The 72,089-nt window shown below is 40.2% G+C and overlaps 1 pseudogene; it reads right to left on the minus strand.

Annotated features, from left to right (window-relative positions):
- Positions 1-8,402: 8,402 nt before the first annotated feature.
- LOC139412663 (macrophage colony-stimulating factor 1-like) lies at positions 8,403-28,021 on the minus strand (annotated as a pseudogene).
- Positions 28,022-72,089: the final 44,068 nt, after the last annotated feature.

Below are 72,089 nucleotides of genomic sequence, written 5' to 3' on the forward strand. Positions count from 1 at the left end.
TGTGTGTAATCCATTGATGTTGCTAATACACCCACGCAAAAGAATACAGTTGTTTTGAAGTTCTTTTCAATGTTTTAAGGGTTTATGAAAAGTTGATTTCCCTCCTGACGTTTACATAAGTCCTTTGTATTGGTGTAGACTTGACGGACCAGATGGGACTCATTCCCTCCCAAACTAAAAGGAGAAACCAATGTTTTCTCTGGTAGGCACAACCTACCTGGCACCCCTATAAATAATAACCTCAAGTCAAAACCGTTACAACATGACAATCATATTTCAACCAGCCAGGCGAGACACAAAACTCAGAAATAACTATATAAGTCTTGCCTTACCTTTGAAGATCTTCTTCTGTTGGCACTCGAAAATGTCCCATAAACAATACAAATGGTCCTTTTGTTCGATAATTTCCTTCGTTATATCCCCAAAATGTCCATTTATTTGGTGCTTCTGATTCAGAAAAACACCGGTTCCAACTCGCCCAATATGACTGCAAATGATCTAATAAGTTACCTGTAAACTTGGTCCAAACATTTCAAACTGTCCTAATCCAACTTTAGGTATCCTAAAACGTAAATAATCGATCAAATTTAAGACGGAATATACTGTGTTCAATAGCGGATAAAATCAAGGTGGAGCGAGCTCCAGGTCGCATGCCCCAAACAAATGAGTCCACTTGGCTCGAAAAAACTTGGAACTCAGAAAGGAAAGGGCTACTTCTTCATGACTCAAAAGAAAAACATCAACCAATTTCTAAAGACTTGTTAGCATCTAGTGGAAGCAATAGGAACTGCAACCAGGTGCCTCAGAAATCTAGATTCCCAGAAAACCAATTGAAAACACAGTGAACTCAAAAAAATGATTTTCCTGGATGGTTTGTCCTCGGGGTTTCACCTGCCAAATACGTTCTGCTATACTCATAGACATTATTTTAACAGTTTTAGAAACGTTAGAGTGTTTCCTATCTAAATCAAATTATATGCATATCCTAGCTCTGGGCCTGAGTAGCAGGCTGTTTACTTTGGGCACGCTTTTCATCCGGATGTGAAAATACTGCCCCCTACCCATCACCTACAGAGAGATGAACCTGGAGAAGAGTCACCTAAGCAAGCTGGTCCTTAGACTATGTACAGACTCAGTGAGCATAGCCTTGCTATTGAGAAAGGCTGCTGTAGGCAGACTTTGCTCTCAAGAGAAGACAGGCTATGTGCACACTGCGCAGAAAATGTGGTGGAAACTGAGCTGCACTTCCTAACCTCCTGCCAAATGTATGACCATATTAGAGACACATATTTCCCTCAGATTACACAGATACACAAAGAATCCGAAAACAAACACAATTTTGAGATTCTCTCATATAATTTGATGAAATACCACAGTTGGCCATCACAGCAGCAATATTTGTGACCTGTTGTCACAAGAAAAGGGCAGTCAAACAACATAGTAAATACAAACCATATTTATGTTTATGTCTTTTCCCTTTTGTAATTATTTGCACATAATATGACATTTGTAATGTCTTAATTATTTTGGAAATTTTGTGGGTACTGTAATTATTATTATTTATTTCACTTTTGTTTATCTAGTTCACTTGCTTTGACAATGTTAACATATGTTTCCCATGCCAATAAAGCCCTTGAATTGAATTTAATTGAGAGCGAGAGGAGGAAGTGGAAGAGGAAGAGAGAAGAGAAAGAAAGAGGAGGGCAGAGGGTAAACTCCACAGAACTAGTTTCAATGTATTGAATCATTTGGGAGTCTCTGGATTTTGGGTTAACTTTTACTTTAAAGCCCCCATGCTGTCATTTTAATTTTATGTCATCGCTGTGCAGTATGTCTAATAAATTACTATGTGTTTATTTTATGAAACTAACTTCAAACATATTTGTAATAATTTATTTACCTGAGCCTCCTTTTGCCAATTAAATGGTCAGTCTGATCGTGTGTGTCACACCCTGATCTGTTTCACCTGTCTTTGTGATTGTCTCCACCCCCTCCAGTTGTTGCACATCTTCCCCAATATCCCCTGTGTATTTATACCTGTGTTCTCTGTTTGTCTGTTGCCAGTTAATTTTGTTCGGTCATACCTACCAGCGGGTTTCCCCTTGCTCCTGTCCTGTCGATAGTGCCTGTTTTCCCGGTTTTGACCTTTCTGCCTGCCCTGACCCTGAGTCTGCCTATCGTCCCGTACCTTTGCCCCACTACCCTGGATTACTGACCTCTGCCCGCCCTGAGCCTGTCTGCCGTCCTGTACCTTTGCCCCGCTACTCTGGATTACCGACCTCTGCTTAACCTAACTCTGAACCTGCCTGCCATCTTGTACCTTTGACTGCCTGTGTTCGATTTAATCAACTTTTGTTACTTCAACATTGTCTGCACCTGGGTCTTACCTTGAAACTTGATAGAGTGGGCGTATTGATACATATTTACATCCACAGCCCTGGTTGGCGGATAGGATCGTCTAGACTCAAGAGTCTACCCTGCTTACCCCTTCAAAGTATGCAAATAAATTATGATTTTTCCAATCAGATCAGTTCAGGATGTCATGATCTGGGCCAAAAACTCCATCCCACCTGAACAGGCTGTAATTCCAGGCATTATCTTTTTCAGACAGCGCTCACAAAAAAGGTGCATTATCATAATTGTTATTATTTCAGAGTGTTATTTCAACCACATAGAGTGGATATATCAGTAAAACATTTTGACGACACTGCCCCTTTAAGTCAAGTTCTTCTGAGTTTGTGGTGGTTGGGTTGGTAAGGGATTAGTCAGGGGTGTTTTAGGAGTGTTGGAGCGTTTTAGGGGCTGATCGTGGAGAGAAGAACTGCTGTGCACAGTAGGTCCTACCCTGTCAGATATGGAGAGATTATTTGGCTCTTCTGTACATCAGCTACAAGGGCAGTGAGACGGCATCTTAATTCTCTGCTGTCACTCTGCACCAAACACCTCAAACTGACACAAACTGGCATCCTCATTGCCAAATAACACCAGTGAAACATACCCCAGGGCAATATCATGGTCAATTTAATGTGACGTGAAGTCAAATACTGTTATAGTTAAACCATCGATTATTATGTAAAAGAGGAGTCTGAATCACAATGATCTTTGTTTCATGAATCTGGTAGAATATTTGGTTTCAAGTATGTGTTGGATGAAATACTTTTTGAAGAAGTCGTTGTATTGGCTTGTTTATTTGAAAATACTCAAATACAATGAAAAGACGATTTTCAAATACAAATACCTAAATACACATCTATTTCAGCCAGCGTCTGCTCCAAAAAGGGTTCTTGATGTATTTGCTTTTTTTTTTTTACTGAAGTCATCTTATACCTTGGTGACACTGTCATACGTCCAAGACATCAAAGCAATAACGAACTGAACAGAATCATCACAATAACAGGCAAAACCAGGGATTCATTCCAGTCCAATTTTATTGAGGATTCCTTTAATATGTTGTTCTTTCTGCATTTAGACACTAAGGCTTCAAGCCGTTCACACATGTACAGATATAGGATCTTAATATGAGCTAGTTTGCTACAGCAACAGGACATGTCAATTATAATGTGGATTAATATGTATGGACATTTTTGTAGGGGTTGATACATTTTTAAGGAAAAATCAAGTCTGACATTTCAAAGTGGAAATGACAAACTTCAGAAACCTTTTTAAACATCAAAACACCACACGTTTAAAATTATTCTACAACAGGGTGATCAAATTAAGTTCCTAAATCTAAAGACAATGCAGCTTTTAAGGCAATGTCCACACTTTTGCTGAGATTGCATTGACGGTAAACGCTGCAGATGTCAGCTCAATCGGTTATTACCTTTATGTCAAACGCACTATAACATGACTCTAACACCTTTTTGGATTGAATCGTGGCCTAAGCAAAGACCAATATGAACAGACAACACCTCAACTTCTATTTACTGCAATTGTACATAAGAGTCTAAATATTTAACAGTTCCATGTCAATCTTCATTATTATTTGTATTATTATTATTGTATACAGTATTAAAGTAATACATACATGATCCTGGGGCTTAACATGATCTAATACATTGCATTGAATCAACACAATTGATCCGAAATACAGCATCATCCAAGGGTGACTCATATGAGTTAGCACTGTCAAGATGTTAATTTACACTTATTACAGGGCACAAGTCATATTGAAACATTTCATAATTTAGGTAACAAACTGAAAATGGAATTGCAGTTTCTATTTAATTGTGTAGTGCTTGCTGAAGGTTCTAGGCACAGTCATCAATTAGCAGCACTTCAATTGCATTCTCTTACTTCCCAATTAAGCAATTGAAAGGGACAAAGGACCAACAACATGTTCAACTCACGCCACTTGACTATAACACAATCCTTTGTATATGGATATGATTCACTGTATGGGAATGGAGCGCTCTAATAGGTTTACAAACTGCTGGAGATTGTCATACATTCTCATTGGTATCAGCACAACATGGCATGAGAAACAGGTTTAAGTCATTGTCATAATTTGAAAGGGACAAAACAGAGTAATGTTAAAATGCAAATTAATCCAGGATGATGCATCATTGCATTTATGGAGTTCACTAAAAACGTTGTGTTTTTTTTCTATTTAATTTATTTATCCCCAAAGATACATCCCTCTGTCAGCTTGAGGTAATGGCACCTGGTTTTACTTTGGCTCAAGAACCCAACTCCATTCAACAATGTCATGGGAGTGCTTCAGTCACACAGACTTTCTTCATTTTGATGTTGACTTAGGAGACACATCCAAACACAGATGCCGATGTAATTAAAAATGAGGTTCTTCCCCTCTTGAACTGTGCATTTCACTGTGAGGATCTATCAGTCACGATTGGAGATGTTTGATGGCAGGACATTGAAAAAAGCATCAGAGTTAGGTGAAGTCGCTAACTCCTGCCGTGATGAAGAGTCCTTGGAGGATTGATTGGTCCACACTATTTCTGTTGTACATGACACCGTCCAAATAGTCTATGAGCGACAAATTCACTCAAACCTTTTAAACAAAAAAAGAATGGAAGCAGGCCAATATTGTAGAACTTTGATACCATAAGATTCTCTGTAAAAAAAAAAATCCAGCAATATTTCAAGCAATAATAAACTTAATTTGTATAAAAATAGATTACTTTAGATATTCTTAGATATTTATATACAAAAGTGACACGAGTAAAATAGTTCAGCCAAATGTCCATGTCTTCCACTTATTCGACAAATTAGGTGGTTATTGGTCTCTTACTGGCAGTTGAAACCAATCCTAAAGAGAGAGAGAGAGAGAGAGAGAGAGAGAGAGAGAGACTAACTTCTTAGCCATTGTGTGAATGATATACTGAGAGAGAGAGAGAGAGAGAGAGAGAGAGAGAGAGAGAGAGAGAGAGAGAGAGAGAGAGAGAGAGAGAGACTAACTTCTTAGTCATTGTGTGAATGATATACTGAGAGAGAGAGAGAGACTAATTCTTAGTCATCCGTGAATGATATACTGAGAGAGAGAAAGAGAGGGAGACAGACTATCTTCTTAGTCATTTGTGAATGATATACTGAGAGAGAGAGAGAGAGAGAGAGAGAGAGAGCGAGAGAGACAAACTAACTTCTTAGTCATTGTGTGAATGATATACTGAGAGAGAGAGAGAGAGTGAGAGAGAGAGTGAGAGAGAGACTAACTTCCTAGTCATTGTGTGAATGATATACTGAGAGAGAGAGAGAGAGAGAGAGAGAGAGAGAGAGAGAGAGAGAGAGAAAGAGAGAGAGGGAGAGAGAGCGAGAGAGAGAGAGAGAGAGGGAGAGCGAGAGAGAGAGAGAGAGAGAGAGAGAGAGAGAGAGAGAGAGAGAGAGAGGGAGAGAACTGTTTCCCTCATATCTCAATAGGGGTGCATTAGTCCCAGCCAATTCCACATGTGGGGCATTGTAAAGAACATACCGTTTGAGAAATGTTCAAAGCGAAACCAAACCCTGGCCATCTGAAGTGCTTGGATAGGAATGAAGGATGTTTTCTAATGACTCAATAAATCATTTAACGTTCATTCTTGCTGAAGACGTGGAAAGGAATGTTAGTGGCTCTTACCAGGTCTCTCAATCCTTGACTTTATAATACTGCAGCTCAATGTCCTTAATGCCCTGTGGAACATGTTACAGTCCCTTCAGATATTATTCACACCCCTTTACTTTTTCCACATTTTGTTGTGTTACAACCTGAATTTAAATAGATTAAATTTAGATTTTGTTTCACTGGTCTACACAAAATACCCCATAATGTCAAAGTGGAATTATGTCTTTTACAAATGAATAAAAAATAAAAAGCTAAAATGTCTTGAGTCTATAAGTATGAAAGCCCTGTCACGCCCTGACCGTAGAGCGCTTTTTATGTCTCTATTTTTGGTTTGGTCAGGGTGTGATTTGGGTGGGCATTCTATGTTCATGTTTCTATGTTTTCTATTTCTTTGTGTTTGGTCAGGTATGGTTCTCAATCAGGAACAGCTGTCTATCGTTGTCTCTGATTGGGAATCATACTTAGGTAGCTTTCCCCCCCCCCCCCCCTCCTTCTGTGTGGGATCTTGTTCTTCGTTTGTGACCAGGTAGTCTGCACAACGAAGCTGTTCGGTTGTGGTTTTCTTTATTGTCGTGTTTTGTCTGAAGTTTCACTTCAGTAATAAATATTATGTGGAACTCAAGGAACGCTGTGCTTGGTCTCATCCTTCCAACGACACCCATTACAACCCCTTTATGGCAAGCCTAAATGAGTTCAGGAGTAAAAATGTGCTTACCAAGTCACGTAATAAATTGCATGGACTCTGTGATTAATAATCATGTTTAACATGATTTTTCAATGACTACCTCATCTCTGTACCCCACACAGACAATGAACTGTAAGGTCCCTCATCGAGCAGGGAATTTCAATCACAGATTCAACCACAGACCAGGGATGTTTTCCAATGCCTCATAAAGACGGGCACCTTCAGTACTGGTAGATGGGTTAACAACAAAAAAAGCAGACAGTGAATATACCTTTGAGCATGGTGAAATTATTAATTACACTTTGGATGATGTATCAATACACCCAGTCACTATAAAGATACAGGCATCCTTTCTAATTCAGTTGCGGAGAGGAAGGAAACCGCTCAGGGATTTCACCATGAGGCCAATGTTGACCTTAAAACAGTTAAAGAGTTGAATCGCTGTGATAGGAGAAAACCGAGGATGGATCAACAACATTGTACTTACTCCACAATACTAACCTAAATTACAAAGTGAAAAGAAGGAAACCTGTACAGAATATTGCCTTAATGCAAACAAGATGCATGTTTTTGAATATTTTAAGTACAACTGTAAAAACCGTGGCAAAGAAATAAACTTTATGTTCTGAATACAAAGTGATGTCCTGGAGTTTTTAATAAAACAATTAAGGAATAGTGCTAAGCACAGGCAAAATCCTAGAAAAAAACCTGGTTCAGTCTGCTTTCCAACAGACACTGGGAGACAAATTCACCTTTCAGTAGAACATTAACCTAAAGCACAAAGCCAAATATACACTGGAGTTTATGTTAACAAGATGACATGGACTGTTCCTGAGTGATCTAGATCATCTTGAAAATCCATGGCAAGACTTGAAACAACCAACTTGACAGAGCTTGAAGAATTTTTTCAAGAATAATGTGCAAATATTGTACAATCCAGGTGTGCAAAGCTCTGAGAGTCTTACCCAGAAAGACTCACAGCTGTAAGGGGATTCTAACTGTATTGACTACTTATGTAAATTTGATATTTTCTGTATTTCATTTTCCCAACATGTTCACTTTGTCTTTATGGGGTATTGTGACAAGATGGGTGAGAAAACAAATCTATTTAATAAATTTTTAATTCAGGCTGTAACACAACACAATGGGTTAGGTTTTAGTGAAAACTAGTCAATGGAATTGTGAGGGTGAGGTAGCATGTGATCATTGTGTAAATATAGGCTACTTAAGTTAAAACAGAACAGACAGTTGCTGCAGTTTTATATTAATAAATGAATCAACAATACATTTATTTAAATGAATGAATTCATCTGAACATGTGGAAAGACATCACTAGGACTGAACGTACCAATAAACGTTAGCCAATTTATAGATTTTGATTTCCAGAGAATGTTTGAGTAAAAATCAATATGACACTGAGTTGGAGTTGAGTATAAGTTGCAGATGATCATCTTGAGCCAAAACCATAAGTTCATTGCCTGACGATTCATGTCACTGATGACTGCACCATCGCCATGTCTGAATGTTTGTGTTGTGCTTGTTGCCTAGCAATAGTGCCGACTGATTAATGTAAAAAGCCTTCAAAGGACTACACTATCTTTTCAGTTTTCTGTTTTTACCACCATGACATTTAAGGATCATATTAAATATAATTTTTTACCTCTGGTTTTCAATTATGTTGGCACTGTGGAGAAGGGCTCGGAGTCTCTGAGAAACGAAAAAAATATTAAATTAGACTTCTATGTAGGAATTAGAGTGGGATTGGTTAGCAGGGTTAATCCCCACATGTGGAGGCAGATGTAAACTAGTTGTCTCTGACAGCTTAGTTGGGCACTACAATTGTTTGTTCAGTGTGTGTTCCCACTGACCTTCTTCTCACTGAATAGTGTTTTGATGAGGAGAAATACACCGCACATGGCTGCAATGATAAAGGCTGTCTGGTAGTAGGTGCTGGAATCGTAATGACCAGTTTTCCTATTCTGGAATTTCTTCTCTGCGCCTTCACTGGGCATTTCTGAAATAGGAGTGTCATCCACATCTGTCTTCTCTGACAGGATATCTGAGGGATGATGGCATGGTATTTAAGATTATTCTACATGGTGAAATGGTATTACACAGCAACATGCGTTACTTTATTGTTTCCTTAAAATTCATTAAAACATGCATCATTTGGTAGTACCACATACTTACGAATACTTTCTTTAAAGTATCAGGTAAATACCAGAGAAAACAGCCAAATCTCTATACAAGTGAATGTGTGTATTTTGAATCAGGAGGAGGACACATAAAGTAGTTCAAACAGGGTGTTATGCTACAGTATTTACCTGTGCTCAAGCCTTCCTCATAGTATGTCCTAGTATGTTTTGACTCAGTCTTCCTGATTTGGCCCAAGACCTTTGTAGTGGTGTGTAGTTTGTCTGGCTCCTCCTCTGTCATCTTCAAATGTGGAGATGCTTCAGTCGTAGTGCTCCCAATCGGATGGTTCCAGTCATGTGAATATCTCTCTGTGCTTGGGTATGTTTTTGTAGTCTCCTGTAGTTGAGGGGTCTCTGTTGAAACTCCATCCTGATATATTCCATAGTTCCTGGCGTCCAGTGACCTCTTGGCCAACACATAGGCAGTGCTCTCATCACTACTGAGGGTGATGAGAGCCTTGTACAAGAAAGGGACAGGTGTGACCAGCTTGACCCTAGGGACAGCAAAGAGATTGTGGGGTGAACCTGCTGCTCCTCTCCCTGCTGGTTTGTCTGCAGAAGCCTCCATCGCCCTTTCAGTCTGGGGGTAGTAAAAAGCCTTGTCCTTGGAGCCAACAGTCTCCAGGAGAACTAGGCTGGGAGGGGAAGACACTAAAGGGTGGTCTGTAGCAGAAGGGGGGTTAGAGCCTGTTTTATAGAGTGCAGAGTCTGACTCAGTTCCAGTGGGTGGAGGTGGACGAGAGTCCCAGTGTAACTCCCCCTCCCTGCCCTCTCCAAGTGAATGTCCATCAGGGACAGTCACCTGCAGCTCCCTAAGGGAGGGGGGTCCTACGGTACCAGGACTCCCTAGGAACACCCCAGGGTCACCGCTGTGGGTACCCAAGGTTGGGTGAGGAGGCCTGGGTTGCATGGCTGAGGTGGGTTGGGAGAGGGTGGGCTGTGGGGGATTGCTCCATACACTGTGGGAGACCAGGGAGACATCAGGGGCCACATGCACACTGATGTTCCGGTTCAGGTTCAGCTAGGGGCAGATGAGAGGAAGATGTAAGGGGTTTGGTTTACATTCATTCTTTTGCAGGTTTTACTACATAATGTCTTCCATCCTAGCCAAATGTCCTGATGTGCTTGCATGCTCCTCCCCTATATCAAGGTGTTTGGTACTCCCTTTTGACCTATGCTTTTCAACACACTAACTATTAACATACCACAGGTCAGTATAGTCAACCAATCTAACTGTCTATCCTGCTCTCTATCCACCATTCATAGCGACAATAGTGGTAGGTGGATTGTTTGTCCAGATCTGAAATAGGCTAACTAGCAATCATACCACACATAAAAGCCTTCAAAGCTGCATATATTTTCTATATGAATCCACATGAACAAAAAGGAATAGCTGATAGGCAGCGGAGAGGCCAGGTGCATCACTGCGTATGAAAGAACAGTGAAGACATGAGACACGCAGCTCAAAAAGCTCCCCTATATACGTATCTTGTTTAGGGACAATACAATTATCGTACCTAGAGTAGCCTACAACACCACAATGCAATGAATAATTGCAATATTGTTTTCAAATGAGTACCAAAGTCTACTCTAGGCATGCAGTGAAATCATCATTTGAATAACAGCGCAGAAGCTGTGTGATTTGAATGTTTAATTCCATTTGGATTGGTTGTGAGTCTACTCTCCACAATTTATACAGTCTAGAAAGGCACAGTAGCAGGCCAGTCTGGCTGTATTTCTACTTCTGATAATGAGATGTTGCAGATCATCATTCTCCTAAGACATCCTATAACAGGGAAAGGGGGATACCTAGTCAGTTGTACAACTGAATTCCTTCAACTGAAATGTGTCTTCCGTATTTAACCCAACCCCTCTGCATCAGAGAGGTGCGGGGGGGCTGCCTTAATCAAAATCCATGTCTTTGGCACCCAGGGGCAGAATGACAGATTTTTACCTTGTCAACTCGGGGATTCGATCCAGCAGCCTTTTGGTTACTGGCCCAACACTCCAACCACTAGGCTACCTGCTGTGGCCACATATGCTCCCCGCAGGCCCATTATTTCAGGAAATCTTAGTGTACACTCTGCCTCCTCTCCAATCTGAGCAGCTCACACACCTAGAACCTAACACTTCAATATAGCCTAAATGTGTGTCACTTAACTTTTAAAATGTAAATAATTGCACTATAACAGTTACAAAAGGTGTCCATAAACTGTTAGCGCCTACATAAAGCTGTCCCAACAGCAGAGCTTTCTTTTCAGCACCATGAATCCTTACCACTGCTCCACCTGGCTGTCAGCAGAGCCTTGTCTGGCAGCGAAACAGTTCATTCAGCCTCATTTACTGCCTTTTTAAAAAACATAGTTGATATGACTGACTTGTTTAAACAAGTGTTGTTTCTACTGACATGTACAAACTATGGCGTATGGGAACGATGAGCTGATGAGAGGCAATCCATGATTTTTTTTTTTTTCAATAAAACTATTTGTTCAGCACTTTTGAAATGTACAGTGACAGAGCTCAGAACATGGGCCATTCTTACAGTAATTTCCCTGTACACCAAGCCAGAACCGTAGGATAAATAAACAGGGCATATAAACAGACAATGAAAGCTTTTACAATATTCGATGAAGACATTTCTCTATACCAGGCTATGTGCACCACCAGCTCAGAACAGTAGGCTTAGTTATGAGAGGGAAAGCGACCAATTTATTAGGGTGAGGCACATGGGCTACTAACAGCTTACTACACAACATTGTTGTGTCTTTGGTATCATTAAACTGAAGACAGTTAGTTTATCCAATCAATTCTCTGTAATTATTATTCCGTGACTAACTACTCAGGTAAATGTAATTAACTAGAACGTCGTGGCACCAAGGAAAATAGGTTATAATTTTCCTAATATAACTTTCCGATATTTTAATATCTGATCAATTAGTCTTCTAATTAATGAATCATTCCAAACGTCGTAAAATGTTGGTTATCTGCACAAATCCAATCTTCACTATGAATCCTTCATACATCAATTGTCTCAATCATTTATTTATTAAGTAACTAAATAATCACAGAAATGCACATACAAACAAACAAAGTAGATATGGTTACAAGGAAATGATAGGGGATGTGCCCTAGTGGGCTAAACCGGTATTACGGATTGGTGGACAAAAGGGAAGTGGGTGTAGACTGAGAAAGGCGGGAATTACGCAAATGAATCACTACACACTTGATGATCGTATTCATTGAAATGCTAAACGTTTGCACATGAACGCTCACTCATTCGGGAATAATTGCAATCAATACATACATTTATGCTCAGTGTGTCGTCGTGATCTCTGTTGGGATCGTTCGTTTTTCTGTTGGAGAGTTTGTCCGCCCTCTCTCTCTCTCTCTCTCTTTTTTTAAACATACATCGCACTGTTGGTGTCACGTTCTGACCATAGTTCTGTTATTTTATTATTTGTTTTAGTATGGTCAGGGTGTGAGTTGGGGTGGGCAGTCTATGTTTGTTTTTCTATGTTGGTTTTTGTGTTCGGCCTAGTATGGTTCTCAATCAGAGGCAGCTGTCAATTGTTGTCCCTGATTGAGAATCATACTTAGGTAGCCTGGGTTTCACTTTTTGTTTGTGGGTGTTTGTTTCCGTGTGAGTGTTTGGGCCACACGGTACTGTTTCGGTTTTCGTTTTGTTCACATCATTTATTGTTTTGTATTTCAGTGTTCAGTTAGTTTTGAATAAATCATCATGAACACTTACCACGCTGTGCTTTGGTCCGATCCTTCTTCCACCTCTGAATGCCGTTACAGTTGGTTAAAGCCTGTAAGTAAGCATTTCACTGTAAGGTCTACATCTGTTGTATTCGGCGCACGTGACAAATTTGATTTGAACATTTCTATACTAATGACATGATAGATCAGAAGTAATACTATAGTATCAGGGATGATAGAGAATTGTTGGCCCACAGGCCTTGTGTTTGACACATGTGATCTAAAGAATAAGCTATAGACTATCCAAAACAAGATTGTAAGAATTGGGATTAAACTCCCCTCATACTCCTCTGGAGGTTGAGCATGTACTTTATCCATATACTGTCTTTTTACTGACAAATAAAATTAATCAATCAATGCAAACTTGGCGGCAGACATTTGTTGAATGGAAAGAGACATCTGTACCAGAACACCAAAAAGTTTAACGACATTTGGAGATTGCCAAGCCTTTAATACTGGATAGACCTTCAAGGTAGGTAAGGATGTATTTTCTGTTTGTCGAGCTTGACATTGTCTATTTACTGTGATGTTGAAAACGCAAACCGTGATATTGAAGTGATCAAAGTCGGTATTCTTTGTTTATTGGTTGTGTATTTGCACATTTGAACATGTTGGTCTAAAATTTGTTGCATATATTTTATACATTAGTAAATATGGCATCAATTGTGTGAACCTAATTTCCTCCCAACTCGTCATTGTCTGCAGCCGGCTTGTAATGTAGGCCTAAAGAAACAAACAGGGAGCATGAGCTCGTCCGTGGTGATCGGTGAACCCTCAACTTTCTGGCCTGTAGCTCTGCTTGGCATCGACTGTGCCACAAAAGTGGCAAAGTCGATATCCACGTTTATAAACGCATGGTCGCTTTAGTTATTGTTATTTGTGGTGGTAAACATTATTTAGAGTTAATTCTATGAGGGGGGGGCGGTGTGCAATTTTATTTACAGTACAAGGGGAAGGTCATGTGAAAATATTTTTTATGTTGGAGGGGGGTGCATTTTTTTGGGTGGACACCTTGAACTGTCTAACATGGTCATGATAAGTAGGTCTAAGAGAATAGTCTGAAAACAGCTTGGAGTAATCATGTGTGGCAAAAATGTTTGGTTCTTAAACAGCAAAGTAAACACGTACACAATCTCTAAAACATTGCTGGGACTTTTGCTGGCTTTTGAAAATCAAGCATTGTTTAGATGCGTGTTTCCCAGATTTTCTGTTGATACTTTAGGCCTTGACTGGTTTTTAAATGGGCTATAATGTTATATTTTCCTCAACTTTTAAGCCTGCCATTCCAAATGAAAGATGATCCTTTAAGCCTACGCTCATAAAATGTTCCACTATGGGGGACAAACAGCAAAAACAATCCCAAAAATATGTGGTAGTTATGGGAGACGGTAAACAATTCACAATGACTTCAACTGTCTCTTAGAATAGATATTAATGGATAGTGTAATTAATCTCACTCTACCCTTGGTTTGGGTGGGGAGGACAGTGGCGGATTCTGAGTAATCCTCAGCGTACTCTTCCTCACAGTTCCAGTCAACAGGCCCGTTGCTCTTGGTCATCAGGGTCATGTACATCTCAATGACCCCGCGGGCTTTCCTCAGAGCCTCTCTGGGTGAGGTGCTGTGCACCCTCACAAACTTCACTGGGTTGTCCTGTGACAGAGACAAGAGGAGAGAGGGAGAGTGGTGATGGGATGGGTCACATTCTCTACAAACAATTCAAAACATCCTGAAATACTTTCAAGTTGTTTTTAATGGCACTCAGTTAATGCCTCATACCTAATGAATGTTTCATCAACTAACTATGAAGACTCCGATCCTGTGAAGGAAGTTACAAGAGGAGCAGGCTATTCTAGATAATTATTAGAAACAAAATAAAAGTGTCTATTTCCAACGCCACTTCATTGGCTATTGGCCACCTTGGCTTAAGTCTTCAGTATTTAATAGTTTAAAAGGGTTTTGTGAAGCACTCTAAAACAAATTACTTGAAAGTAAAAGTATTTCAAAATAGTACAATTGTTTATTTTGTTGAAAGAAATCAACTGAGAAATTATACAATCAATCACTCTGATTGGGTCCAGTAATTTCTTTTCAAAAGGAGTTCATTTAATATTTGATACTGGATAAGACTACAGACACATTTAGCCAGCCCGAACTTCAGTGTAGATGTTGGACAAGCATTCCCTTAAGAGACAGGAGTCACCTGAAGAGGGACCATTGTCTGATACCATCACAGGGTACCCAGAGACATACCGGGGCACCAGTCTCATGTCTGACCTTAATCTAACACTAATCTAATATAGACAAGATGATTTGCCCAGACTTACTGGCATTCTGAAGTGTGCATGCTTATGCTGTCTTCTGGGCCATGCTAACTTAGAAGAGATCACATTTTTTTCCATGCTTTTAAACATATTCTGTTAACCCTGCCATATCAGGGGTCACAATCTCATTGAAGAAAGAATTCGATGCTAAATTGAATATTGGTGACTGTTCCTCTGTACTCTGTAAATTGAATTGATTTGAGGTCTGAGGAAGCTGGATTGATTGATTGTATTTTATCCCTACTTTCTTATCCCTACTTCATCTATCTAACAACCATGATCACTGAGCAGCTTAAAATGTCTAGAGAAAATAATATATATCTAAGGAGCCATATTGTAATAAAGCAATGTGTTTAGAGTTACCATGTCCTATTGGAATTTAAGAAACATTAACATCACTGCATACTACTATGCCTTTTCAAATGGTCCAATTTAATAAGGCTGAACTTCATGCACCAACCACCCAAGCACTGTTTCACTTTGTTTACTTCTAAGAAGTAATTATGCTGCCATCAATAAAAGTTGAAGTCTGACACAATCCAACAGACCTTTGGAAGAGATTTAGCTAAGCCTATTCCCAGACTAGAGTAGCAATGCTCATAAGTAAGTAGCACGCACCTCAATCTCCTCGTTGATTTCGGGTATGCAGTTGTGGGAGTAAAGGTTGTATATGACCTTCTTCAGGGATTTGACATAGCGCCCGTTGTCCGACTTCATGACATAATTGAAGTTTGTGTTCAGAAGCTCCAGGATTTGTGGAAATGTTGCTTTCACATAACAGACTTCACTCTGTGGTTCAAAGGAGAAAGAAACCTATCGTCACTGCATTTTTTTAACACCGATTTCCATTGAGGTTTGAACCTCCTTTCCAAAGCAGACCTGGAAAGTCACTCATGACTCAACATTCATTTCCACTTAGCCACAGTGACTTTGCTTCCTGTATCACTAGACTTAATTGGAGGTGCAGGAAAAGTTAGCTACATACCAACAGGTCCTTGTGGTTGTTTTTGGCACAACCTTTAAACAGACCTTCACCATTTCAGAGACCTTGATAGCCCTTTCCTGCAGTCAAATGACCTAGTGGCCGCATGGGTGGAATGTTATCAAAATAATAAGCCTTAGAAAGACCGGCATTTACATTTTTTTTTATGTCAAACAGTTTAGTTATATTTCAGTCTTCTTTCATGTATAATATTGGGATGCAAACTCAAAATACATTCAAACTCTATCTGACATGGTACAGGGGTCTTTTTTGAAGCCCATAACCAGAAACACTCTGTGTGACCCTGATTTAGCCCACTGCAGTAAACAGTTAACCTGTAAACCATTTCCTGATCAGTGTCAAGTTGGTGTCAAGGGGGGGAGGGGGGCTTGACTCCGTACTGCCACACAGCTCTCTCTATCTACTGTAACTTGGCACAGTTCAGAGGTATTTTCAAAACATTTCCCTTCCAGGGGATGAACAACCTGGTTCGTTCATGGCATTATATTTTTCTAAATATAATTCAATTTTTGCCGTAAAGGCTGGATGGAGCAAGAGATGTTATGAACTTAGACCTGTAATGTTAGAAGTGAGCATTAGTTTGAATCTGTATGCCAGCCTGGCACATCTTGAAAGAACAAGACTATCTTGACAGTGACTGGTTGTGATGTTTATCTATGGTATAATATCCTTTAGGTACACGCATCAAACTCATTTTGTTGTGAAAGTTGTAATTACAGTGTAGTAGGAAGGAAATACTCACCAAACTCTGGAGCTCAGTAAATACATAGGTTATTGAACAGCCATTCTCCAACTGATTGTCAATCTGCATGGTAAACAAAGATCCAAACAGTGAAGTGTGGAACTCAGTCATGCAGCCATACAGAATTCACGGCTGCCACATTTTGTGTGTGGGTCACAAAGGAAAAATCCTACATTTAGATAATACATTAACTAACTTGGGAGGAAACCTTTCATTAACATCAATATGTTCAGGCATGTGTTATGACAGTTTGAGTGATTGAAAGCAACTATCTCAAGTGGATTTTTTTTGTTTGAAGTCTATCATTGCATGATGTAGTGTGGTATGAGGTGTCCTCACCAGGCGATTGAGGTTGAGGAGGTGACCCTTTGTCACAGAGTGCCGACATGGACCAGGGACGCCAGCCCACGCCAAAGGGAAGCAGAAGAGGATGACAAAGCACAAATGCCTAGCCTGAAATGAACAGAGCAGTATTATTACACTACTACTACTACTACTACATAGTACTACAACAACTTATATTTCCACTACAACTACTGCTTAGGGATCTACAAGTCAAAGTTTAGTTCACACTGAACCATATGTTCCCATAAAGAAGAGCAAAGATCTACATCGGGTTCAATATTGTTCATTAATGAGTTGCAAAATGTTAGGCACAATAGTGCCTTTTATCCACATGTGATAACTAAATTACATATTAAGTATATACAATTCTATACAAAAATGACACATTTTTGGATATGTCTTCAAATTTGATAGTCAATAAAATCATGCTAGTTTCATTTAAAATCATATTGTATCTTGTTTATTTGGGAACACAATAGTTTTTGATTACACAACTTGTAAGGGTCATACTGAAAGTGATTGTAAAGTACTACAGTGTCTCTGCTGCCAATTCCCATACTCTTGCAGATCACTGGTTATAAACATCTGGAAAGGTGAACAGCTAACAGTATATCCTATCACATCAAAAAAGAGTGAGAGAATACAAATTATTTGGTTCTACCTGATTGAAGATACTTGTTTCAAGAAAATGTTGTCATTTTTACAACTTGTAATTTAAATTAATATTACTCTTTTTTACAAGGACGTAAAGATGTCATCTTTAACAAATACATGCGCACACACACACATGCGCACACACACGTACACGATACAATTATCATTAGGGCTGATCAAGTCTGAAATTTTCAAGTGGAAATTACAAACTTTAGAAGCCTTTTTAAAACAGTACATTACAAGTTCATAGCTGCAGCACCACTTGCAAAATCATAAGGAGTACATTTAAATAAATCTTTAAAGTAGTGCACTGGGCCTTTACTCCAACATAGCCGTCTATAACGCAGCCAAACATTCTCCAGCTTCCCTGCCCCCACCACACACACACACATCCTGTGGCTATACAAGTTTGCGTTTCCTACAACAACAGGAGGATCAAATTACGATACGGCATTTGTATTTTATGGTTACTCTCCCCAAAATCATGACCAGATGGAACCTGTGGGCTTATTTATTTTGCTTTCTTTCACAGCAAAAGCGGCATATGTAATTGATAGATTGATATGTTTCGCAACAGTATAAAATGTTATATGGATTAATGCCATAATAATAAAAAAAATTATAATATTGAAACAACATCAGAAGATGTTCATTAGAAGATGTTGCCTCCATAGATTATGTCATGGCCCTAACCATACACCAGAGAACACTTCATTTCAAGACATATACAGACATCAGCCACTGGTCACATTCATCCCATCTTTGAAACAGAACAGAAAAAAATAATGTGAATAAAATCTTAATGTACACATTGGCTAGCACCGTGGAGGCCAAAAACAACAGTTATTGATGGGTGGGTGTTCTAATGAAACCCTCCAACAGCACTCAAGTATTTTTATTTCAATTAACTCAACTCATGTAAACACCCTGCTTCCAATATCCCGACAATATGAGCACAGTAGTTATTTGTTTAATTTGAAGACCGTTTGTGACCCACTGTATAAAACAGGACTTTTGTTGAAAAAAAAGTACATAAAGAGATTTTTGTTAGAATGACAGCTTTCAAATGAATGAATTATGTATTTTCATTAAAAAATCAAATGCAATAATAATCTAACAATAAAATAATCTTATTACTACATCTTGAAGCTGTTTCCTGTAGAGAGCAATTCCAAGACTTGCCTTTCTGAGAGAACAGAATATCAAACAATTCTATTAGTAGCGTCCGTTAATGTGGAAGAAATGTTTAGCTTTTAAATGTAATCCCTCTCAAAATCATATACAGAGAAATGATCCAAGGAATGACCATACATGATGTCACCACTATAGTTAAGTACATGTTTTGAGGCTATACAGTTTGTTTACATGTATTTTGTTTACAACCAAGATTATATTTTGGGTTCTGATGGGGTACAACAGTTAAACTAAATTCATGTGGCATTTATTATTTACAGTGCCTTCAGAAAGTATGCATACCCCTTGACCTATTCCACATGTTGAGTGTAACAGCCTGAATTCAAAATGTATTCACTTCATTGGGATAGAGGGCAGCATTTCACTTTTGGATGAAAAGCGTGCCCAGAGTAAACTGCCTGCTACTCAGTCCCAGATGCTAATATATGCATATTATTAGTAGTGCTGGATAGAAAACACTCAAGTTTCTAAAACTGTTTGAATGATGTATGTGATTATAACAGAACTCATATGGCAGGCAAAAACCTGAGAAAATCCAATCAGGAAGTGTGAAATCTGATGTTTGTAGTTTTTCAACTCAGCCCCTATTGAAGATAGGTGGGATATTGGTCATGTTGCACTTCCTAAGGCTTCCACTAGATGTCAACAGTCGTTGGAAAGTTATGTCAGGCTTCTACTGTGAAGGGGGTGAGAGGGGAATGAGTCAGAGGTCTGCCACGAGCTCGTGACGCACGGTCATGTGAAAGTCATGTGAAAGTTACCTCGCATTCCATTGCTTTTCTACAGACAAAGTAATTCTCCGGTTGAGACATTGAAGATTTATGTCAATAACATCCTGAAGATTGATTCTATACTTCGTTTGATATGTTTCTATGACCAGTAATATAACTTTTTAGACCTTTCATCCGACCTTTCCGCTGGACTTGCACGCGCATTTGGATTTCTTTACCAAACTCCCTAACAAAAGGAGGTATATGGACATAAATTATTAACTTTATCGAACAAATCAAACATTTATTGTGGAACTGGGATTCCTGGGAGTGCATTCTGATGAAGATCATCAAAGGTAAGTGAATATTTATAATGCTATTTCTGACTAATGTTGACTACACAACATGGCGGATATTTCTTTGGCTGGTTTGGGCTCTGAGCGCCGTACTCAGATTATTGCATGCAATGCTTTTTCCGTAAAGTTTTTTAAAAAATCTGACACGGCGGTTGCATTAAGGAGAAGTTTATCTAAAGTTCCATGTATAATAGTTGAATCTATTATCAATGTTTATGATGATTATTTCTGAGAAACGATGTGGCTCTCTGCAAAATCACTGCATGTTTTGGAACTACTGAACATAACACGCCAATGTAAAATTAGATTTTTGGATATAAATATGCACTTTATCAAACAAAACATACATGTATTGTGTAACATGAAGTCCTATGAGTGTCATCTGAAGATCAAAGGTTAGTGATAAATAATCTTCTGCTTTTTGTGACTCCTCTCTTTGGCTGGAAAAATGGCTGTGTTTTTCTGTGACTTGGTGGTGACCTAACATAATCGTTTGTGGAGCTTTCACTATAAAGCCTTTTTGAAATCAGACACTGTTGCTGGATTAACAAGATTTTTTTTGTCTTTAAAATGGTGCCTAATACTTGTATGTTTGAGAAATTTGATTTGAGATTTCTGTTTGAATTTGGCGCCCTGCAATTTCACTGGCTGTTGACAAGGGGTATTTTTTGCTCACCCATCTACACAAAATACCCCATATTTACAAAATGGAAACGTATTGAAAGTGAAATACAGAAATATCTCATTTACATAAGTATTCAAACCCCTGAGTCAATACATGTTAGAATCACCTTTTGCATTGAAAACAGCTGTGAGTCTTTCTGGTTCAGTCTCTAAGAGCTTTGTACACCTGGATTGTACAATATTTGCACATTATACTTAAACATTCAAGTTCTGTCAAGTTGGTTGTTGACCATTTTCAAGTCTTGCTACAGATTTTCAAACCGATTTTTAAGTAAAACTGTAACTAGGCCACTCAAGAACATTCAATATCGTCTTGGTATGCAACTCTAGTGTATACTTGGCCTTGTGTTTTAGGTTATTGTACTGCTGAAAGGTGAATTTGTCTCTTAGTGTTTGTTGGAAAGCAGACTGAACTAGGTTTTTGTCTAGGAATTTACCTGTGCTTAGCTCTGTTTTGTTTATTTTTATCCTGAACAATACTCCCTAGTCCTTTGCCCCAAACATGATGTGATTTTCTGTCATAGTTGAAGTGTACCTATGATGAAAATTACAGGCCTCATCTTTTTAAGTGGGAGAACTTGCACAATTGGTGGCTGACTAAATACTTATTTGCCCCACTGTACATAGACATTTAACTAGTCACTTTAATGTTTATGTACTGCTTTACTCATTTCATATGTATATACTAAATTCTATTATACTGTATTTTAGTCAATGCCACTCTGACATTGCACATCCAAATATTTATATATTTTTAAATATATTTTTAAATAAATTCCATTATTTTACGTTTAGATTTGTGTGTATTGTTGCGAATTGTTAGATATTACTGCACTCTTGGGGCTAGGAACACAATCATTTCGCTACACCCACAATAACATCTGCTAAATATGTGTATGTGAAAAAAACAATTTCTTTTGATTTGAAACTCAACTGTTTTAAAGTCGACATTTGCCTCATGGTGAAATCCCTGAACGGTTTCCTTCCTCTTCGGCAACTTAGTTAGGAAGGACGCATATTCCCCCTCGGGAAACTAAAAAGATGTGGCATGGGTCCTGAGATCCTCAAAAGGTTCTACAGCTGCAACATCGAGAGCATCCTGACCGGTTGCATCACTGCCTGGTAAGGCAATTGCTCGGCCTCCGACCGTAAGGCACTTCAGAAGGTAGTGCGTACGGCCCAGTACATTACTGCCATCCAGGACTTCTACTCCAGGCAGTGTCAGAGGAAGGCCCTAAAAATGACAAAAGACCCAGCCACCCCAGTCCTAGACTGTTCTCTCTACTACCGCATGGTAAGTGGTACTGGAGTGCCAAGTCTAGGACAAAAAGGCTTCTCAACAGTTTTTACCCCCAAGCCATAAGACTCCCGAACAGGTAATCAAATGGCTACCTAGACTATTTTCATTGTGCCCCCCCCAACCCCTCTTTTACGCTGCTGCTACTCTCTGTTTATCATATATGCATAGTCACTTTACCTATACATTCATGTACATACTACCTCAATTTGCCCAACCAACCAGTGCTTCCGCACAGTGGCTAACCGGGCTATCTGCATTATGTCCCACCACCCGCCAACCCCTCTTTTTACGCTACTGCTACACTCTGTTCATCATATATGCATAGTCACTTTAACCGTACCTACATGTACATACTACCTCAATAAGCCTGACTAACTGGTGTCTGTATATAACCTTGCTACTGTTATTTTCAAATGTCTTTTTACTGTTTTTCTTTAGTTACTTACCCACACACACACACACACACACACCTTTTTTTGCACTATTGGTTAGAGCCTGTAAGTAAGCATTTCACTGTAAGGTCTACAGCTGTTGTATTCGGCGCATGTGACTAATAAACTTTGATTTGACTGGGTGTATTGATACAACAACCAAAGTGTAATTAATAACTCCAGCATGCTCAAAGGTATATTCAATGTCTACCAATAGGTGCCCTTTGCGAGGCAATGGAAAATCTCCCTGGTCTTTGTGGTTGAATCTGTGCTTGAAATTCACTGCTCGACTGAGGGACCTTACAATTATCTGTATGTGTGGGGTACAGAGGTGATGTAGTCATTTAAAAATTACTTAAACACTATTGCGCCCAGAGTGAGTCCGTATTTAAACTTGCCATAAGGTTGAATGCTTACTGACTCAATACATTACATGTTTTACTAATTCGTAAACATTTCTAAAAGCAGAATTCCACTGGAATTATAGAATATTGTTTGAAGGCCAGTGACACAATCTAAAGGTAATCCATTTCAAATTCAGGCTGTAACAAGTCAAGGGGTGTGAATAATTTCTGAAGACACTATATTCTTCAGGAATCAATAGGTGTATAATATCATTCATTTATGAGTAGAAAAATGTATGTAGCAACTGCTGATTTCCCTTAAGGTTTGGGTGCATTTTGTGACATTTGCGACAAATGCACTGTTTGACGGAGAGCATCATATTTTGAACACAGAATATTTAGAATCATAGGATAGCACCTATGTATCATCCAAGCTCACTTTAATCCATCTTACAAAAAAAGGACGATACAATCATTAATTTCTTCAATTTGCTATCGTACCCAGAATCTAACAGAATAGTTGCAAAATGTTGCATTCGAAAATGTGACTGTCTCAGCTCCGTACATGACACCCTTCTATTGGGGTTAACGCTGTAGCATGTTTCAGAATACCCTGTGTCTGAGCAGTTTGAGCCAGGTTCCATACCACAGCGCCAGGGAATTCCACCCAATAGTACAGGAAGGGAAAGAAGGAAAATAAATAAAGGAGGAGATTATTCAGTCTATCATAATGCTTATCAATCATCTTCTCTGTGAAAACGCTAGCAAAAAATGCTTTACTTTTAAGGATTCAGACATAATTCACATCTTCAGTCAGAGTAACAGACACCAGATTGTGGCAAATTGTTGAACTTTTCATGCGAATCATTGATCCCATAGATGTAGACATGCCATTGGAATGATCATATTCGTGTCTGGTATCTGAAATAGGTCAAAATTAGACATTCATCCATTTTCTCAAATGTAACATTTCAAAGTTATTGCAAAAGTCAAATTTTGAAGTGGTTAAGTTGAGGCATTCAAATCTCAAAAACAACTTTCTATCACTGGGATGGAACTTGAAACCTCTATATATTTTCCACTTCACAGTAACAGCAGACATTTGACGAACTGACTTGTTGGAAAGGTGGCATCTGTGATGGTGCCACGTTGAAGTTACTGAGCTTTTCAATAAGGCCATTCTACTGCTAATGTTTGTCTATGGAGTTCGCATGGCTGTGTGCTTGATTTTATACACCTGTCAGCAATGGGTGTGGCTGAAATAGCCAAATCAACTTATTTTAAGGGATGTCCACATACTTTTGTATGTAATGTATGTAATGTATTGTATGTATGTATGTATGTATTTAACCCTTCATTGTTGTCACTAAACAGTCTCCATATCTACACTGAACAAAAATATAAACGCAACATGTAAAGTGTTTGTCCCATGTTTCAAGAGCTGAAAAAAAATATCCCATATATATTTCCATACACTTTATATGTTCCATACACATAACAGTTTATATCTCTCAAATTGTGTCCACAAATTTGTTTACATCCCTGTTAGTGAGCATTTCTTATTTGCCAAGATAATACATAGACCTGACAGATGTGGCATATCAAGAAGCTGATTAAACAGCATGATCAAGGGCCTCCCGGGTGGTTAAGGGCGCTGTACTGCAGCGCCAGCTGTGCCATCAGAGTCCCTGGGTTCGTGCCCAGGCTCTGTCGTAACCGGCCGTGACCGGGAGGTCCGTGGGGCGACGCACAATTGGCCTAGCGTCGCCCGGGTTAGGGAGGGCTGGGTCGGTAGGGGTGTCCTTGTCTCATCGCGCACCAGCGACTCCTGTGGCGGGCTGGGCGCAGTGTGCGCTAACCAAGGTGGCCAGGTGCACGGTGTTTCCTCCGGCGCATTGGTGCGGCTGGCTTCCGGGTTGGATGCGTGCTGTGTTAAGAAGCAGTGCGGCTTGGTTGGGTTGTGTATCGGAGGACGCATGACTTCATCGCTACAACAGAGGTTGTAGCGATGAGACAAGATAGTAGCTACTACAACAATTGGATACCACGAAATTGGGGAGAAAAAAAGGGGTAAAATTCACAACAAAAAAAAAAACAGCATGATCATTTATTTTGCCAATAAAAGACCACTCTAAAATGTTCAGTTTTGTCACACAATACAATGCCACAGATGTCTCAAGTTTTGAGAGTGTGCAATTGGCATACTGGCTGCAGGAATGTCTGTTGCCAGAGAATTGGCAGTACGTCCAACCGGCCTCACAACTGCAGACAACGTGTGGCATTGGGTGAGCAAGTGGTTTGCTGATGTTGTGAACAGAGTGCCCCATTGTGGCGGTGGGGTTATGGTATAGGCTATGAACAATTACATTACATTACATTAGCATTTTATCAATGGATCCCTCTGCAACTGGATCCTGGACTTCCTGTCGGGCCGCCCCCAGGTGGTGAGGGTAGGTAACAACACATATGCCAAGCTGATCCTCAACACTGGAATCCCTCAGGGGTGCGTGCTCAGTGCCTTCCTGTACTCCCTGTTCACCCACGACTGCATGGCCAGGCACGACTCCAACACCTTCATTAAGTTTGCAGCCAACACAACAGTGATCACTGACAACCTGATCACTGACAACGACGAAACAGCTTATAGGGAGGACGTCAGAGACCTAGCCAGGTTGAGAGCTTCACGTTCCTTGGTGTCCAGATCACCAACAAACTAGAATGGTCCAAACACACCAAGACTGTTGTGAAGAGGACACAACAAAGCCTATTCCACTACAGGAAACAAAAAATATTTGGCATGGGTCCTCAGCTCCTCAAAAGGTTCTACAGCTGCAACATCGAGAGCAACATGACTGGTTGCATCGCTGCCTGGTACGGCAACTGCTCAGCCTCAGACCGCAAGGCACTACAGAGGGTACGGCCCAGTACATCACTGGGGCTAAACTGCCTGCCATCCAGGACCTCTATACCAGGCGGTGTCAGAGGAAGGCCCTAAAAATGATCAAAGACTCCAGCCACCCCAGTCATAGACTGTTCTCTCTACTACCCCATGGCAAGCGGTACCAGAGCGTCAAGTCTAGGTCCAAAATGCTTCTCAACAGTTTTTACCCCCAAGCCATAACACTCCTGAACAGCTAATCATATGGCAACCCCCCCCCCCCGCCCCCGCCACCCCCGACCCCTCCACCCTCCCGACTAACCGATGCACCCGCACATTGACTCTGTACCGCTACCACCTGTGTATAGCCTCGCTACTGTTCTTTTTGACAGTTTTTATTTTCATTTTTTATATCTTGACTTATTTATTGTTTACCTAATACTTTTTTTTTTTTTTTTTTTTTTTTTTTTTTTTTTACTTAACTGCACTGTTGGTTAGGGCTTGTAAGTAAACATTTCACTGTAAGGTCTACCTACACCTGTTGTGTTCGGCGCAAGTGACAAATACATTTAGATTATATTTTATTTGAATGCATAGAGATACCGTGATGTGATCCTGAGGCACATTGTGAGGCCAATTTCTTTTAAGGTATCTGTGACCAACAGATTCATATCCGTATTTCCAGTAATAGGAAATCCACAGATTAGGGCCTAAGGAATTCATGTAAATTGACTGATTTCCTTTTATGAAATGTAACTAAATAACATCTTGAAATTGTTGCATGTTGCGTTTATTTTTTATCAGTATACTTCCATGAATTTTTCAACTGGTACCTGGGGACCTTCAGGCGAGTCTTGTGAGGCCTGTGAGCATTCTAGAACAAAACAACCGACATCTACGTGTTCATGAGAGACTCGTCTGTCTTTTGTAGGCCAAACCGTTCGATAGACTAGTTTGTGAGAAGACCAATTTTAAGGATGTCTCATGGTCTGACAAACACTGCTCTAGCTCTGTCACCTTTCAACACAGATGTGAGACATAGCCGGATGTGGTGGATTGAGACGCATCTAATGCAAAACAGCAGATATCTCTAACTTGAACTGATATATTTATTTTTATGCTAATTACATTTCCACGGGGGCACGAAAATTGACCTTATTAAGGGGTTTAAACTTGTGAAGTCTTTGTGCAGGAAATTGACTAATTCCTTTGTGGCTTTTTGTCTGCTTCAATTACTCCTCTTTTCACAACCCATCTCCCCATCCATCCCATTCACTACGGTCATATACATGTATGATACACCAAGAGCCTGCCTGTCGCAGAAAACGCAGAACCCCCACCCCCAAACTACTTCCTGCGGCTATGAATACACCTACAGGATTGCCTTTCAGGCATTACAATGGTTACACAAACTAGAAGCTCAAGGAACCAACAAGAACCACAGGAGAGAGAGATATCTGCTGAGCTTAGCAAATAAGTTCAAGAAGAGACATTTTTAAAAAAGACAGTGTTCTTATGTCATCCTAGATGTTAACTTTTCAGTGTGGTACTGTGTGTTTTAGCTGGGCCACAGAAGTTGTTTCATAAACCTGTGACGCATCCCAAGCTCATTTCATAAGCATCAAAAAAATGCTTCCAATATTTCGTCTCGCTCCCTAAGATCCGTTGGCTACACTGGGTGTGTTTCACAGTACAGACTGGAACCATCGATCTTCTTCACAGTAACAGTAACCATTCTCTGTGCATTGCCTAGGCTACTACAGTAAATGCAGTTAATTACAACTCAATAACTGTCTTGTCAAATTCACACAAAGTATGTGGCTTAATAAAATAAACTTGCCTTCAATCAAGTCAAAGCATCACTCTCTGTGTGAATTGCAAACTTAGACCTTATACTCTAAACAAAATCCACAGCCATGATGAATACGTAATTTAAAACAAATAAACACATGTCATTAATGTCGATAACAAATGTTGAAAACAAAATATCTAGCATTCAGCTTACAATTTCCAGCCCATAATTTTTGCCCTCAACAAAGAAAGCTTGGAATGATACAAGTTGACATCAGAATAAGATGCCCAAAATGCTAAGGTTCCAGAGTGGGGGACCTACCTTGGCTTTGTGGGCTGGTTTGTGTGTGTTCATCTGGCTGACCTAGGCAAGTAGAAAAGAGTAGAGTCCACTTTTAGAGTCATTGGAGCAAAGTTCCTTTCTCTGGTGGTGATTCAATTATTTCCCACTTGAAGTGCATAACGATGAGGAGAAAAGAGAACGAAAGAAGTGACACCAAATGAGGGAAAGATCAATGTCCGGATGTTGACTGACAAGAAGTTCAGCTCTGCTTAGCCATATCTGTCTTCACTGACTGAATGCCTGAGCGAGTCTGAGTGTGGATTGGGTTGTGGGTGTGGGTGTGTGTGTGACCGCCTCTCCTCACTGGTACCTCATTAAAACATTTTTTTTTTGAGAGGCAGTATTAAAACCCCTCCTATTTCTCTCTCTTTGTCCATCCCCCAGCCACACTCTCTATCTTGTTCCTCTTTACTTGCTCTCTCAATCTCCTCTCTTTGCAACTTGCTGTCAAAATCTACTGTATCAATCTCTCTTTCTCAAGTCATACTTTCCTTGACACATGGAGCGGTGCCCCTGTTGAGCACCCATGAAACCCAATGCAGTAAGAGTCCTATCAGATGTCTATCTTAGTCCAACTCTTTGGCACAGTATGACAACTTGTTATTTGTCTTGTACGACCTTTGTAACTGGCCCATAATATCTTCAAGACTCTGTATGTGAAGACACATTGAGCAGCTCTGTGAACATGAAGGGTATTGTCTAATTCAACTCTACAAACAAGACAGCTTTTGTGTTTCAATAATGTCTCATTAAATATAACATGATCAGGCTGAATCCTTATAGCAATAGTTTACCATTGTGAACATTGGCCGTATGTTCACAATGGTAAACTATTGCAAAAAGGATTCAGTTTGATCATGTGATCTTTAATGAGTTGAATTAGAAAATACCCTTTGTGTAGAAAATCCTTGAATTCAGTGCATTTTTACAATGAGTGAAATCCAAATTAAAAATAGCAACATTTTTGTAATTAGATTAAATTGACATCATATTGTACAATCTATGTGTCTCCCTTTCGTACACATACGTTATTGGTTGCATTCAAGAGGAGATCATTTTTTAAATTGTTTTCAGTTTGTCAATATCAAAGTAGCCTGTCATTTTTGTCTTTTTGTGGTATAAAAAAATATTATTCTAATTTCTCCAATCTGTAAAATTAGGAACAATTTTTTTGTAAAAGGACAACATTTCCCGGACAGCCTAAAATAATTTACCCCTGGACCTCGAGTGTGTGCTCTGTACAGAAGGTAATTTTTGCAAATAGTTGTTGAGTTCAATAACCTGCAGTGACTAGGCTACTGGTACCAAATCTGGACATATTCCTAGTCATCACATTAGGAATAGTATTTTACTGTTTGTCTGCAAATGCGATGATAGATGCATATGCTTTATTATCCAGATTATCTATTTATTTATTATTAAGGTGAATTCTTCAGTTCTGGTCAAAGGCTTCAACCAAAGCCTGGGAAGATAGTTTGACCCTTCCTGTGGCTATGGTGGAAACTCAAGACTAGATAACTGGTCAAATGTCTTTTTTATTACATACTGACATTCAAAATGTCAATATATGACCACTAAATCATGAGACCAGGCTGTCAGACTCAGTACATTATATAATGATGACCCAGCTCCAGTCCATTGGGTCATGGGGGAAAGTCAGGATGCTGAGATTTCACTTTCAGATTGGTGTCTGACCCAGAGTCAAGCCAATCACTGCTATATGACACTTGGCAGACTGGACATCACTGATCACATTAGCCTTCTGGCCTACTCAAAGCCACAGTCCCAGACAATAATGCTCCAAATAACTGCGATCCTCTATCTTCTATCTAATAAGCTGTATCGCCATTGAACATCCCATCTGTCTTTATGGTCCCCAGGCCCTATTGGCTATGTATACAGTGCATTCAGAAAGTATTCACACCCCTTGACTATTTCCACATTTTGTTGTTACTGGCTTTGTTGTTACTGGCTTACACACAACACCCCATAATGTCAAAGTGGAAATATGTTTTTTGACATTTTTACAAATGAATTCAAATGAAAAGCTGAAATGTCTTGAGGCAAGATATTGAGTACTCACAACGAAGGGAACAAATTGGTAGACTGGTAAAAATAAAAGCAAACATTGAATATACCTTTGAGCACGGTTAAGTTTTTAATTACACTTAATTACACTTTTTTAACACACCCAGTCACCTTTCTTAACTCAGTTGCCGGAGAGGAAGGAAACCGCTCAAAGATTTTACCATGAGGCCAAATGTGACTTTAAAACAGTTAGAGTTTAACGTCTGTGATAGGAGAAAACTGAGGATGGATTAACAACATTGTAGTTACTCCACAATAATAACCTTGTCACATCCTGATCTGTTTCACATGTCTTTGTGCTTGTCTCCACCCCCCTCCAGGTGTCGCCCATCTTCCCCATTATCCCCGGTGCATTTATACCTGTGTTCTCTGTTTGTCTCTAACCAGTTCCTCTTGTCTTGTCAGGTCTTACCAGCATACTTTCCCGTCTTCCTGTTTCTCAAGTTCTGTATCCTAGTTTTCTCAGTTCTGACTATTCTGCCTGCCCTGACCCCGAGCCTGCCTGTCGTCCTGTACCTGCCTGACTCTGACCTGATTACGAACCTCTGCCTGCCCTGACCCCAAGCCTGCCTGTCGTCCTGTACCTGCCTGACTCTGACCTGATCACGAACCCCTGCCTGCCCTCAACCTGCCCTTTACCATGACAGACCCAGCAGACTCAGACCAGATCCACAATGTTATCTCCCAGCAAAGAGCCACCATTGGAAGACACGAGGAGTTATCGCCACCAGCGATTGTTCTTCCCAGCCTACCCCAGTGTCCCAAGAACACCACTTACTTCCTCCGGAGCACTACACTGGAGATTCTGGAACCTGCAGGGCCTTTCTCTCCCAGTGCTCTCTCATCTTTGAGCTGCAGCCTTCTTCTTTCCCCTCGGACCGCTCGTAACCTCATAATGCTGTTGTCCGGGATGGCACTTGCCTGGGCTACAGAGGTGTGGGAGCAACAGTCCGCCTCATTCTGAAGGAGTTTATGGCAGAAGTACGGAAGGTGTTCGATCCAGCCACGCCAAGACTCCCGTAGTGTGGCAGACAACAAGGTGGATTTTTGCACGTTGGCAGCTGAGAGTGCCTGGAACCCATAAGCATTGTTCGACATGTTCCTTCACAGATTATTGGAGGTGATCAAAGATGAACTCGCAGCCTGGGAGCTGCCAATGGACCTTGACTCCCCCGATCGATGGGAGGCTACGAGAACATAGGAAGGAGAGGGAATCTGTACCCTTTTGCCCTCGCTTGCCCTCGATTCCCACCTTGCCTCCAAGGAATCCCAGAGAGCCCCGAAGTCTACATATCCGAGTGAACCCGATGTCACCCGAGTTCACTCGGGAAAGACTGAGGGCTGCCGACTCACCTCATTCGGATCCCATGCAACTGGGCAGGGCTAGATTGTCTCCGGCTGAGCACGTATGCGGACTTAACACTCAGAGCTGTCTATTTTGTGGAGCTACGGGACATTTCTTAGCATTCTGCACATTAAAAACCGAGGCTCATGAAGCAGCTATGAGTACGCTGCTGAGTCGTATGGGGAGTTTCCCATCCTCCATTGCTCTTACCTCTCTCCATGCTACCCCAAATCTCTCCGGGTGCTCATTGACTCATGGGCCGACGAGAGCTTTATGGACGATACCCTAGTCTCGGAGCTAGGAATCCCCACAACCCCTCTCCATTCACATTGATGTCAGAGTGTTAGATGGGAGCTCTATTGGCAGAGTCAACAACACTATGTTTCCCATTAACCTGAGAGTGTCGGGCAATCACAGTGAGAGTATGGAGTTCCTGTCAATTGAATTCCCTCATGAACCTGTGGTTTTGGGGTTCTCCTGGCTCCAGAGGAACAATCCTCTGATCAGCTGGGCAACTGGTTATATCCTGCGTTGGAGCCCGTTTTGCCATGTACATTGCCTGAAGTCGGCACTGCCTGCCCTGGGACATCTTTCTGCGGGCTTGGGAGAAGCCACGAACCTCTCCGTTGTTCCTGCGGAATACCAGGACCTCCGGGAGGTTTTCAGCAAGGCCTGTGACACCTCGGTTCCTCCGCATCGGCCCTAAGCCTGTGCCATCTACCTTCTCCAGGGCACTACACCTCCTCGGGGGTGACTTTATTCCCTGTCAGGTCCGGAGACCGAAACGATGGAAGGGTATATTGAGGACACTCTCACTGCTGGGTTTATGTGTCTCTCTTCCTCCCAGCCTGCATCCATGTATCGACTACCGGGGTCTCAATGACATTGCGGTTAAAAACCGTTTCGCGCTACGACTCATCTCCTCAGCTTTCGACACTCTCCAGGGAGCAACCATCTTTTCCAAATTGGACCTTCGGAACACCTACCATCCGGTTCGGATAAGGGACAGATGCAGAGCCTCGTTCTGAAGCCATTATAAGGTAATTTACCACCTTCACAAGCCCAGTCTCAGTGCTATGATGGGTTCTAAAACCAGCCTGAAGCGTTTTGTATACATTCTGTGTCTTCAGGAAGGCAAACCGTTCTCTAAAATTTTTGAGAGGAATGGGAGATTCGATATAGCCGATCGTTTATTATATTTTCTGGGTCAAGGTGTTGCTTTTTCAAGAGAGGCTTTATTACTGCTTTTAGTGAGTTTGGTACACATCCGGTGGATAGAGAGCCGTTTATTATGTTCAACATAGGAGGGCCAAGCACAAGAAGCAGCTCTTACAGTAGTTTAGTTGGAATAGGGTCCAGTATGAAGCTTGAAGGTTTAGAGGCCATGATTATTTTCATCATTGTGTCAAGAGATATAATACTAAAACACTTGTGTCTCCCTAGGTCCTGGCAGAGTTGTGCAGACTCAGGACAACAGAGCTTTGGAGGAATACGCAGATTTGAAGAGGAGTCCGCAAATTTCCTTTCGAATGATCATGATCTTTTCCTCAAAGAAGTTAATGAATTTATCACTGATGAAGTAAAAGCCATCCTCTCTTGGGGAATGCTGCTTTTTAGTTAGCTTTGCGACAGTGTCAAAAAGGCATTTTGGATTATTCTTATTTTCCTTAATTAAGTTGGAAAACTAGGATGATCGAGCAGCAGTGAGGGCTCTTCGATACGGCACAGTATGGTCGTTTTTTTCGATAATGTCCTTCTTTATATCCCAAAAAGTCTGTTTAGTAGGCGTCATTAAGTTCAGTAATCCACACGTTCAACAGGCAGACAAAAGTCCCAAAAGTTACCGGTAAAGTTTGTCCAATCAAGTCAAATGACATTTCTAATTAATCCTCAGGTAGTCTAATATCTAAATAAATTATAATATTTCATACAGAGAATGTTCAATAAGGAAGTAAAATAACGAAGAGCGCTCCCTCGATTACGCGCTCAAAGAGACTATGTTTGCCTTAGTGCTCCACATGCTAAAAAAAAAAGATTCTGGATTGATTGTCCTCGGGTTTTCACTTGCCATATCAGTTCTGTTATACTCACAGACATTATTTTAACAGTTTTAGAAACATCAGAGTGTTTTCTATCCAATGCTATCAATTATATTGGGCACATCAGTCATCTGAAATTCCGAACAAAAACCAGTCTGCAAACAGGTTAACAAACTATAGTTTTGGCAAGTTGGTTAGGACATCTACTTTGTGAATGACACAAGTCATTTTTCCAACAATTGTTTACAGACAGATTATTTCACTTCTAATTCCTTGTATCACAATTCCAATGGGTCAGAAGTTTACATCCACTAAGTTGACTGTGCCTTTTAAACAGCTTGGAAAATTCCAGAAAATAAAGTCATGGCTTTAGAAGCTTCTAATTGACATCATTTGAGTCAATTGGAGGTGTACCAGTGGAGGTATTTCAAGGCCTACCTTCAAACTTAGTGCCTCTGTGCTTGACATCAAGGGAAAATCAAAATTAATCCGCCAAGACTTCAGAAAAAAAGTTGTAGATGTTCACAAGTCTGGTTCATCCTTGGTACCATGTTCATCTGTACATACAGTAGTACGCAAGTATGAACACCATGGGACCACGCATGCGTCATACTGCTCAGGAAGGAGTCGCGTTCTGTCTCCGAGAGATGAACGTACTTTGGTGCAAAAAGTGCAAATCAATCCCAGAACAGTAAAGGACCTTGCGAAGATGCTGGAGGAAACAGGTACACAAGTATCTATATCCACAGTAAAATGAGTCCAATATCAACATAACCTGAAAGGCCGCTCAGTAAGGAAGAAGCCACTGATCCAAAACCCCCATAAAAAAGACAGACTATGCTTTGCAACTGCAAATGGGGACAAAGATCGTAATTTTTGGAGAAATGTCCTCTGTTCTGATGAAACAAAAATAGAGGGGGGGGGGGGCAGCATCATGTTGTGGGGGTGCTTTGCTGCGGGAGGGACTGGTGCATTTCACAAAATAGATGGTATCTTGTGGAAGGACAATTTAGGTGGATATATTGAAGCAACATCTCAAGACATCAGTCATGAAGTTAAAGCTTTATCACAAATGATTCTGGCCCCAAGCATACTTCCAAAGTTGTGGCAAAATGGCTTAAGGGCCACAAAGTCAAGGTATTGGAGTGGCCATCACAAAGCCCTGACCTCAATCCTATAAAACATTTGTGGGCAGAACTGAAAAAGCATGTGTGAGCAAGGAGGCCTACAAACCTGCTTCAGTTACACCTGCTCTGTCAGGAGGAATGGGCCAAAATTCACCCAACTTATTATGAGGAGCATGTGGAAGGCTACCCGAAATGTTTCAGCAAAGTTGAACAATTTAAAGGCAATGCTACCAAATACTAATTGAGTGTATGTAAACTTCTGACCCACTGGGAATGTGATGAAAGAAATAAATGCTGAAGGAAATAATTCTCTCTACTATTATTCTGACATTTCACATTCTTAAAATAAAGTGGTGTTCCTAACTGACTTTAGACAGGGCATTTTTACTTGGATTAAATGTCACGAATTGTGAAAAACTGAGTTTTATGTATTTGGCTAAGGTGTATGTAAACTTCCGACTTCAACTGTAATTACTATGCATGCAAGTTTCTCCTGTCTAAAAGTTGAGGAGAGACTGACTGCAAAACGTTAATGTGTTAAATCCCAAATGATTTGCATAGTTAACTTACACACAGCTCTGACCCACACACTTATCCTTCCAGACATGCCACCAGGGGTCTTTTCACAGTTCCCAAATCAAGAACAAATTCTAGAAAGTGTACATCATTATTGTGTACGTCATTATTATATAGAGCCATTATGGAACGTAATGTTCCTTCTCATGTTGCTCAAATGAACAGCAAGCCTGGTTTCAAAAAACAGATAAAGCAACACCTCACCACACAACGTCTCTCCCCTATTTGACCTAGATAATTTGTGAGTATGAATTGATATATAGGCTACGTGTGCCTTTTTTGGAAATGTATGTAGATCTGTCCTTGAGCTGTTCTTGTCTATTAATGTTCTGTATTTTGTAATGTTTCGTGTTTTGTGTGGACCCCAGGAAGATTTTCCTTTAAATGCCAAATTCCTTTTAAATTCCAAATGCAGCTGTGTTTATATCAATATCAAATCATTTCTGAGTAACAATTAAGTACTTTAAGTACCTTACTAGATTTCAATTCAAATGGGCAATAATAGCCTCTGTATTTTCAACCAGCAAATATCAGGATATAACACTGCTAAACAAAAAACGATTTTAGTGTTAGTTTTATCAGCTGTTTCAACTGCAATGGGCCCTTAATTAACAATGCAGGCAAAGTGTATGGAAATAATATAAAAAAGTTCAATGCTGACAACTCATTAAATGGACTGCCACAAGGATAGTTTGGCAATTAGATGGATAGGAAGTTACCTGTATATCACTAGATATAACTGACATTCCATTCACTGTTATAAGACTATTAAAACCAGATCAGCATGGACAGTATCGTGCAGTGCAACTGCAGTCACATGAACAGTGGTCCTGCTGCCACGAGAGATCTGTTTCCAAGAGACAAGTCAAATTTCCTAGAAGCGGAAGAGTGAGATGCCCCTGAAAAATCCATATGTGGTCTTGAGTTTGACAGAGCCAGCTAGCCGTTTGGATGGAACTCAATCTATCTTAAAGCGATAGATATCAGACTTGAATACAGTAACTGTCAAAACAACGATATTGATTTTGGCACTACGTAACAACAGCTGTGGTGGTGAAATTGAGTGTAGCAGGTTAGTTAGATGAAATATGTCTGTGTGGACAGAGATGGACAATGCCTTGGGCAGCATGGGGCTGAAACCCAATAACCTTTCCACAGCACCTATTCACTATTGTGTCCTTCAAGGGTCGAATCTGGGCCCCACTATTTTTTCCCTTGTACATTCCCTGTACATGGGAAACCTTGGTGACATCATCCGCGATCATGACATTCAGATTCACCTCTGTGAGGATGACATGCAGCGTTTTACCAATCAGTCCCAGTGACCAAGCTAGTGTAGCTACCCTTCACAAGTTTCTTGCTGACATCAAATGTTGAATGTCTGACAATTTTCTCCAGCTCATTGATAAGAAACAGAAGGTTGTTTTATTTGGCCCGCACCTTGCTAGAACCCAAACTGTAAATAATCTTGGTCATTTGTTCACCTACGTAAATGTCACGTTCTGACCTTAGTTCCTTTGTTTTGTCTTTGTTTTAGTATGGTCAGGGCGTTGAGTTGGGTGGCTTGTCTATGTTAGTTATTCTATGATTTTCTGTGATTGGCCTGGTATGGTTCTCAATCAGAGGCAGCTGTCAATCATTGTCCCTGATTGAGAACCATATTTAGGTAGCCTGTTTTCTATTGTGTTTTGTGGGTGATTGTTTTCTGTCTTTGTGTGTCTGCACCAGACAGAACTGTTTTGGTTGTTTCTTTGTTGTTTTGTTATTCAGTGTTCAGTTTGGATTATTATTAAAAATCATGAGCACTTACCACGTTGCGCTTTGGTCCGATCCTTACTCCTCCTCAGACGAAGAGGAGAAATCCGTTACAGTAAAGCCCACAGCCAGAAACCTTGCTGTCTTCTTGGACCATGACCTAAACCTCAAACTGAATGTAAAGAACGTTGTCCAGTCCTGCTTTTACCATCTAAGTAATATCGCAAAAAAAAATTCAGTCACTGATCTGGAGAGAGTTATACATAATGTTATTAATCACATTTAAGGTTAGGCTTGGTTTAGCCCAATCCTATATCTCTGATATTGTATCTCCATAGTCAGGACTCAGCTTGAGATCCTCTGGTAGGGCACTGTTGACCATTCCAAAGTCTAGGTTGAGTTTTTGTAGAATATCTTATACAATGGGTTAAAGCTATGTATAGTAACCCTTGGTGTAAAAAAGAAAATAATGGTTATTTCTCAAAAAGTATTAAACTGTTAAGAGGAGTAAAACAAGGTTGTCCACTATTGGCATTTCTTTTAAAATCAGATCAAACACTAATATCAATATCAATAATATAAATTTTGGATTACCCAAACTCAGTAACGTAATCTGATTGCATTCAGTTACTTTTAGATTGCTTTCCCCTTAAGAGGCACCAATTGAACGACATCTATTGCAGGATAGATCAATGTTTAAAGTTTATATAGCTGGCCAAATATGGATGTTAAATGTTACTTTATGTGTTGGTTATGTAGGCTTCTTCTAACCCATTGCTTTCTACTAAATATAATAATATGATTAAATTATATCTTTACAATAAAAACCAAAGTCTATCAGAATTCCAGTTTTCCAATAAATGTTATACCCCTTGATCTTCAAGAATAGGACTGAAAATATGGAAGCATAGATTAGCCAAATTGTTTTACCTGAGCATGACCCCAAAACTAGGAACTTATTAGCCAGCCCTGCTCTGTTGTTTATGATTTTGTTGTCATGGAGGACGGATTGGGCTCATTGATTTGTGTTGAACAATAAATGCTGCCCTCATGGAATGCCATGCTTTGAACACTACTGAAAAGTTATATTTACATGTGAAAATGAATGCCATATGCTGCATTTACCATAGGCCTATACTTTACCTTTTTGTTTGATATTTTGATATCTTGATAATATGCAGCTGTTTTAAAGGGCAAATCCACAGAAGAAACAATAGCAACACGTCGGCCCCGCCTTTGTTTTGGTAAAAAGCTGAGGGATAACCACTCTCAGATTAATAGACAGAGCTATGGATGCAAGGACTGACCATCCACGATATTCAAATTATTGTTTTAAACATGTAATACAGTGTGTACAGTGTGTGTTTACGTTTACAATGTTTAAAAACATTGAAGAAAAACAAGCTAATATTTTGGGTTCTCATGGACAGCTGAACTAACCTCATGAGTGATTTGTAAGTTATATTCTTTAAGAAACAATGGATATATACAGTACCAGTCAAACGTTTGGACACAGCTACTCATCCAATGGTTTTTCTTTATTCTGACTACTTTCTACATTGTAGAATAATAGTGAAGACATCAAAACTATGAAATAACACGTGAAATCATGTAGTAACCAAAAAAGTGTTAAACAAATCGAAATATATTTTAGATTTTAGATTCTTTAAAGTAGCCACCCTTTGCCTTGAGGACAGCTTTGCACAATCTTGGCATTCTCTCAACCAGTTTCACCTGAAATGCCTTTCCATCAGTTTTGAAGGAGTTCCTACATATATGACCCGTTTCAGGAAACTAGGCATATGTCACTGGTCACTACTTCACAGGAGAGCCATTTGAAGAAACGTTACCCTTTCACATGTACCATCACATGGGTGTGATCGTTCTACAGTGGTCCCTGAAGCGTACGATCACACCCGCTTATTTAGAATGGCTAGTTTCGAATGACGCAACAATTAGCAATTGAGCTTGCCACACTTTTTTTAGCCATGCTTTTTTTCCTCACAGAAACCAAAGATAATAAGAGAAGACAAGATGAGTTTGGTCTGTTTATAGTATGCATGTTGAAGGGGTGTGTCGTCTACCATCGTTCACATTCCACCATTCACTTCCTGAAGTTCTCAAAAAATTAGTGAACCCTTACTCACCTCATTTTGTTATAACATCTTTGGTCCGACAGACAATTCAGAGAAACCCAGAATGCATTATATGTCAACAAACATGGCCCCACACATAGCTGGAATTTCCTTAGCTCATCATAATCAGTACAACCTTCAAAACATTATTTTACACACGTACTATGTTCCCATTACAATCTATGCAAAAATCAGAATGCTTGATTTATCATCGGTAATTAAAAAATGTGAATAAAAGAGTAAATATATCAATAATTACCACACAACATTTTCTGATAGTGATTTATTGATACAAATGGCGCATGCAGGCAGTCAATCATGTAACCTCTCACTCCCACTGAGCCATTCAGTGTTGTTGTTTATGTATGTAGCTAGTGAGCTAAGCTGTAGCATTAGCAATGTCTTTCAAAAGGAGACAACTCACAAATGCGGACAGTCTGGAGATGTAAAAAAATTCTGACAATGAGTCTTAAAAGTCAGGAATCAGATTCTGAGTGACAGTGAGGAGCTGCCCCCCAGTCATTGAGAACCCTGAATCTGAGGACCTTGTCCACTGACAAAGTCCTAGTTCCCTTTGAAGATGCTGGTGGTGATGGAGGCAGACTGAAAGTGGATGAAGAACAGGAGTTCTGTGGTAGCTGGAAGGCTGTCCGCCATTTCACCCCTCCTGGCCCTGCTGTTTGCTTTGATGAGTCCCAGTCTGGAGTGCAACACCCCTTGCCATTTCCATCTGAGGCAGGGAGACGTAGCAGAGACCAATCGCTATGCTTTGGAGCCACAGGAGAAGAGAGAGCCAGGAGTGGGGAGGAAAACCACAATTATTGAAATGTATACCTTCCTGGTGCCAGTCCTTCTCATGGGGATAGTAAAGAACTCCCTAAGAGAATACTGGAGCACAGATCCTATGTTTGCAACTCCCTTCTTTGCCACCCTCTTTTCCCAAGACTGCTTCCTAGTTCTGCTGCTATGACTGCATTTCATCAACAATGCTACTGACATCCGAAATGACCCGTTATACAAAATAAGAAATGTCAACAGCTGACAGTAAAGTGTCATGACAAATGAGACATCCATGTCCTCTCCACTGTCCATACAGCAAACATGTCAGCCACAGAGAAGGTGGACCACCTGACGGGAGAGAGAAAAATCAAACCAGACTGCGTGCTTGACTATATGGGGCAGTGGATAACTACAGTGGGGCAAAAAAGTATTTAGTCAGCCACCAATTCTGCAAGTTCTCCCACTTAAAAAGATGAGAGAGGCCTGTAATTTTCATCATAGGTACACTTCAACTATGACAGACAAAATGAGAAAAAAAATCCAGAAAATCACATTGTAGGATTTTTAATGAATTTATTTGCAAATTATGGTGGAAAATAAGTATTTGGTCACCTACAAACAAGCAAGATTTCTGGCTCTCACAGACCTGTAACTTCTTCTTTAAGAGGCTCCTCTGTCCTCCACTCGTTACCTGTATTAATGGCACCTGTTTGAACTTGTTATCAGTATAAAAGACACCTGTCCACAACCTCAAACAGTCACACCCCAAACTTCACTATAGCCAAGACCAAAGAGCTGTCAAAGGACACCAGATACAAAATTGTAGACCTGCACCAGGCTGGGAAGACTGCATCTGCAATAGGTAAGCAGCTTGGTTTGAAGAAATCAACTATGGGAGCAATTATTAGGAAATGGAAGACATACAAGACCACTGATAATCTCCCTCGATCTGGTGCTCCACGCAAGATCTCACCCCGTGGGGTCAAAATGATCACAAGAACGGTGAACAAAAATCCCAGAACCACACGGGGGGTCCTAGTGAATGACCTGCAGAGAGCTGGGACCAAAGTAACAAAGCCTACCATCAGTAACACACTATGCCACCAGGGACTCAAATCCTGCAGTGCCAGATGTGTCCCCTGCTTAAGCCAGTATATGTCCAGGTCCGTCTGAGGTTTGCTAGAGAGCATTTGGATGATCCAGAAGAAGATTGGGAGAATGTCATATGGTCAGACGAAACCAAAATATAACTTTTTGGTAAAAAACTCAACTCGTCATGTTTGGAGGACAAAGAATGCTGAGTTGCATCCAAAGAACACCATACCTACTGTGAAGCATGGGGGTGGAAACATCATGCTTTGGAGCTGTTTTTCTGCAAAGGGACCAGGACGACTGATCCGTGTAAAGGAAAGAATGAATGGGGCCATGTATCGTGAGATTTTGAGTGAAAACCTCCTTCCATCAGCAAGGGCATTGAAGATGAAACGTGGCTGGGTCTTTCAGCATGACAATGATCCCAAACACACCGCCCGGGCAACGAAGGAGTGGCTTCGTAAGAAGCATTTCGACGTCCTGGAGTGGCCTAGCCAGTCTCCAGATCTCAACCCCATAGAAAATCTTTGGAGGGAGTTGAAAGTCCGTGTTGCCCAGTAACAGCCCTAAAACATCACTGCTCTAGAGGAGATCTGCATGGAGGAATGGGCCAAAATACCAGCAACAGTGTGTGAAAACCTTGTGAAGACTTACAGAAAACGTTTGACCTCTGTCATTGCCAACAAAGGGTATATAACAAAGTATTGGGAAACTTTTGTCATTGACGAAATACTTATTTTCCACCATAATTTGCAAATAAATTCATAAAAAATCCTACAATGTGATTTTCTGGATTTTTTTTCATCTCACTTTGTCTGTCATAGTTGAAGTGTACCTATGATAAATTACAGGCCTCTCTCTTCTTTTTAAGTGGGAGAACTTGCACAATTGGTGGCTGACTAAATAATTTTTTGCCCGACTGTATATGGGGCACCTCAAAATGGGGCAGTGGATAAGGCGGACATGATAAACAGCTTTGTGGAATGCACTCAGAAAACGACCAAGTGGTATAAGAAGACATTTTTATATTTTTCCAGGGTAGCTTCAAAATACAACAAGCCAACACTTCTGACGCAACTCGCATTGTTTTACACAGGTAATAGAAGAATGTAGCTAGCTAGCTACATAAGCACGATTGAATATAACACTATAAAGGCTATAAAATGAGTAACGTAGGCTCGCTCGCATGTCCGCGGTTATTAGGAATTACACAAATATATTTTGCTCCATACACAGTGAGCTAAAAAATGTATTGGTCCGCAAAAGTAAAAATGACTACTTTTATGTGAATGAGGTGGAACACACCTCAATTCAAACTGTTATTAGAAAATAAAAAACTTGTTAGAAAATTATTTGAAATTGACAAGTTGAAAACAACCTATAAATAAAAACAGACTGTGTGCTTTGGTTCGAGGGCAGCGTGGATTAAATGTACTGTTATGTAAGAATCGCATTCTGGAATGGAGAGAACATTCTGACATCACGTGCATAAAAAAACTCATGCTGGGGCGACCGTTAGAGATATTTGGAACTCACACATGAAAGGGTTAAAAAAAATATTTAAAAAAATACATTTCTTGAACATGTGAACTTTAAAATGCCTTAATAGCAAACTTGTATGCCATCTGTAAATACTAATACAATTGTTAAATTGCGATCCTAGTTGGTTAAGCCACAGGAAAAGTCAGCAACCTTCCCACTACCCATGATTGGCTGAGATTTTTTATTTATTTTTTATTTTACCTTTATTTTACTAGGCAAGTCAGTTAAGAACAAATTCTTATTTTCAATGACGGCCTAGGAACAGTGGGTTAACTGCCTGTTCAAGGGCAGAACGACAGATTTTGTACTTTGTCAGCTCTGGGATTTGAAATTGCAACCTTTCGGTTACTAGTCCAATGCTCTAACCACTAGGCTATAATAAGTGGGCTGGACAGGCCAAGAGATGAGTTTGGATTGGTCTGCCATATACTGTAGGAGGCTTCTGTCTATTTGAGCTGGTCAGTATGTGTAGGTAATCCTGTCTAACGTGGCTTTTTTTATGTATCGTGTTGTGAAAATTTAAAAAAGACTCAACTATGCAAGTATCCATTTCAATAGAACATCACTGCAACAACTGTTTCACAGTGCTCTCGTCTGAGTGTGTATAAGAGCGTAGAATAACTGATGAATTTATGAACGCTCAACACCGGTTGATATGACCGGTGTCAGAAAACGGCGGCAAAAAAGCATAATTAAATTGTTTCCAGGAGCACAGTTAGTCAACAATGCTCTGGATAACATGAAAACAGCCTAACCGGCTCTGCTAGGGCGAGTAAAATTGTCAGAGTTTGGGTGGGGGTTAAAGCTTAAGATGATTCTTATGGCATTGCACGCGGTCAGTGTGAACCAGAGTGACTTGACACAACAACGGGCCAAGCAAGCTGTACAAACAAAATGAAAAAGACACAGAACGTCTTCTTTAATGAAACAGGTTGCAGTCTGCCGTGAAGTTTTCTTCCGTGTATGCAGGTAAGAGGCTAGCTACAGTTTCAGATATAATACATTTCAAATTTTGTCAGAAAGTTGTTTTCACAGCTAGCTAGCTAGCTGATGTTAGACGTCACTCGACAGGTGGTAGTGGTTAGTGTTGGACTAGTAACCGAAAGGTTGCGAGATCAAATCCCCAAACTGATGAGGTAAAAATATGCAGTTCTGCCCCTGAACAAGGCAGTTAACCCACTGTTCCTAGGCCATCATTAAAAATAAGAATTTGTTCTAAACTGACTTGCCTAGATTTTTTTTTAAAGGCTAGATTACATTCATAATCTGTGTGTAGTAATGTTATCTCAGAATTCCATTTTGCATTGCTAGTTATAGCCTAATGTTACCTAGCTAACATTGAAGCTATTTGGTTAACTTCTCTACGACAATCAGTTTGTATTGCTAGTACTCTATGGAGTTGTATTATGGTTCATTTTTTAGCTAGCTAGATACATGTCTAAACAAAAGACACCAAGTTAAAGCTTACTGTTAGCTAGCTAGCTGATATTAGATGGCTGGCTCACTAGCTAACATTACGTTTATGATCTGTGTGTAGTAATGTTATCTCAGAATGCCATTTCGCATGGCTAGTTATAGCCTAATGTAAGCTAGCTAACTAGTTAACATTGAAACTATTTGGTTAACTTTAGCTAGCTATGGAAATCAAATTGCGTTGCCTAGTACTCTGGATTAGGATTACGGGTTCATTGTTTACCTAGCATGTCTAATCAAAAGACTCCACTTCGCCAGATGAGTACATGACCCATCAAGTTAGCCGTAATCAACGTCAGGCACACATGGCTATCTATTGTATAATAATGCCAAAATATTTGTATTTGGAATTTGTCTTTCAGCATCAGCAGAACATGCCTGACTCTCCTCCCCCAGTCACACAAGGAGAATGTTCTAATGCCTCCCATCAAAAAGAGAGCTGGCCCAAGCAAGCACAGGTGACACCTGAAGCACGAGGACTTGCAGCGAGTGTTGAACTTCATCAACAACTACGCAGAGGATAATGCAATAGTATTACCAGGACGCCACCCAGGACACAAACACATACAACTGTAAGTGGAAAGCTGCTACCATTCAATGTGACAAAAGCAGTCCTGTGGCGTCTACAAGGAATCGACGACAACACTTAGTACGTAAAGCATAAACAACACATTTTGATGATTGAATTGACCTCTAACATGATTGGCACTACTTTTATTGATCTCACATTATTTCTGAATTTTCCAGAGGTACGTGTAGTTGGACTGTGTGTTATCATTTAAACTTTCAGTTTCCAAGATGATGTTTCTGCATGCAGTGCTGCTGCTTTGCACATTTGTAGGTAAGGTAAACTTACCTGATAATGATGCATAAAAAAAATGATATTTTATGTTACATTTTCTTTTCATTAACTTATCTTAATGTTATTTTGTTGTTTGCAGGTGCACTATCCTTCTGACCCTATGCAGCCAGGTACCATCTATTTTTTAACACCTCGCAAGCAGGGCTTGTTTGGTGTAGGCTATGAAGGAATGCCCCAACAAGTCAACGACTTGATTGATGAAGGCATGTCATCCAGCAAAGGCAGCAGCGCAGTCATCAACTACATGCACCATTTATTCAGCAACTACGAAGTTGGGGAAACAAGTGTGGAACCTAATTGTGATAACTGCAGTGGCCAAAACATGAACAAATTTGTGCTCTGGTATTATGCCTGGCGGACCATGCACAACCTCCACAACAGTCTGGACCTTCACTTCCTGATCACAGGCCACACCAAGTTTTCCCCCGACTGGTGCATAGGCCTCATCAAGCAGCGCTTCAGAAAGACCAGAGTGAACACTTTGTCTGAGATTGTGACATCCCACAGCTGGTTGTACTGTCAAGTGTGCCTTGAATTCCTAATAAATCACCAACAATGTCACCATCAAAGCACCCCCCACACCATCAAACCTCCTCCTCCATGCTTGACGGTGGAACTACACATGTGGAGATCATCCATTCACCTACTATGCGTCTCACAAAGACATGGCGGTTGGAACCAAAAATCTCAAAAATCAGACCAAAGAACAGATTTCCACCGGTCTAAAGTTCATTGCTCATGTTTCTTGACCCAAGCAAGTATCTTATTCTTATTGGTGTCCTTTAGTAGTGGTTTCTCTGAACAGTTGATGTTGAGATGTGTCTGTTACATGAACTCTGTGAAGCATTTATTTGGGTTGCAGTCAGAGGAGCAGTTAACTTGAATGAACTTATCCTCTGCAGCAGAGGTAACTCTGGGTCTTCCTTTCCTATAGCGGTCCTCATGAGAGCCAGTTTCATCATAGCGCTGGATGGTTTTTGCGACTGCACTTGAAGAAACTTTCAGAGTTCTTGATATTTTCCGGATTGGCTGACCTTCATGTCTTAAAGTAATGATGGACTGTCATTTCTCTTTGCTTATTTGAGCTGTTTTTGCCATAATATGAACTTGGTCTTTTACCAAATAGGGCTATCTTCTGTATACCAATCCTAAACTCTCTTTGGATAATTCATTCCAATCATTTAAAAGTTAACAGCAGGTATTCTGCATGTAAGTTTAAGTATTTTGATAAATTCACAAATCTACAAAACAGCCGTTTTACATCCTGGCACAAAGTAAGTGTTCGTGTGTATTATGGTGTGTATTATAATTTCGCATCATCATAAAAATGTATCACCATTCCCTAATCAAATACCTTCGTCGATACCAAAAATAAATACAAATAATCTGTATATTTTCTCCAATCTGGCAACCCTCGTAAAATTCAACAAGCCTTGCATAAAATGCATTATGAAAGAAAGGATGTAATGTAAACAAAAAGTGGAGTGTTGTATTGAATGTATTATGAAGAAAATTGTGTAATGTAGGCGCCACAAAATATTAACTGCATTATGAAGAAAATCTTGTCAGGCCTACGGTTGCCTTCATGAAAAAAGAGCCTTTCTGACTACAAGTGCACCAGTATCCCAAAGTATTAAGCTAAAACAAGCATAGAAAACAGTATTGGCTTAATAATAAAATAAAAACAACGTAAAGCTTCTATTGTATTATAATTATTTCGGTGACAACCTGGTTGATTAACAATATTGGGTTGTTAACAGGTTTTTTTTAAATATAAAGAAATGTGGGACACAAAAAAAGGCAGTTGCCCATCATGCATTGTTCTAATAACTTTCAAAATATTGTTCTGAAGTTTTCCCCCAAAAAATCTATTTTCCTATGAATGAAGTCCTACAGAATTGTGTCTTTTCACATGAATTATGCCACACAAAAATGCACAAAATCTGTTATTTTCATATTTTTGTACATATTTACACAAATTGAGTGTGAGATTGTGTTGTTGTGTCACACTCTCCCCTTCTCGTTGCAACATTTAAAATTCTGTTGGCGTGCGTCTTTCTGTTGGCGTGCGTCTTGGTAAATTAAATGATCAATATTTCAATATTTTATTTGGATGGGCAAGGAGGTGCGGTAGGGCGGGCCAGGCCCCCTAAGGCCCAACCATAACGCCGGCCCTGATATTCATTATCTACACATTTACATTTCATGGTAAAGTAACTACCATTCACTGACATTACACCCAACATTAACCCACTAGAATTTACAACAGTTACTTATTCCAATGGAGGCACACTAATGATGTAAACATATCTTGTGTGATGTATTGTTTTATTTTTTGTTGTGATGTAATTGTTTTAATCCTGTTTGGACCCCAGGAAGAGTAGTGGGAATTCTAATAAATACTAAATACTAAACACTTTGGTTATGAAGGAAAATGTGAACAGTCCGGCAGCACCACACTTTCTTCTTCTTGTGATGGCATGTAACGAAAGCACTCACTAATTTGAGGTGTCAGAACCCTGGATTGCATCCAAGCGTTCTGATTGTTTGGAATATGCGGGTGATTGACAGGCCTGAAGGCCAGTCAGATTGAGAGGGCCAGCTTGTTTTACACTGAGTAACAAAACATGTACGCTTGCATGATCAGCATGGTGGAACGAGGCTAGCCTGTGTGTCCACTGTTTCAAACCACTCGTCTCCTAACTACCCCTCCTTTCCCAGCAGCCCACAAAATCCAATTAAATAAAATGCAGTAACAAGACTGTCTTTGATTCTTCGGTCTGTAAAATAACAACAAATGAATAAACAATTGGACACACTAGAAGGCAGAATAGCTCCAAAACTGAATTTGAATAATATTGGATTTGGAAGAGAGTCGCAAAACAATTGCAGACAAAAAAAATAACTGTATACATACAGTTGAAGTCAGAAGTTTATATACACCTTAGCCAAATACGTTTTAAATCAGTTTTTCACAATTCCTGACATTTAATCCTGGTAACAATTCCCTGTCTTAGGTCAGTTAGGATCACCACATTATTTTAAGAATGTGAAATGTCAGATTAATAGTAAAGAGAATGATTGATTTATTTCATATTTTATTTATTTCATCATATTCCCAGTGGGTCAGAAGTTTACATGCTACCAAATACTAATTGAGTGTACTGCCTGTAAATCGTTTAGCTTGGGTCAAACGTGTCGGGGAGCTTTCCACAAGCTTTCCACAATAAGTTGGGAGAATTTTCCTACCTCATAATACCATCTATTTTGTGAAGTGCACCAGTCCCTCCTGCAGCAAAGCACCCCCACAACATGATGCTGCCACCCCCGTGCTTCACGGTTGGGATGGTGTTCTTTGGCTTGCAAGCCTCTTTTTCCTGCAAACATATTGATGGTCATTATGGCCAAACAGTTCTATTTTTGTTTCATCAGAACAGAGGACATTTCTCCAAAAAGTACGATCTTGGTCCCCATGTGCAGTTGCAAAGCATAGTCTGTCTTTTTTATGGCGGTTTTAAATCAGTGGCTTCTTCCTTGCTGAGCGGCCTTTCGGGTTATGTCGATATATGACTCGTTTTACTGTGGATATACATACTTTTGTACCTGTTTCCTCCAGCATCTTCACAAGGTCCTTTACTGTTGTTCTGGGATTGATTTGCACTTTTCGCCCCAAAGTACATTCATCTCTAGGAGACAGAACGCATCTCCTTCCTGAGTGGTATGACGGCTGTGTGGTCCCATGGTGTTTATACTTGCGTACTATTGTTTGTACAGATGAACGTGCTACCTTCAGGCATTTTGAAATTTCTCCCAAGGATGAACCAGACTTGTGGAGGTCTACAATTGTTTTTCTGAGGTCTTGGCTGATTTCTTTTGATTTTCCCATGATGTCAACCACAGAGGCACTGAGGTTGAAGGTGGGCCTTGAAATACATCCACAGGTACACCTCCAATTGACTCAAATGATGTCAATTAGCCTATAAGAAGCTTCTAAAGCCATGACATAATTTTCTGGAATTTTCCAAGCAGTTTAAAGGCATAGTCAACTTAATGAATGTAAACGTCTGACCCACTGTAATTGTGATACAGTGAATTAGAAGTGAAATAATCTGTCTGTAAACAGTTGTTGGAAAAACTACTTGTGTCATGCACAAAGTAGATGTCCTAACCGACTTGCCAAAACTATAGTTTGTGGAGTGTTTGAAAAACAAGTTTTGTAAACAGTGTAACATCCGACTTCAACTGTAGATGTTTTGCTCTGGTACTGACATTGAACGTGTTAGAATGCTATGAGCTATGCACCAATGTGTTCATGATTTAGTCAGAATGAAACAAACTATGAAGCCTGCTGGCAAATCTGAAAAACTAAAAGAATGAGAGAGAGAGAGAGAGAGAGAGAGAGAGAGACTCCCCATGGTGTGTGTCAGTGGCTTTCGAGTCGAGACCTTCAAACTATTATGATAACAGTGTAATTCACACCAACATCAAACTTTCCCATACACTTTCATCCCTTAAATGCGTTACAAAGCTAAGTTTGCGTTCCATTCAATCTCCACATCCCACAGCATCTCTTCTTTAGATTGTGTTATATATGCATACTCCTGTTATATGTTAATCACTCAGTAGGCCCACACAATGTTAGGGCCCACTTAGGGCTCTGCATCTTCCCATCCAAAATTTTACTTCCAGAAATATTTCCAACAATTGATGTTTTTGTTCAACATAACTTTAAACAAACAACTGGGAAAACAATGGAAATGATCAGGGGTCTAAAACCATTCAGGAGCAACTACATTGTAAATTACCTATTGCATGCTTGTCTTGCTGGCATTACAAAATATTGACTTGACTTAAAAAATGCTTCAGTTGTAAAAACACTTTTAAAATTAAATTGAAACATTATTACTTCCCTAAGGGGGAAATTGGTTTTGTTCCTGGCAACAGAATCCTTTATACAAATAGACAATTCAACAAAGTAAGATATGGAAAGCATTTCACTGACAAATAAAGTTTGATTTGATTTGGAAGACAATACATAGATATGACAAAGAGTATTGCATTGCACAAGGTTGTGTGATCTACTGAAGAGTAAGGTTGAGGGTTAGGTGTAAGTTTTAAGGTGAAATGTGTATGAACAGCAGTGACGGACAATGCGTTCATCAAAGAAGTAAATTACGTAAACAATTAGATTTTTTTTTAAGGTCAATTTTCTGCTAATGTGTTGGATGGTTGGAGATACAGTACACGGCATACGGTAGAAGAGCAGATGGTTAAGGAGGTCTCCTGAATTGTACATTTTGCATTTCAGACGCTCTTCAGACGCTCTTCAGACGCTCTTATCCAGAGTGACTTACTGTAAATAGGAAGTGTATACTTGTTTTGTACTGTTTCCCAGTGGGAAACAAACCCACAACCCTGGTCTACCAACTGAGCCAAAGACAACTCTGCACTCTTTAGCCCTGCAGCCGTGGCCTTGGTCTAAACCTGTCTAGTGACTGCTCAACCCTGAAATGTTTTTAAAAAAAACGTGTTAAGACATGAAGACATGTCGAACTGGACAGCTTACGTCCTAAAGACACTTCATGGTTCCATGGTGTGCCAATCTGACGATTAGAGGCCTACTGTACACGCCAATAAAGCAAAGTGCCACACCACTCCCACCAAAATAGCAAGCTTACCAAAAAATAATTGAGGTCGAAACTTAAAAGAGTTCACTTTAAAGATATATACAATTACATCCCTCTCCTTCATATTGTTTTTGCGGTATTTTTGCTGAACAAAAATATGAACGCAACAAAGAAAAATGTTGATCCCAGAAATGTTCCATAAGCACAAAAAGCTTTTTTCTCTCAAATATTGTGCACATATTAGTTTACATCCCTGTTAGTGAGCATTTCTCCTTTGGAAAGATAATCCATCCACTTAACAGGTGTGGCATATCAAGAAGCTGATTAAACACATGATCATTACATAGGTGCACCTTTTGCTGAGGACAATAAAAGGCCATTCTAAAATGTGCAGTTTTGTCACAAAAAACAATTCCACAGATGTCTAAAGTTTTTGAGAGAGCGTGCATTTGACACCCTGACTGCAGGAATGTCCACCAGAGCTGTTGCCAGAGAATGTAATGTTAATTTCTCTATCATAAGCATTGTAAGCGACTTCAGTGGGAAAATGCTCACCTTCGATGGTGACTGAAACGCTGTAAAAGTGTACTCTTCATGGATGAATCCCTGTTTCAACTCTAATGGGACAGATAACAGGCAGCGTGTATGGCTGTCTGTTTGCTGATGTCAACATTGTGAATAGAGTGCCAGATGATGGCAGTGGGGTTATGATATGGGCGGGCATAAGCTACAGACAACAAACACAATTGCATTTTATCGATGGCAATTTGAATGCACAGAGTTACCGTGACGGCCCATTGAAGTCCCATTCATCCGCCGCCATTACCTCATGTTTTGGCATGATAATACACATCACATTGCCTACTGTCTGTAAGTTGTAAGTGTCTTAATGACCTTTCCACAGGTGCATGTTCATTAATTGTTCATGGTTCGTTGAACAAGCATGGGAAACAGTGTTTAATCCCTTTACAATGAGGATCTGTGAAGTTATTTGGATTTTTATTAATTATCTTTGCAAGACACGGTCCTGAAAAAGTTTATTACCACCACCTTACTAAGGAAGTGAGAGGAGTAGGTGCTGAGAAGTACTCCAGCTGGGAAAACACTGGACAGTTTCCCAATGAGGATATTCTGGAAAGCATCTCCAGCCCCTTCTCACTGATCAATCATTGAGCTCTACCCTCTTTCCTCAAGTAAGGATGTATTTCGGGTGAAGCTGTGTCATGCCAGCAGCATACCACACTGCATCCCACTACTGTCTTGCCTCAGAAGTTATGTAGGGTTTGTCCTGGTCAGTCCCTGGATGGGAGACCAGATGCTGCTGGAAAATATCCCAATGCCCCAGGGCAGTGATTGGATGGGATGTTAGACTCTCTGTGGTCACTAAATATCCCTTGTCACTTATCATAAGAGTAGGGGTGTTAACCCTGGTGTCCTGGCTAAATTCCCAATCTGGCCCTCATACCACCATGGCCACCTAATCATCCCTATCTTCCAATTAGCTCATTCCTCTCCCCTGTGACTTTTCCACAGGTCGGGTGCATCTTTATCAGTCTAGAACAGTTAGGAACCATCATTTCTTTCCATCAGCTTTCTTCCTCTGATGGAAATAAATGATGGTTCCTAACTGTTCTTGTCTTTGGGCTTCTGACTGCACCACAGGCAAAAGAATACAAAATAATACTGAGTTTATCTCCCAACCTTTTCCTTGATCGTCTGCTCTCCCAGGCTCACATCCCACTAGGAGCCCTGTAGGCTTCCAAAGGTGCCAGGGAGAAACCAACACACATTCCACTGGAGAGCTGGCAGGAGCTGGAGTTTAGCAATAGGTTATAAAAATAATAGACAACGTTTATGAGGCACTTTTCATGACATCTTTATAGCACTTTGTTTAAAGTGGGACCATACTAGTCAATACACTGTAGACAAACAATGGACTTGTCATTGTAGTCTATCAAAATGCCATTTTTTTATCCATCATGACGCAGTGCCATTGTAATCATGTGTATTTTTGTTTGTATGTCTAGATTGTTATCGTGTATATTGAATTATGTTTTTGTTTGTGCGTTAAATTGCTCATAGAAAAATGCCCTGGAGCCGAGGTATGGATGTTCGCACACTTACACACACACACTGGGTTATCTGGGTTGGTTGAAGGGGGCAGATCAACGGGGCCATAGAGATACAGTGAGTTCATGCAAAAACTCCAGGGTACAGTCACATAACTCAGCAGTCATCATATGGTTTAAGGTGTCTGTGGGTGTATGGATATGACGCCCATCAATCCATTTAATGTAATAATGTGAAGTAGAGGTTGGTAAATGACATAACTCTGTGTTATAAAATCAGGTATGTAGACTCTTATGTAACATATAATAACATATCACATAAGTTGTCATTTACAATGTGTAATAGCAATTGCTATTAACAGTTGACATTAGAGCATATGACAACAGGAAGAACAGTCATCTGTAAAACTCATAACTCATTTCATAATATCTTGTGCTGCTACTTATAACTATATACAACTACTCATGACAGCTTTTGACAAATGTTATAATGTGTTTTATGAAGGGCCTCCAGAAAGTTCTCACACCCTTGGACTTCACATTTTGTTGTGTTACAGCCTGAATTAAAAAATAGACTAAATTGAGATGTTGTCACTGATCTACACACAATAACCCATAATGTCAAAGTGGAATTGTGTTTGTCAATTCTTTTTTAAATTAATAACTAATTCAATGCTGAAATGTTTTGAGTCAATTAGTTTTCAACCCCTTTTGTTATGGCAAGAATAAACAAGTTCAGGAGTAGAAATGTGCTTAACAAATGTTATAATAAGTTGCATGGACTCATTCCTTGTTCAATAATAGTGGTTAACATTTTTTAATGACTACCTCATCTCTGTACCCCGTACATACATCTGTAAGGTCCGTCAGTTGAGTAGTGCATTTCAAGCACAGATTCAACCACAAAGAACAGGGAGGTTTTTCAATGCCTCGTAAAGAAAGGCAACGATTGGTAGATGTGTAAAAATTGAAAAAGCAGAGACTGAATATCCCTTTTGAGCATGGTGAAGTTATTAATTACACTTTGGATGGTGTACTGTATTTAATACACTCTGTCACTGCTAACATACAGATGTCCTTCCTAATTCAGTTGCCGAAGAGGAAGGAAAATCCTCATGGATTTCAATATAAGGCCAATGATTTTAAAACAGAGTTTAATGGTTGTTATAGGCAAAAACTCAGGATGGATCAACAACATTGAAGTTACTCCACAATGCTGACCTAAATTACAGAGTGAAGACAAGGAAGCTTGTACAGAATAAAAAATGTGTCCAAAACATGCATCCTGTTTGCAACAAGTCACTTAAGTAATACTGCAAAACATTTGGCAAAGAAATTCCCTTTTTGTCCTGAACACAAGCATTATTTGGGGGGAAAATCCAACACAACACATCACTGAGTAACATTCTTCAAGCATGGTGGTGGATGCATCATATGTGTATTCTTGTCATCGGCAAGGACTAGGGAGGATAAAAAGAAATGGAATACAGCTTTAAGCACAGGCAAAATCCTGGAGGAAAACCTGGTTCAGTCTGCTTCCCAACAGACACTGGAAGACGAAATCACCTTTCAGCAGGACAATAACCTAAAACACAAGGCGACTTTGAAAGTTCCTGAGTTACAGTTTTAACTTAAATCGGCTTGAATGTCTATAGCAAGACTTAAAAATGGCTGTCTAGCAATGATCAACAATCAATTTGACAGAGTTTGAAGAAAGTTTTTATATAGTAATGTGAAAATATTGTACAATCCAGGTGTGCAAAGCTCTTAGACTTACCCAATAAGACTCACAGCTGTAATCGCTGCCAAGGGCTTCTACAAATGACTCGGGTGTGAACACTAAAAACATGTTTCACTTTGTCATTATGGGATATCGTGTGTAGATGGGTGAGATCATTTTTATCCATTTTGAACTCAGGCTGTAGTACAACAATGTGGATTAAGTCAAAGGGTATGAATACTTTCTGAAGGCACTGTAGCTGTTATGAATGCATTCATTCATAAGGACACCGACAGTAAATTGTTACCAACATTTTATCTAAAGGAATGCATTTATTCAATTCATAACCATTTTGTAATTGCCAGAGAGGAGTCTGATTTCCAAGTTAGAGCGACACACTTTTTTTGCTACAGCAAGGCCAATTTCAGTTACATTTTATATGACAATTATTTGTAATGTTTACCTTCTCAAAATTACCCAGAGTTCCATAAAAACTGTCTGACATTTTTATTTGATTAAATAATGCAAGCTAATGTTAGTCTATTTCTGTAACGGTTTTCCTCGTCTTCTGAGGAGGAGTAGGAAAGATCGGACCAATGCGCAGCGTGGTAAGAGTCCATATTTTAATGAAATAACCGAACACAGAATACAAAAGAACAAGAGAAATAAATGAAAACCGAAACAGTTCTGTATGGTAAAACACAGACACAGAAAACAACTACCCAAAAACCATAGTGGGAAAACAGGCTGCCTAAGTATGGTTCTCAATCAGAGACAATGATCGGCAGCTGCCTCTGATTGGGAACCATACCAGGCCAAACACAGAAATACAAAACCTAGAATACACAACATAGAATGCCCACCCCAACTCACACCCTGACCAAACTAAAACAGAGACATAAAAAAGGAATTAAGGTCAGGACGTGACAATTTCCAAAGTCGAATGAATATCAATTTTAAAACATTGTAGCTAGCCAAGGACTGATGCGAAAAATTCACATCTGTCCACACTAAATGTGAAAATGACAGCCCTTTTTAAAAGTAAATGAAATTCACTTGCAAACTTTCTCATTGTTAGTCCTGTGTTCAAAATGTATCCAATGTTGATATGTGTTTGGTTAGGCTCTCTGAAGCTCACTTTGTTGTAATGCATAGAAAGTCATGTGTGTTTTGGTTTTGTGTACTGATATCATACGTAACTAGGGTGGTTGGAATTATTTCATAACCATGGGTATATCATGTTTTTCTGCCTGAATATTTGAAAATAATCAACGGCCTCTTGATACATTTTGAATCAAGTATTCAGCCTAGCTGTGGTATAATATTTATAGAGAGAGGCAGTTACATTGATGAATGTTACAATGTTCAGTACCTGTATATTTATAATTATAGTCGAGAGATGGTACCTGGGGGTGAGAGGTTAACCGTTTTGACGAGGGACCACGTCTTGTGTTAAGCGAAACCGAGTGACTATCTGGAGGTTAGAGATGCCATAGCCTAGAGGTTAGTGAGGCGAACCAGCAGCCGGAAGGTGGGAATGGAACAGTAATGTAGTTTACGAAAATTCAAATCAGGAAGGCTGGTCTGAATGCTCATTTAACTTCTTCAAGTAAGCATAACATAATTCACTTTGTTTCCTATTCTACAGGCATAGTGGGAATTAATGTATCATCAGCGTAGTGTTTCTTCTCCTCTTTCCTATTAGCCATGTGAAGAATGTGATTCACTTATTTACCTTATAGCCTATAAGTACGGCAAAAATAATGCACATTCCCCACACTTGCTGTTTGTTGTATGGGCTCACTCTTGAAATGATCACCTTCCTCTCTCTCAACCAATGGCAGTAAATATTGGGATATACATTACCGGTCAAACGTTTTAGAACACCTACTCATTCAAGAGTGTCTTTATGTTTTACTATTTTCTACATTGTAGAATAATAGTGAAGACTTAAACTATGAAATAACACATACGGAATCATGTAGTAACCAAAAAAGTGTTAAACAAGTCAAAATATATTTTATATTTGAGATTCTCAAATAGCCACCCTTTGCCTTGATGACAGCTTTGCACACTCGTGGCATTTTCTCAGCCAGTTTCATGAGGTACTCACCTGGAAAGCATTTCAATGAACAGGTGTGCCTTGTTAAAAGTAAATTTGTGGAATTTCTTTCCTTAATGCGTTTGAGCCAATCAGTTGAGTTGTGACAAGGTGGGGGGGGGGGGGTATACAAACGATAGCCCTATTTGGTAAAAGACCAAGTCAATTTTATGGCAAGAACAGCTCAAATAAGCGGAGAAACAACAGTCCATCATTACTTTAAGACATGAAGGTCAGTCAATACTGAACTTTTCAAGAACTTTGAAAGTTAATACATGAAGGTTTTTGTGCAATCACAAAAACCTTCAAGCGCTATGATGAAACTGGCTCTCATGAGGACCGCCACAGGAATGGGAGGCCCATAGTTAACAACTGCAGCCCAAATAAATGCTTGACAGAATTCAAGTAACAGACACATCTCAACATCAACTGTTCAGAGGAGACAGTGAGAGTCAGGCCTTCAAAGGACACCAATAATAAGAAGAGACTTGCTTGGGCCAAGAAACACAAGCAATTAGACCAGTGGAAATTTGTCCTTTGGTCTGGAGTCCAAATTGAAGATTTTTGGTTCCAACCGCCGTGTCTTTGTGAGACACGGTGTGGGTGAATGGATGTGTATGTGTATTTCCCACCATAAAGCATGGAAGAAGAGGTGTTATGGTGTGGAGGTGCTTTGCTGATGACACTGTCTGTGATTTATTTATAACTCAAGTCACACTTAAACAGTATGGCTTTTTATTGGGCACATTTATACTGGGCACAAAATTATTTGAAACACAACCAAAACAAACAGCCAATGCATCCAACAACTTTGTAGAGTCACAAGTTTGATGTAATCGTTGCGTGCTGGAAATATGGGACCAAATACTAAACTTTTGACTACTTTAATACACATACATTTATCTGTCCTAATACTTTTGGTCCCCTAAAATGGGAGGAATATGTACAAAAAGTGTGCTGTAATTTCTAAATGGTTCACATGATATGGATGAAAATACCCTCAAATTAAAGCTGACAGTCTTCACTTAATTGTATCATTTCAAATCCAAAGTGCTGGAGTACAGAGCCAAAACAACAAACATTTACTGTGTCACTGTCCCAATACTTTTAATACTCACTGTACTCTGCTGTACAGTTGTCCATTACACCTTTCATCCTAATTGACCCTTGTGCTGTTGCCTGCTTCTGCAATGTTTTGCATTATTGAGGTGGGTCTCACATCCTGTAATGTTGAGATATCCATCTTGTTGTGGCGTGCTTTTGTCTTTTCTTCTTTGTCCCTTGTTCTTTTGTCTGCCATTAATGTAATTACTACATTACAAATATTGATTTATTGCAAAGGAGATTTGTAAAACTTTGTCATTCCAGTGGCATTATAGCACATTAGAATGTGTGTATTTACTAGTAAGTTGAGTGAGAGTGTCTAAACTATGTGAAAATGAACTCTCTCTCAACATAACACATTTCAGCTGCTGTGCCCCTAGCTGCTCTTGCCCACATGTGAAAGAAGGCAGGAGTAGATCATTATTCAGCTTAGATTTCTAGCTGCCATATATTTTTCCACTGTGCTGTGATGTTTCACAAAGGTTCTGAAACGTTCTCTTCTCATGGTTTCTACAGAATGTAAATTAAAGATAAACACCTTATTAAACACCTTACACCTTAATATTCATTAAATATTGATTGAGTGACTATGACTTTTCAAATCACCCAGCAGTGCTATTTGCAGAGTTAGTTCCAAGTAAACGTTGCAATTTTTCAGCCATTCCTGAACCTGCGACCAAAAACAAGTTACATATGGGCAGTACCAAAACAAGTGATCTCATGATCTCTCTTCGCAGCAAAATCTGCAGAGCAGGAGTAGGTTCTTGTCAATATGCTAAGAGTTAACATACCTTAATACAAACATGATTGCTTTTCAATTGTATAGCTAATAAATCACGTTACTTTTTTAATCACGTTTTTATTGCAGTCTAGTAAAAGTATTCCAGTCCAGCACCAATTAAAAATGCAATATCACGTTTCTCTCAGCTCATAAACATGAACGTTTAGTAAACCAATAACTATTTAGTTCAGACCCCACAAAAAATGGCTTTGAAATAAAAGTTATGCAAGTACAAAGGGACATTACAAGTAAAGTAAGTGTTTGTGTATTGCAATAGCAACCAGAGTACTTGACCAACTTTAACTGAGAACCTCTTATTGTGTAAAACATTTCTACAAATGTATTCTCTTTTCAATTGGATCATGCTCTTTTCCTGGCTTGGCAGCTGCCTTCTCAGACACCAGGACTGCGTTTGGAACTATGTTTACACACACACACCTGACCGACAGTAATTCACTGCCCAACCAACCCCTTTTCCATTGCTTTACTGGCATTCAGAAGGGCAATTTTTCAATAAGTCTAAGTTATAATTTCTAGTCTGGCTAACATGGCCACCAAATCATTCCTAGCTTCCAATTGGATAATTTAATCTATCTCCTCCCTGCAACTCTTCCCTGAGACTGTGACACTGTATTCTCTGTGAACATAGTTGGTAAAACAAGGTTTGATTTTTTAAAATCATAATCTCACTCAATTACACTCACAAAATGCATGTGGCTAGGTCTGTTGTGGTGCTGCTAAATTCATGCTACATGGAGTAAACCATTCCCTCTTTGTCCCGTAGAGGGGAGCATTGTCTAGCTAGCTGACCCTGCGGCTTCCTCAGAGTAATATGGATAGCTTTTAGCAGCATCTCACTCCCAATTCAGACAGGTTCTTTATGACCCCTCTACCATCTGCTGAGTATAGAGGATACGTACATACACTACATGATAAAAAGTATGCTTGTCGAACATCTCTTTCCAAAATCATGAGCATTAATATGGAGTTAATCCCCCCTTTGCTGCTATAACAGCCTCCACTCTTCTGGGAAGGCTTTCCACCGGATGTTGAAACATTGCTACGGGGACTTGCTTCCATTCAACCATGAGCATTAGTGAGGTTGGGCACTGATGTTGGGCGATTAGGCCTGGCTCACAGTCGGCGTTCCAATTCATCCCAAAGGTGTTCGATGGGGTCGAGGTGAGAGCACTGTGCAGGCAAGTCAAGTTCTTCCACACCGATCTCAACAAATCAAGTTGGAAGAACCGAATTGTCTAGAATGTCATTGTATGCTGTAGCGTTAAGATTTCCCTTCACTGGAGCAAAGGGGCCTAGCAACCAGAGTACTTGACCAACTTTAACTGAGAACCTCTTATTGTGTAAAACATGGTTTTCAAAAACCATGAAAAACATCCCCAGACCATTGTTCAGAACTTAAGTTTGCACTATGCATTCATGCAGGTAGCGTTCTCCTGGCATCTGCCAAACCCAGATTCATCCATCGGACTGCCAGATGGTGAAGTGATTCATCACTCCAGAGAACGCATTTCCACTGCTCCAGAGTCCAATTGCGGTGAGTTTAACACAAATCCAGCAGATGCTTCGCAGTGCTCATGGTGATTTTAGGCTTGTGCGGTTGCTCGGCCATTAATACTGTTTGTCTCATGAAATGGGTTCATGAAATGGGCTGACGTTGCTTCCAGAGGCTGCTTGGAACTCGGTAGTGAGTGTTGCAACCGAGGACAGACGATTTTTACATGCTTTAGCACTCAGCGGTCCCATTCTGTGAGCTTGTGCGACCTACCACTTCGTTTCCACTTCACAATCACAGCACTTACAGTTGACCGGGGCAGCTCCAGCAGGGCAGAAATTTGATGAACTGACTTGATGGAAAGGTGGTGTCGTGACGTTGTATTGGTTAATGTGACGACTGTTGCTCATCGAATGATTATAAGTTTCTAATTAAGTGATTAACTGAATCAAGCAATTATTAACTCATTAACCTGGGGCACCATAGGAAAACTACTTTATATTGAGTTTCTATTTCCGAAATTAAACTGAACGCCGTATAGCTCGTAAATCTGCACGGACCCGGGTCCCACTAATGAATTCGTACCACACCTATCTTAAATGAATATTTATTTACTAAAAAGCTCAAATGATGATAAAAGATAGACAAAGCACATTATAGGCTATTGATTAGAACTTAGTATAACGGGCCAACACACTATGGCGCGTGTTACCCACAATTTCAAAAGAGAGAGAAAAATAAGTACACAAGAAATATACATTTGGGTGAATTTGTCAGCTATGCTATTCTAACCCTAGTCTTGCCTCAAACTGCCGCTCTTATGGGTCAGAATATAATGTTGTAATTACGTGGGGGGGTGATCTCCGGGGATTCTCTGCGTGGACCGTTCCGTTGTTCGATGACGCACTTCTCCTGCGCACCTCGTTGCTCGTCCTCCCGGTGTCCGTGTCCCTTTTGGCTTAGGAGTCTGTTCCCCCCCCCCCCACTTTCTCTGGAAGGGGTCTTCTGAGGACAGACAGCTCTGTAGCTCAGAGCTCACAGCATAGGAATGAAACCCTTTAGATACCACGATTCAATGGGAGATGGAGTCTAGGTGGTTCTACTTGAATTAGACACAGCTACTCATCCATAGCTTGGGTAGAAAAGGATTTCTTTGTCCTCAAACTTCTGGGTTGGTTGACTTTTTCAGACCCTGCTGCAGCTGGGGTCACATAGTCCTATTGTAAATTCTATACTCACAGGTTTTATACCCTTGGGCCAGAAGTGGGCGTAACCGCCTTTAGGGCAATTCTCTGGGCGTACCAAGTTAATGAGGCAAGGGTTAGGTTTTTCTCAAATCCCATTTTAGACAACTAACTTAGCATTTCATCTTCCCCAAAACATTCCCTTTGATTTTGACATTTTCCACACAACGTACAATGTATAAACATCACACATATACTAGGAAAACTCTTCATGTTACAATGTTTTCAAAACAAAAATTACATACATTCTCATGACGGAAACCATTGTTCCAAAGTCCCTTTATTTCATGTTTAATGTTCTGTGGCTGGTTCTCCATAGTGACAGGACAAAGGAATTTGTCTGTGGCCTGAGATTTACCAGGGCGTTTCCCTCAGCCATCATCTGCTTTTCCTGACACTGACAGTGGGTTGAATACTGTAACAACACACAAAAAACAATTTAGAGTCCCATGACGGTAGTTGAATGCCCTTTACTGGTTAACACATATTAACCATTTATTCACATTACTAACTTTACTTTAATAAAATATTTCAGATGTATATATTACTTAGTTTTTATTTGATTACTTTAAGTCATCATCTCATCTCTGCTCAGGCAATAGCAGCCAGCCATACAACCATCTGTTATCTCTGTCCTCATTGAACGAGCCATCCTATTTAGCTAGGCTAGTAGCTAGCTGTCTGACGAAAATATTTATACTAGTTCTTCAGAGTAGATAACGTACGCTTTCAAGATCGCTTATTACCAATAACTACAACTATCAATTGGGTAGAGCTACCTCACAAACGGTCTCTATCCCACTTGTCGTTGTGTTGTGTACATTCCTCTCATAGGGTTTCATATGGTCTGTATGTATCCACCTCTGTCCAGGGGCCGAGAAGAACAGGTTATGTGGATTATGGTCATTGGAGTTCATTTCCACTTTCCTGCGCAGAACTAGGTTGAATATTTCCCTAATGAAAACTTACAAACAGCCCATCATCACACATAGTTCTTGACTACATTCCTCTCGTGAATAATATGATTTCGAAACTAAATGGAATTGAAGTAATTGAACTGAACTGTAATTGAAATGACATTTCGGTTCATCTTTCAGCCATAGTGTTTGCTCTCTGTGTTACACCAAGTGTAGCACGCTTTAGTAGTTTGCTATTCTTGTTTGCTCACCAGCTTTGCTATTGCTAGTGCCAACTAGCCACTTTACCGATAGGGTATTAGATTTGCTACTCACCACCTCTGCCATAGGACAGCTCATGTTCTCTTTATCCAATGAAGGCCTGTTCCCAGATACCCTAATACAGCATTCTATCAGACCGAGCCAGCAGATTCAACCATCCCCTGCTGCCCACGTCACTCCGACAGAGTCTGGGAGAGATCCAGATCTCCCCGCACAGCCTACAGCGGCAACAAGTCCAAGCCACTAGCTATCACTGGTGGTCGTCCTCCAGAGTTCCTCCAAGAGCGGGAAATCCCTTTTCGCTAGGTAGATTCCAAAGCTCTAGTGTTTTCGATTTACACCAGTTCCCTCAGCAGAGAGGGCCCCGCTAGCACGTCCACTGCTGCCAGAGCCGAGCATCCGACTTCCTATGATGACCTCACGTCCCACAATCCCATTCGTTGTGACCTCACCCACCAGTCTCCAGCTGGAAGAGCTGAATCTCTACCACCATCAACATCCCAGTCATGGCAGCCAAACTGTCATCTCACCCCAACACCTCCTTCGTCCAGTTCTTCCTCAACGGCCTCACCCACAGTTTCTCCCCCAATCTCATCACCCTGCCATAATCATCCTTCACATGCCCCAAGCTCCCGACTGCAATCACAGAACCGGAAGCAGTGGGAACTGGAAACCCTTCTTGCCAAGGAGATGAAGGAAGGATTCATGATCGGCCCCTTCTCATCACCATCCTTCCCCATCTACAGGATCAGCCCCATAGGGATAGCTACATGTAAGTACTCTGGAAAAAAACAAATCATCACTGACCTCTCTGACCCCCGCAACAGCCACATCCCCAGTATTAACAGCTTCATTCCCGGCTAAGACTTCTCTGTTGAGTACCACATAGTCAACCAGACCATCTCGATGATAAAGCTCGCAGGACATAACGCTTGGCTTACCAAAGCTGACATCATCAGCACCTTCAAGGTCCTTCCTCTGGTCCCAGAATACTTGCATTTTTGGGGGGTCTGCTGGAAGTGCCAAAACGACTTTGCAGTCCCCCTCAGCTTCGGCCCCAGGCTCTTTGACTCCCTTTCCGATCCTGACCAACAACTACAAACTGCCATATGTCCTCCACCTTCTGGATGACTTCCTTGCCATCGACTATCTATCATCTTGTCCCACACAAGGTGAGAACAACCTATAGAAATAGCAATTCCTCAAGGTTTATCAGCAGTTTTATCCAGGGGTGAAGCTAAACATTTTATTATGGGTTTAATTTGTAAAGATTTGTCTTCTTGCTTTTAAAATACATGACCTTTCAATATGTGGCATACCGGAAAGCAGAACTAGTCATAATGTTTTCATCTGATTGTCAAACAAATCCCTTCAAATGCTTCTTAGGCTACCTGCACACGTTCATCCACTCTAAAATATTTCCAGCATCCAACAGTGCACCAGCCATTTGATGAATGGAAAAAGACATCTGCTAGAAAATCACCAGAAAGTGTAATGACATTCGGAGATTGAGACACTAACCAGGATTGTTAGGGGACATAAAGAAATCAATTCATTTGAAGCAATTTAGTAAACCTGCAGAGAACAGACTCCCTACCAACCAATATCGCAGACCTGTCGAAGGATACATTCTGAAGAGTATCCATTTTCATGGACAAAAAATGGACGAGTTGAACTTTTGAAGGGCCGACAGATACGTTTAGCAAAGAGGGAATTTTATGTCAAATCATTTTGTTGGTCACATACACATGGTAAGCAGATGTTATTGCGAGTGTAGCGAAATGCTTGTCACGCTCTCCACCCGCACGTGGACTACGGACCAAAATGTATTCTCCAGGGATCAGTATGGCCTTGTCCTAATGGTCTGTCTCTGCGGAAGGGAAGAGGGCCCGGAATTCTGCTCCGTTTGGGAATGGCCTCCCACTGTTTTGAGAAATGCTGCCTCCTTTATGTCAGAAGGTAGTCTGGTTTACTGAGTCAGTTTAGCAACAGGGCAGACAGGATACCTTCCCCAAGTGGCTTTGCAGGACCTGGATACTAAGGTGGAGCGCAGCCAAAGTATTTACACTCTGTATTGGGTGGTGGAGTTTGTGTGTGGATTAGCGTAAATGATCTTCATGTGGGCAGATGTCTGTTTATGCAGGTAAAAAGTATATGCCCATGCATCGATGGCGTATGAAAACATTACCACAGAGTTCCACTGATTCCACTGATGGAGGGATTGTGTGTCCCTGGAGTAATTTGGGCAGTTGTTGCCATCCTGTACCTGTCCCGCAGGTGTGATGTTCGGATGTACTGATCCTGTGCAGGTGTTGTTACACGTGGTCTGCCACTGAAATGACGATCAGCTGTCCATCATGTCTCCCTGTAGCACTGGCTTATGTGTCTCACAGTACGGACATTGCAATGTATTGCCCTGGCCACATCTGCAGTCCTCATGCCTCCTTGGAGCATGCCTAAGGCACGTTCACGCAGATGAGCAGTGACCCTTGGCATCTTTCTTTTGGTGTTTTTCAGAGTCAGTAGAAAGGCCTCTTTAGTGTCCTAAGTTTTCATAACTGTGACATTAATTGCCTACCATCTGTAAGTGTCTTAACGACTGTTCCACAGGTGCATTTTAATGAATTGTTTATGGTTCATTGAACAAGCATGGGAAACAGTGTTTAAACCCTTTACAATGAAGATTTGTGAAGTTATTCTGATTTTTATGAATTATCTTTGAATGACACGATCCTGAAAAAAGGACGTTTCTTTTTTGTGCTGAGTTTATATGCTGTATTCTTTACCATCTACTGCAGGGGTGTCAAAGTCAAATGGACGGAGGGCCAAATAAAAAAATCAGCTACAAGACGAGGGCCGGACTGTTCGAATGTTCATTGAAAAATTTTTAAATGACGCATATAGTCTAGTGAACCTAATTGAACCTACTGAAAACCTAACAAATATATTACAATATGATCAGATAAATAAAGCAATATTTTCTTATGGCTCTGTCAGTAATCTTTAATTTTCAACAGACACAAAAGACAAATTTCCTTTATATAAATATCCCCATAACATGAACATTAAATGAAAGAAACCGGTATTCAAGGCACCATCAGTAGACTATATTTTCTATTTTAGCAAAAGTGGGCTAAATTTACTTCAAAGAAAAAACAATAATAGCAATTTTCTATCATCCACTCAACTGAAATATTATATGCGCGTGATGATGCTCATTACATGCTCCATTTTCAAGGCTTTACCGCACAACGCTTCCTGGTGTATGATACAATGATAAGCTGTCAGCTCACCTGTCGCGTTTTCCTCTTGCATCTTTTCCCGTATCTTCGCCACCAGTCCGCTCCTGTGTCCACACATCGCAGGTGCTCCGTCGGTTGTCAAACCCACGAGTTTTTCCCAAGGCAGCTCCATCTCATTTACACATCTTGACACCTCTTCATACAAATCATGCCCCGTAGTTGTGCCATGCATAGGACGTAAAGCCAAAAACTCCTCTGTCACGCTTAGGTTGGAGTCCACTCCGCGGATGAAAATTGACAACTGGGCAATGTCAGAAATGTCGGTGCTCTCATCCACAGCCAAGGAATATGCAATAAAATCTTTTCCCTTTTTCACAAGCTGCTCTTTTAGATTGATGGACAACTGGTCTACTCTCTCGGCAATGGTGTTTCTGCTCAGACTCACATTTAAAAAGAGTTGCCTTTTTTCTGGGCAAACTTCGTCACAAACTTTAATCATGCAGTTTTTGATGAAATCCCCCTCCGTAAATGGCCGGGCTGATTTAGCGATCTCTTCTGCCAAAATAAAACTGGCCTTGACAGCAGCCTGGCCTTGTGATTTGGCTTTTTTGAACAGAGCCTGTCGAGATTTGAGGCCTCGTTTTAATTCCTCTGCCTTTTGTAGCCTTTGTTCCATGTCCATATTCTTGTTTTTGTCCGCGTGTTTCGTTTCATAATGTCGTCTCAGATTATACTCTTTCAGTACCGCCACACTTTCTCCACACAGAAGACACACAGGTTTTCCAGCTACCTTCGTGAACATATACTCCGACTCCCACCTTGTTTGAAACCCCCGGTTCTCAGTATCCACCTTCCGTTTTGCCATTTTTGATGGGTATCTGAAAGTTAATTTTACTGTGATGCTGACGACTGCTGTGCCAATAAATATTGAAATGAAGCAGCCTACTGCTCGGTGCGTCACCTTTGCATTGTGGGAAATGTAGTATTGGTGCGTGTAAAAGATCTGCGGGCTGCCGGCTTGCTGCGGGCCGGTTCTAATAATAAATCAAGATCATCCCAGGGGCCGTAAAAAACCTTCTTGCGGGCCGGATGTGGCCCGCGGGCCTTGACTCTGACATATGTGATCTACTGCATCTTGCCTAGGCCATACGACCATCGTTCATCTATATATTTATATGTACATATTCTTATTCATCCCTTTACATTTGTGTGTATAAGGTAGTCGTTGTGAATTTGTTAGATTACTTGTTAGATATTACTGCACTGTCGGAACTAGAAGCACAAGCATTTCACTACACTCGCATTATCAACTGCTAACCATGTGTATGTGACAAAGTTTGATTTGATTTATGTTTTAGTCAAACATTATATTGGTTTGGGCTTCTTGTTGTTAATTTGCAATCTACAAATTATTTGGAATTACAGTGCCTTGCGAAAGTATTCGGCCCCCTTGAACTTTGCGATCTTTTGCCACATTTCAGGCTTCAAACATAAAGATATAAAACTGTATTTTTTTTGTGAAGAATCAACAACAAGTGGGACACAATCATGAAGTGGAACAACATTTATTGGATATTTCAAACTTTTTTAACAAATCAAAAACTGAAAAATTGGGCGTGCAAAATTATTCAGCCCCTTTACTTTCAGTGCAGCAAACTCTCTCCAGAAGTTCAGTGAGGATCTCTGAATGATCCAATGTTGACCTAAATGACTAATGATGATAAATACAATCCACCTGTGTGTAATCAAGTCTCCGTATAAATGCACCTGCACTGTGATAGTCTCAGAGGTCCGTTAAAGGCGCAAAGATCATCATGAAGAACAAGGAACACACGGCAGGTCCGAGATACTGTTGTGAAGAAGTTTAAAGCCGGATTTGGATACAAAAAGATTTCCCAAGCTTTAAACATCCCAAGGAGCACTGTGCAAGCGATAATATTGAAATGGAAGGAGTATCAGACCACTGCAAATCTACCAAGACCTGGCCATCCCTCTAAACTTTCAGCTCATACAAGGAGAAGACTGATCAGAGATGCAGCCAAGAGGCCCATGATCACTCTGGATGAACTGCAGAGATCTACAGCTGAGGTGGGAGACTCTGTCCATAGGACAACAATCAGTCGTATATTGCACAAATCTGGCCTTTATGGAAGAGTGGCAAGAAGAAAGCCATTTCTTAAAGATATCCATAAAAAGTGTTGTTTAAAGTTTGTCACAAGCCACCTGGGAGACACACCAAACATGTGGAAGAAGGTGCTCTGGTCAGATGAAACCAAAATTTAACTTTTTGGCAACAATGCAAAACGTTACGTTTGGCGTAAAAGCAACACCCTGAACACACCATCCCCACTGTCAAACATGGTGGTGGCAGCATCATGGTTTGGGCCTGCTTTTCTTCAGAAGGGACAGGGAAGATGGTTAAAATTGATGGGAAGATGGATGGAGCCAAATACAGGACCATTCTGGAAGAAAACCTGATGGAGTCTGCAAAAGACCTGAGACTGGGACGGAGATTTGTCTTCCAACAAGACAATGATCCAAAACATAAAGCAAAATCTACAATGGAATGGTTCAAAAATAAACATATCCAGGTGTTAGAATGGCCAAGTCAAAGTCCAGACCTGAATCCAATCGAGAATCTGTGGAAAGAACTGAAAACTGCTGTTCACAAATGCTCTCCGTCTAACCTCACTGAGCTCGAGCTGTTTTGCAAGGAGGAATGGGAAAAAATGTCAGTCTCTCGATGTGTAAAACTGATAGAGACATACCCCAAGCGACTTACAGCTGTAATCGCAGCAAAAGGTGGCGCTACAAAGTATTAACTTAAGGGGGCTGAATCATTTTGCACGCCCAATTTTTCAGTTTTTGATATGTTAAAAAAGTTTGAAATATCCAATAAATGTTGTTCCACTTCATGATTGTGTCCCACTTGTTGTTGATTCTTCACAAAAAAATACAGTTTTATATATTTATGTTTGAAGCCTGAAATGTGGCAAAAGGTCGCAAAGTTCAAGGGGGCCGAATACTTTCGCAAGGCACTGTATGTTCCGCACCCCCGGCCATCCTCTCAAGATAAAATCGTTCCTCGGCTGAATCTAGTTGATGATCCCTGCAATACAGTACCGTAGCCTACCTACTACCTACATTGTACCTTAGACTGCAGGTCCATTGGGCGCCATTTCTAGTAGCATACTGTAGGCTACATGCAGCTACCACATCTCTCGTGTGAATTATCTGGTACTGGATTAGAATACATTTACATATTTGTGTGTGGGGTGTGGCTATTTTTCGTTAGGGGAAATCCATTTGTATTGTTTTATTATGTTCAAGGCAAGTAGAAGGTCTTCTCACAAGGTGTTTGGCCTACAAACTAAGATGGTGGTCTCCGTTTTTCTCTATGACCCCACGGGACTCGGGAAATTCACGGGACTCGTGCCAACTTCTGTCTTTAGTATCCGAAACATTTGAGCAACAAACTAATATGAACTCATTAAAGATTCAATGAAAACCCACATTCTCTATCTAAATAATGAGGCTCATTTGAATTTCCTGATGCCCAGGAAAATTCTCTGCAAACAAAAAGTGATCAAATTAAGATCTGACGTCTGTACCTGCATCTTCTGTTTGACACAGGACATCTATAACTATCAGCTAAAACCACATCTGGAAGCCAGTAGGCTATTATGTTATTAATCATGCGCCAGATGCAGAGAGGTGAATGGAACATTTGGTTTAGTCTCCTTTTAAATCACGATTGATTATTCCTGTCTATATTAGAGGGGGTCATCTTTACATCCAGTCACACTCAAGGGGAACCTGATGTAAAAACGGTGTTACATGAAGCTTAAAGGTCCAATGAGGCAGTTCTTTTGCCCTAAAGGACATTATCATCGTTTTCAAAGTTGTACAGTATTTTTCCACCTCATAGCATGGAAATATGTATAAAACACAGTAAAATTGACTGTACTGGGCCTTTAGCTCTTTAAAAAAACAACCCAAGCATAACTCCTCGGGGGATAATATACTGTAAATATCCAAGAACAGTACATGTCTTCAATGAGAAACAGTGAGCTTCAGAGGCAGTTTAGCCACGGGTGCTAGCGATAGCCTAGCTGTTCTGTATATCACGTTACACGAAAGCTACATTACACATCTCAACCAGCGAGGGGGAATTCATTGAATTACGGAGGGAAAAAAGTCTGGACCGTTTTTCTCATGTGTGTTCCCACATGTTCTCGGTCACCCCACAGCCCTTTAAATACATCCATGTGTTTGAGGCAGGGAATAAATCACATCAAGTGACAGTTCAGATTCCCAGAGTTCCTCTTCGGCTCTTGGAAGTGTTAGAGGCTGAAGGCAGAGTCTCCAGAGAGGAGCACCAACTGACCCAAGACATGCAACCTGTTTGCAACAAGGCACTGAAGTAATACAGCAAAGTGTTATGCTTGTGGCAAATCCAATACAACACATTACTGAGTTCTACTCTCCATATTTGCAAGCATAGTGGTGGCTGCATCATGTTATGGGTATGCTTGTAATCGTTAAGAACTGGAGAGTTTCAGGATAAAAAAAAAGAACAGGCAAAACCCTAGAAGAAAACCTGGTTCGGTCTGCTTTCCACCTGGCACTGGGAGATGAATTCACCTTTCATTAGGACAATAACCTAAAACACAAGGCCAAATCTACACTGGAGTTGCTTACCAAGAAGACAGTGAATGTTCTTAAGTGGCCGAGTTACAGTTGACATAAATCTATAAATCTAGCTATGATTAACAATTTGACAGAGCTTGAAGAATTTTGAAAATAATAATGGGCATATTTTGCACAATCCAGGTGTAGAAAGCTCTTAGAGATTTACTCAGAAAGATGCACAACTGTAATCACTGCCAAAGGTGCTTCTACAAAGTATTGACTCAGGGGTGTGACTACTTTTGTATTTTAAATATTTCTGTAATTCATTTTCAATAAATGTGCTAGTATTTCTAAAAACATGTTTTCACTTTGTCATTATGGGTTATTGTGTGTAGATGGGTGAGAGAAAAACATATTGAATACATCTTGAATTCAGACTAACAACAAATGTGAAAAAGTCAAGGGGTGTGAATACTTTCTGAAGGCACTGTAAACTGACAGTCAGGTCTGTAAATATTGGCACCCTTGACAAAGATGAGCTAAAAAGACTGCATCAAATAAATAATAAATACGGAGCTATTTATTTATTATTTTATACTAATACAATTTCTCAAAGGAAAAACATTTTGTTTAATTATTTCCACCCCTGTTTTCAGTACTCCAGCACCCTACCCTTGCTAGGATAATGACACAGCCTTTTTCTAAAATGTTTTATGGGATTGGAGAACACACTGGAAGGGATCTTAGACCATTCCTCTATACAGAATATTTCCAGATCCTTGATATCCTTCATCTGCGCTTAAGGACTGCCCTCTTCAATTAAAGCCACAGGTTTTCAATTGGGTTCAAGTCCAAACAACAAGAGGCCTCAACCCCACTAGGGAAAAACGTACATTTGGGGAAACCAATCAACACGTTGCACAATTTCTGAGCGATTATTGTATCAACGGCCTCTTTTCCAGGCCAGTGTGGTCACAGCTCTCCCTGCGCTGTGAGTCACTTGGGTCGTGTCAACCAGGGTAAGTGGAAACACCTTTGGGTGCAAGTATTGATAAAATAACCATGATATCAAAGTAAACTTGGATTGTATATGTTTTGTGTTCCTCCCTCCATGACTCTTGAAAGCATGCAGTTTATTAGGCTACAGATGAAGTTAGGATGAACTTCACAGAGTGGTGAAAATGCACGGTGATGAGCTTGATGCTCCTTTACAATAAATAATGAGGGTCTTATTCTGGTGACATGATGATCGATGCTTGGCTCCCATTTGACAAATAAAAATAATCATACTCTTATCCATAATAGGCTCATCATGTAGGCTAGCCTGGAGCTGTTGGCTGGAGTGCATGTGCCAATGCCTGAGTAGGAACATTTTGCTATTTAACGCAACAATTCTTCCGGCAAAACCACCGGTAGAGTTGAAAATACAATGGAAACATTCAACTTAGATGCATATTCTTATGCTTGACGCAATGCGGAGTGCCTGGCTACAGCCCTTAGCCATGGTATATTGGCCAAGTATCACAAACCCCAGAGGTGCCTTATTGCTATTATAAACTGTTTACCAATGTAATTAGACCAGTAAACATAACTGCTTTGTCATACCCATGGTATACGTTCTGATATACCACGACTGTCAGCCAATCAGCATTCAGGGCTCGAAACAACCCAGTATATAAAACACAAAAAGGCACAAGCATTATTAAACAATGTCCCTTACTCCTTTCCTTCACCTCTCTCCCCTACTTTCCCTTCATTCCTCTCTCTGTTTATGCCTCGTGTTGGCCTGTGGCCGCCCGTAAAAAAAACACAAAAAGCAACACTTAGCAGAGAAATGTGTGAACGGGGATAACAGAGCTTAATTGGTACATGGGGTGAAGAGAGCGAGAGAGAGACAGAGGGAGATACAGAAAGAGATTGTGCGCATGTAGAGGTCAAGTCTGGAGCTTTGGCCTGAGGTTTATGGTCTCCAGACAGCAGTCTGCCCTGGCCTGTAGACAAACCTACTGTATTTAGGCACTTAACACAGTATTTTTTCTGAAAACGTTTTTTTAGGGATCACATCAAAGGCAGAAGACAATAACATACTATAAAAAGAAAAGTAAACAGTCTGGAAGGAACAATAACAGCTTGCATGGAAAAACTTACAAAAATGATCAATTCAAGGTTGGACACCATTAGAACATTCACATAGAAAGAAGATATGATGTAAACAGAGAGAATGTGACTTTCCAAATACGCTGTAATAGTAACGTATTTGATA

This window comes from Oncorhynchus clarkii, chromosome 7 (genome assembly GCF_045791955.1).
Source record: "Oncorhynchus clarkii lewisi isolate Uvic-CL-2024 chromosome 7, UVic_Ocla_1.0, whole genome shotgun sequence".
NCBI lineage: Eukaryota > Metazoa > Chordata > Actinopteri > Salmoniformes > Salmonidae > Oncorhynchus > Oncorhynchus clarkii.